At 40.1% G+C, this 72,089-nt stretch overlaps 1 protein-coding gene and 1 long non-coding RNA gene across 2 annotated transcripts; both read left to right on the top strand.

Moving 5' to 3' along the window:
• Positions 1–21,885: 21,885 nt before the first annotated feature.
• On the top strand, positions 21,886–45,222 carry LOC149019809 (uncharacterized). Its single transcript, XR_016172073.1, has 4 exons — positions 21,886–22,142; positions 22,214–22,296; positions 29,200–29,288; positions 44,412–45,222. It is a non-coding gene; the product is annotated as an uncharacterized LOC149019809 (long non-coding RNA).
• Positions 45,223–46,628: 1,406 nt separating this feature from the next.
• LOC149019808 (uncharacterized) lies at positions 46,629–47,015 on the top strand. The gene has a single exon (XM_089150968.1). It carries the CDS (start codon positions 46,629–46,631, stop codon positions 47,013–47,015), a length of 387 nt encoding a protein of 128 aa, XP_089007094.1.
• Positions 47,016–72,089: the final 25,074 nt, after the last annotated feature.

Raw genomic sequence — 72,089 nt, 5'->3', positions numbered from 1 at the left:
AATTAAAAGAATTAAATGATTTTCTTTCCAGTTTCTTTCTCTAAAGCTAGATAATGTTTCTCATCTATTTCAAGAAAAGGGGTCCTCTAGTTCTTCTCCATACAATAGGCAAATGGCCTGGCAACATGTCTCCTCCGCCCATCAATGGGTGCTATAAGCGCAATCCATGCACTCGCAGGAGCTCCCACACAGGCTATCTCCATTTCCCATTGCCGGTGCCACATCTTCTTCGTACGAGAAGGCTCCTTCATGGGAAACCAATCCATCTTCCGGCATATATCCTCCATCTATACAATCTAATATAACATAGAAAAATAAAGGAATGAGTTCTAACGAACTCATTAAGTACAACAATAATTCTCATCCATATGTCAAACCATCAGAAATGCATAAATGATATGTATGAGTGCAAATTATGAATACTGCTAAGATCTAACCATGCAAGTCTCTAACAGTGGACATGCTTTAAGATATACACCAGCCCTCCTTTGGGTAAGTCTAGTCACTCTAATCCAGCAAGGACTGGTTACCTCTATAGGGATCCTGGGTAAAATGGAAAGTCCACACCTGGCTCTCAAACCATGGCTAGGGTTAAGTCAACACTCTCTCACCACGACCATTGGCATGAGTACTGGCGCATGTCGGGGTTTCTAATCCAATGCAAGTCATAATGGTAACATACTACATGAAGTCCAAATACATTCGCTATGGCACCAACCAACTCGGTTTAGTATCCTTCGCAACCTAGGAATGAGAACCCTCACGGACTGCATACCGCTATTGGACTCCATTTCATAACCTATAGTCATTCACATATTGTTGGGGCGGAATGGTCTCATGACTCCTCACGACACCCGGGTCCGTTCTTTGGACGTCCATGAGCCCAACCCTAATTGTAGGTAATACTCCATATATATTCAATTCTATAATTGATGGGGAAAGATCCTTACTTGGATTCGCTTTCCCTTTTATAAAGTTTTCGCAGTGGAAGTAAATCTGGATCCATGTTTCGTTCCACCACCAAAGCTCTACCGGGGTGATTCCACAATCACTAGGAAAGGGAATTATTTCCACAACCCAAATGCCGTGTGGGAAGAAGATGGAAGAGTGATCTAAAGCAAAGGAAGGAAACCTCCAATGGGTTTCTCCTTCCTGCGTTTCTTGGAGAAAGGGAGAGATAGAGAAGAGAGAGAGAGAGAGAGAGAGAGAGAGAGAGAGAGAGAGAGAGAGAGAGAGAGAGAGAGAGAGAGAGAGAGAGAGAGAGATGGGAGCTGCCTCTTCTTAGGAAAAACTTACGTAATGTAATCACACTCAATTATGCGGTAGTTACCAAAATATTTAACCCTATATTTTGCAACCGCCCTAATAATGAGTTTCCAATATTGCCATAAATTCCAACATCTCCCAATTGCACAAGGACAAGTGTTAATCTCTCAATGTGTCCCAAACACACATGTATATCCCAGATATACACATTCAATCTCTCTGCTATGTATCTCAGATACATAGACCTCTTGTGTCCCAGACACACATGTATATCCCAGATATACATATATATTGATCCCTTCGCTATGTATCCCAGATACATAGACCACCTGTGTCTTAGACACTAACATCCACAAGTCATACTGGAAAAATGGGTTGTGCGACCGGTGATATACCTACACGCGTGAGCCCCAAACTAGAAACCTTCCCAGAAGGCCAGAATGGCACATCACTCAAAGAAACATATCAAATAAGCATTAGTATAACACAATTTCCTAGGTTTATTCAAACTCACTAGACTAAAGGTATCTCGATCCCTTTGAGAGATCACCTTCTTGTCCTTAAAATGTTCACTACTATAACACATATAGTTGGCGTCGGCAAACACTTTTTAGGGTGCAGTTGAATCAAACATTTCCTTTCGCCCCAGACCATCACTACACTTAGGATCGACTCCTTTCCCGGTAGTGCCCCTTTAGGTCGAATCTATCATGACCATAGGTAACACCCCAAAGTAGCCACATCAACCCTTCGTTTCATGATGTTGTCAAAAGTCACTAAGAACACTAATTGTCACATTCCCCCAGCCGGTACCCTAACTGGCATTACCCGGGTGTGTGATCCACAGTCCCAAAGAACAAGTATCGAGGAAATCATCCTCCCATATAAGCAATAACATAATCATGAACATAAATAATCAATGTGCCAATGTAAATGAGAGATCCAAATAAGGAAGGAAAAGATAATATAACATCAGAGTGCGAAAAGATAATAGATAATGTCAAGTCAAGGAGTAAAGTGAGGTGGAAACTCACTCTACCAAACAACGGAAAAGTAGCTCAAAAAGGAAAGAAAAGAGATTACAACTAATCCCAAAAAGAAGTAACAAAAGTAACTAAATTGTTTTCAACTTTGTAAATAACGTCCTTGTAAGTGTAGACTTTAGAGATAAGGCAAGGATGCTTCCACTCCACAGATGGACTAATCATGGTACGAAGCATGACCACCCGAGGGATCTTCACAGTAATCATCGTAACAGCTATCACCTTGCGGGAAATATGCCTCTTCACCCTGCGCTTCCTCGTATGTACTGTCATAGTATTCCGAACCTATAGAGAAGTATAACAAAAGATATGGTCCAAAAGGAGTGAGTCTCGAAAGAAACCCAGTAAGGCAGGTTAAATACACAATAACATAAATGGCAGGATTATAAAGCAAAGCATAATGCAATATGATATAAGACTAATGCGTCCAAAATCTGCTCAGCCCTTAGATCTCCTGAGAATGACCTGCAAAAACAAGCGTCAGATGTGGCCCGACCGCTGGGATCGGGAGTCCACCTTCAAAGGCTAAGTCAGTTGATGAACTTAACCACAAACGGCTTTATTGCATCACAGATCTAAGGAATGAATAACGAGAATACGATTTAGACTGTATGTATCAGTGTATGTGTTCGTCCTTTTTTACCTTGTGGGTAGGTGACGTCTTATATAGAGTGTACCTTCGAATCTCCTTTGTTGGATGTATTTGAGCCTTCTTCGGATAGTCGTTGGATCTCAACAGATAGATCCGTTGAGTGATATATTTCTACTAGGTTGGACTAGTAGATGACTCCTTTGATAATACGATCGTTATATGGTAGTTATCCATACAATAGCGATGAGTGACAGCCGCCAAATACTGCAAGCCGTCTTTAGGTTGATTAGCCCATTCCGATCGCATCGGATTAGGGCGTGCTTGTGACTGAGTTAGTTTTCTTCCTCAGCAAGCTATCTCCTCGACCCGGCTCACTCGGAAGCGAGTCGATTCCTTTCGTCTCGACCAGAGTCGAGGGTCAAACCAAGATTGAACCAGGTTCGTTTATATTTTCTCCATATTAGAGACATACAGTGTAAGCATGAATTTAACTCTAAGGATGCTGGTCTCTATTGGCAGACATGCTTTAAGTCATAGCACCATACTTCTTTAGGAAGGTCTCATCTCACAACGCCGGTTGTTAGTGGGTCCTCTATCTCTCAGGACAATCCATGGCTGAGGGTATAGGTCACCGCTCTCTCACATCACCATTGGTCTAAGTACTGGTGCATGTCAAGGTTAAGCCTAGCCAAATGCAAGTCTTCTACTCAGTCATATCAAGTTAGATCTAGATACGTCCATTCCTCCCCTCTCGAGATCCTTTCTAGCATCCTTCACACTAGAGTCCTCATAGTCCCAGATTGCGGACTCCTCAACCCTATTGGTTATCCACATATGGTAAACGGGAAGCTCTTATGTCCCCTCACGGGTTGGTTACCGGTCTTGAGAGCCCATGAGCCCAAGTCTATCCATATGCAACCCTACCAATGAATGGCCCCCACAATGTGATTCCTGTCCTCTCACGGGTTGGTTTCCGGTCTTGAGCGCCCATGAATCCACATTGCTACCACATGTCATTTGGTCTCAATACCCTTCCGACTAGGGTCTGATACAACGAGGACATCCTAGCCAAACACTGCTAGACAGCCCTGGGTATGACAACCAACAATTCAAGAATGTGTCAATGGGCACCCCCGGAAACATCCCATAATATTTCCATTGATGTCCAAGGACAAAAGTGTCAAAAGAACACCTCTCCATCCCAAACCATACCTAATCAGTCACAATCATCAGTCAATCATATCATACACAATTCTAATAACTCCTCATATAGAAAGTATACAATAACATGATCCATCTCATATACAATTGACGATAAAAGACATTCATAAACTAAAGAATACAAGTAAGTAATGCTACTGTAATTGAAGTAAGTGCATCAGTAGTATATCCATAAAAGAATCTATTTATGGTAACAAATCCGAATGATTCTACTATGGAAACTAAGATCACACAATCTATGTAATTATGTAAGTAACCATCCTTACCTTATATAACTTTGAAGAGAATCCCAAGAATCAAGGAGAATCTTTCTAAACTTGGCAAGAAGATCCTAAACAAGTATACATACCTTATTAGGAAAGAAGTCTAAAAGGCAAAAGATCAAATGAATTAGAACAGACCAAGAAAAGAGCTATGGTCTTCATTGGTCGATTGGGTAGTCGATTGATTGGTCTAGTAACCCAATCGACCAATCAGTCGACCAACTGAGTCAATAACAGACAAAAAAAGAGGTTTCTAATCCGAAAACAGAATTTTGCGAAGATCCGAAACACCACCATACAAAGAGGGGATTACAATGACAGTGTACTAGTACTAATGAACAAGTTTAACACTATCATTGATCAAAACCTAAAGATACAAATAAGGAAACAAGACTTACCATAAAAGTAACAGTCAGGGTTTTTGAAGAAAACATGGTATGATCATGAAGGAAAAACCAAAGATTGATAGATTACTAATCTAGTAAAGAAAACATAGAGATTGTACACTAATCTAATCAAGAAAACAGATCTAAGAATGTTAGAATTCGAATCAAAAGATGAATCAACAAGAAGATCAAAGAGAAGATCATGGTTCATTCAAAAGCTTGCAATGATCATGATTAAGATCATTATATTAGCCATCAATCCTTAGGAAACCATGAGAGATGAGTGGAGAGATGTTTGCAATAGAGGATGCAACATCCACTCTGCTGTCTTAGTCCAAAAAGAAAAGAAAAACAGAGATGGGGAAGAAGAAGAGACTGTAGACATACCTTTTGATGCAAGAAGAAGAGAAATGTGAGAGTTCTTGCAAGAATCCAACCTAGGATGCAAAGAGACTGATTGGGATGGAGCTCTGACTCGTTCTAGAGGCTTAGGAGGCAGAGGAGACGAAATAACCCCGAGCTTGCACTTAAATAAAGCAACCAAAACCTAATTAGCCAAAACATATCTCATTGGTCGATTGGTTGGTCGATTGGCCCAATCGACCAAGCATGACAACAAGGCCAAAGTTGGGATTTGAAGGATCAAATGGACACCAAACCTAAAGAGCTTCAACACACACCACAAATGACTTACCTAGGGTGTAGAAATGCCTTCGAACCAAGTCAAATAATACTCCAAGTCTTTCAACTTATCTCATCTTCAATCAGGTGCAGTTTCCTTTTTAGTTCTGAGCAAGTTTCCATAATTGGAACACCAACATCAACATCCATGGGTTCAGGGTCAAACTTCATATCTTCCATTGAGATAGCCCACAATTGACTTCTTCCTTTACTCCGGGTCATCGGACCTACAAACAACAGGGTTTCTGGGTCAAGGTTAGGGCTGGGTTTCACACTAATGGACCATAAAGTCCATGACTCACACAATGAGAGGAGCATGGATCCATCCTCTCATTTCCAATGATCGTGAAGCACACATAGTATGATATACGTGCTATGGTAGAGCATTTTATATACAATAGAACGTATGTCCATCTCAACACCATACAGGTCTTAGTCTAGTCGTAACCTCTTGCGCCTAACCCGAGTTTCTTTATTGTCGCCCCCTTGGCGCCACATAAAGTACTCGCACCTCTCTCCTATAGGCAACATGAATAGTGGGAACATTCATGTCGATTCTCTTCACAATAGAGAAACTCATCTTGATTCCAAATCAAGGCGACATCATGATTATGCATTGACCTACACAAAGTCATTCACAATCCGTCTCATCTTTGCTCGCCTCCAAGGTGCCAGAGACGAATGCTCGTGTGAGTGAGCCATTCTCTTGCCTATTGACATATCTTGTTTTATGCTAGAAGAACACAATCACACAGAAAGTGAATAAAATAAATGCTGGAATGAACTCATATTACTCAATAATAAGAAAGTCTCAGTACAAAAGTAAGTCACAATCTACGCAAGCCCAAGGATTTTACATGAGAAATAAAAACATCATTGGCTATAGGTTTGGTAAGAGAGTTAGCTACCATCTGACTAGTAGATATGTGCTTAAGTACAACTTTCTTCCTTGATATAATGCCTCTAACAAAGTGATATCTCAACTATATATGTTTGGTCTTCCCATGATACTTAGGGTCCTTGACATAGCTAAGAGCTGCCATACTATCACAGTAGACAAGGGCAGCCTCTTCAGATGTCATCACAATTCCAGTATGTTGAAGGAATCTTCTCAACCAAACAGCCTCTTGAACCACAGCTGAGCATGCCACATACTCTGCTTCCATGGTCAAGAGGGATATACAGGTCTGCTTCTTGCTACACCACGAAATGGCCTCGCCATTCAGCAAGAAAGCATATCCAGAGGTTGATTTGGGCTCCTCAATGTCTCCAGCCCAGTCGGCATCGCTATAGCCAACTAACTGCAAATTCGATCCTTGGTAACACAGCATGTAGTTACTCATTCCTTTGAGATATCTCAATATCCTCTTGACTGCTTTCCAGTGCTCTATGCCTGGGTTTGATTGGTACCAACTAACCAAACCCACCGCATAACAAATATCCAGCCTAGTACACATCATAGCATACATAAGGCTACCCACTGCACTGAAATATGGAACTCTTTCCATCTTGGTTTTCTCCTCTGGAGTCTTAGTGTGAAATCTAGCCCTATCCTTACCCAGACCCGGAACCCTTGATGTTTTTAGGCCCGATGTGAAATCCCACCTAATCCTAACCTTGCTGCTGTGCCGAATGCATACCTACCATATACATTGTTTGATTTATTCTCTATCATATGAGTTGCCTAATTTTGTTTAGTAGAAGTCTACCCCGAAACTGATCTTTCCTCCCTTCTATTTCTTCTTGTGCTTTCTTTTCCCTTTGATAAGAGGGTGATCTTAAGTCATTCCCATGACTGATCCTCCTACCCTGCTGTCCTAGAGTGGATCTCCATACACTCTATAACATGGTAGATTCTCCACATGATGCTTTTGAAGAGAAATCAAGTGTGATCTTCATAATTTGATATTCCTTCTAATTGTTGCAAGACTTCAAGCTTTTCATCTCCTGTTCCTCAATCAAAGGTTAGTAATCTCTCTTGTGTTGTATTGATCTACTCTTACTATGTTTTATCCTTTGTGATTGAGTTTTAGAAGAAGATGTTGCATCCTTGCAACCATCTCTTCTACAATCTCCTGTCATTCTTAAGGTTTTATGATCTTCATATTGATCTTTACCATGATCCTTGTGAAGTCTTCAAGAAGCCATGATCATACTTTCAATTTGATTTCAATGCATGTTAGATTTATTCCTTGTTTTCTTACAAAAGAATTATTGTTAATTGTTTTCCGAAGATTTTGGGAGAAGAAAGGTCAAGATAAAAGCAATGTCCTCCATCTCTTTAGAAGCCTAGTACTCTCCCAATTTCGAGGACGAAATTATTTTAAGGGGGGGAGAATGTGAAATCCAGCCCAAACCTAGCCCAAGATACCCTATTTGTTTTGGGATAAAGAAAGACTTGTTTAATGTTAGACCTTGAAGTTGGACCTTGATTTCAATGTTGTTATCCTTGAAAGCCTTAGGAGGCCATGTCCGGCCTTATCCTTACCCTGACCCGGCCCGGAAATTGTATTGTCTGTAGATCCAATGACCCGAAGTGGTGGGAGAAGTCCTTTTGGAGCCTTTTGGTTGATGATTTGGTGTCGGAGCCCAAGCCCATGGACATTGACGATGATGCCCCTCACTTGAGAGCATTGTCAGTGTTAGTTTTGAATATGCGCACCGAAGAGGGGTGAATTATTTGAAATACCTAATGAACTTCTGTGCTCAATCCGAAAGTATTTCCCAAAACTAGACTTCTTGATGGACTTGTAGGAGAAAACCCCACTCAATTTGACCCCATATAGCCCTCCAAATCCTTGTCTGAAGTTGCTGAAACTATGTCTGGCAAATCCTGCTTGCGCATCGAAGAAGGTGAGCTTATTTGGTGGACCTAATGAACTCCCATGCTTGATCCAAAGGTATTTCTGAAAACTATACTTATTTATTGACTTGTAGGAGAAAACCTCACTCAATTTGACCTTGTATAGCCCTCCGAATCCACATCCGAAGTTGCTGAACTATTCCTGAAAATTCTGTTGAAACTACTGTTGGTCGATACCCATCAACCCAAGGTATCGACCAACAAGCCTAGATTCGAATAAAAAGGTGCTTTTTGGATATTCCTTCCTCCTTTTAAGTGAAACCTCGAACCTAAATCATTATTTCACTCATTTCAACATTTGAGAACGTGGGAAAGCTCCTCTAAGCCTCCTCCTTGGCTTGGGTGTTGATCTTCTTCAAGAATCCTTTGTCTCTCTTCTCAAATTTCATCTACAAGGTATGTGTTCTCTCACTTCTCTCTATTCTACTCCTATCTACTCTTGTCTTGTATCGAGTTTGTGAAGAAGTTGCTGCAACCTTGCAACCACCTCTTCTACAAGCTCTTTTGGGTTGATTAAACCTCTCTTCATTCTTTCCATGCTATGTTTCTTATACTTGATGTTATTGCTTTCTTATTTTGATTTCCTCTTCATGGAAACATGAGTTCATCTTCTTAATCTTTTTTTCTTTAGCAAATAGGTCTGATTATATGTTAGTAATTGTCTATATTCTGTTGCTCATCATTCTATTAATTGAATTCCTAAGTTCTCTTGCAATTTCAATTGATTCCATTGAAGAACATGATTCTTGCAAGTTTGAACCTAGGACCTCAATTTGGGGGTTTTCAATTTGACCATTGGATCATGTTAATTCTTGCTACATAGCCTCATGCTACTGTTCCTAGCATTCCCTCCAAGTTTCATATCGATCCGAGACTCGGAAGACCAATTTTGAGCCAAAACCCAAAAATCCCATTTGCTGTCTAAGACTCTGTTGGTCAATACTATTGGTCGATACCATCAACCCAATGTATCAACCAACAGTGTTGCTGTCAACAACTTTTGCCTAGTTTTGATTCGTTCGATCTCCAATTGTTCTGATTTCTTCTCTAATCCTTCATGTATGTTTGTTTAGGGCTTTAAGACTATAATTGGACCATTCTCTTGTGACTTCGGATCATCTTCTTCAAAATTTGAGGTAAGGACGGTTATTGCCATATAACATAGACTGTATGACTTTTACACTATTGTTGGTAACTTAATAGACTTAACTTATTAGTTGATTTTATACATAATATGACTACTGTAGTTACCTTATGACAGTAGCACCATGCTTAATTACTTGGTTTATCATGTTTACTTATTCTTGTCATTTATTTATACACTATATTATGAGATGTTATGACATGTTTTCAATATGATAATGTATTGTTGATATGTAATGGATGGAAATAAGCATGTGATTGCTTAGGTATGATTTGGGATTGGGGAGTGCCCTACTAGTACTTCTGTCCTTTGACATCAAAGAAAATTGTATGGGATGTTCTCCGAAGATGCCCATCGACGCTTTCCTGGATCATTGGATGACATACATAGGACTTGTCTAGTGGTGTTTGGCTAGGATGTCCCTGTCGTATCAGACCCGAATCGGAAGAGCATTGAGACCGAACGACCTGTGGTAGTAGTGTGGATTTGTGGGCGCTCAAGACCGGTAACTACCCCGTGAGAGGACATAAATCACATTGCGGATACCCGAAAGGGGCCATTTATTGGTAGGGTTGCAAATGGCTAGACTTGGGCTCACGGGCGCTCAAGACCGGTGAAATGATCCGTGAGGGGATGTGAGAGCTTCCCGTCTACTATTTTTGGATGACCCATAGGGTTGATGAGTCCAATGGGTAATATCCGTGACTCTAGTGTGAAGGATACCGGAAAGGATCCCGAGAGGGGAGGAATGGACGTATCTGGAACTGACATGATATGACTATGTAGATGACTTGCATTGGGCTAGGCTTTACCTTGACATGCGCCAATACTTAAACCAAATGGTGAACCATGGGATTTGTCCGAGAGGGATGCAAGACCCAATTCCCCCCGGTGATGAGTGACTGAGACAACCTAAAGAAGTATGGTGCTATGATTTAAAGCATGTCTACCATAGAAACCAGCATACTTAGAGTTAGATTCATGTTTGCATCATAGGACTCATATCATATTACATCATGCTATGCTATACATCATATGATTTATGTTATTATGGAATAACTTTCCTTGCTGAGTTCTTTTGAACTCGCTCCTTTTTGCAACATATTTATTAGACTTTTCTGCAGGTACTACTACTGTTGACTGTGACGGTCAACACTTTGAGGACTAAGTTGGTGACTCATACCACTTTGGCTACGGTGACTACATCGGTGAAGGCTATCAGTTCAAGACTCATATTTGTCAGGAGTAGATCCGAGCTGGCTTAGTTTCTTATGATTATGTTATTGAGGAGACATTGTATAGGTTAGAAGAAACTATAACTTAGTTGCTTACCTTGTTATTTCCCTTCTTTGGAGATCTGGTTGTAATCTTTACCTTATTTCGATCTACCTTCCGCACACGTTTGTAGAGTATATTTCCCCTATACTCTATAGTGGTCTTTTGATTCGGTACTTGTTATTCCGCACTCTGATGTTCTTTGTGATCCTTCTGTGATCATTTCTTAACTTTTATTATTAGATTACTTGAATACTATAAATTGTTCTTGCTTTTGATTATATTATTGTGATAAGTGGATATGATCGTTCCTAAACTGGATCTGTTGGGCTATGGATCACTCTCGAGTAACCCAGATAGGGTACCCCCTGGGTGGATTCGGGGTGGGATGTGACACCCGAAGACCCGAAGCAGTGGTAGAAGAGACTTGTGAACCCTATTGGTTGATGATTTAGTGTCGGAGTCCAAGCCCATGGACATTGACGATGATGCCCCTTACTTGATACATTGTCAGTGTTTAGTGAAAATCTGTGCATCGAAGAGGGGTGAACTAGTTGAAGTACCTAATGAACTTCTATTCTCGATTTGAAGGTATTTCCTGAAACTAGACTTCTTGATTGACTTGTAGGAGAAAACCCCACTCAATTTGACCCTGTATAGCCCTCCGAATCCCTATTTGAAGTTGCTTAACTATGCTGGTCAATCCTCTTTGGTTGATCCCATCGACCAAGGAGCATCGACCAAGCAACTGCTAAATCTGAGTTAAAGATTCTTTTGGAATATTCCACCCCCTATTTATGCTAGGCTTGTGTTTTGAACCCTATTCCAATCATTGCAACACCTGAGAACGTGGAGAAGGTTTCCCAAAGCTCCTCCTTGATATTGGTGAAGGATATTCTACTCTAATCATTGTCTCTTGCCTCCATTATCATTTTCTAAGGTATGATTCTCTCTCTTGCTCTCTATCCTACTCATTCCTCTTCTTCTTCTTCTTGCTGTTGAGACCATGGCCAAGGTGCTGCAACCTTGCAAACACCTGTCATGTGTGTCCCCTCCCATTTGCATTAGTTTCCCTTCATTCTTGCTATGCCTCACTCTCATTTTGATCCTTGCATATGCATTACCATGATTCCTTGCTTAGCTACTTGATTCCTTGTCCTAAAATGAAGTGTGAAGTATGATTAGTCTAAGTAATGGCTTGCAAATGATTGTAATCTTGTTCCTAACCCATTCCCCAACTAATTCCCTAGCTTCCCTTTCAATTACATTGATTTCTCATTGATGCTATGATTCTTGTCTCTAGAACTTAGTATTCCAATTTGGGGCTTTCTAATTAAACCATTAGATGATGTTAATTACTTGCTTAGATGTATTCTTATATTGTTATTAATCATCCCTCCAAGTTTCGGATCGATCCGAGCCCCGGAAGACCGATTTCAGACCAAAATACACTATGCAGCCCGATACTGTTCCTTGGTCGATCCCATCCACCAAGGAGCATTGACCAAGCAGGTGTTGAACTATGTTCTTTGCCATTTTGACCCGTTCGACCTCCAATTTTCCCGATATCTTCTCTAATCTTTCATTTATGTTTGTCTAGGGTCTTAATATCATTATTTTGTGACCTTTGGATCATCATCATTACAGCTTAAGGTAAGGATGGTTATCGTCATATAACATAGATTGTATGACTTTTACACTGTTGTTGGAAACTTAGTAGACTCAGCTTATTAGTTGACTCTAGACATCATATGACTATTGTAGTACCTTATGATAGTAGCACCATGCTTAATTACTTTGTTTATCATGTCTATTTATTCTTGTCATTACTTGTACACTTGATCATTAGATGTTATGACATGTCTTTTCTTATGATGATGTATCGTTGATATATGATATGATGGAAATAAGCATGTGATTGCTTAGGTATAATTTGGGATTGGGGAGTGTCCTATTGACGCTTCTGTCCTTGGACATCGGAGGGAATAGTATGGGATGTTCTCCGAAGGTGCCCATCGACACATTCCCGGATTATTAGATGACATACATAGGACTGTCTAGTGGGTGGCTAGGATGTCCTTGTTGTGTCAGACTCGAATCGGAAGGGTATTGAGACTGAACGACCCGTGGTAGCAGTGGGGATTTGTGGGCACTCAATGTCACATCCTCTCAGCCGGTACCCTAACTGGCATACCCGAGAGTGTGATCCACAGCCCCGAAGATCAGGTATCGAGCAATCAACCTCCCACATAAACAATAACATAATCATGAACAATAATAATCGATGTGCATCAGATAAACCAAAGATCCAAATAAGGAAAGAATACACCATGTATATGATCAGAGTACGAAAGATAATCAGAATGTCTAAATCAATAAGTAAAGTGACGTGGAATCCCACTCTACAACCAGCGGAAAAGTAGTTCTAAAAGAAAAGGAACAAGACAAAATCTAATCCCAATAGCAGGTACAATAGGTAACTAAATTGTTCTCAATCTTATAGACAACGTCTCTATAAGTATAAATCTCAAAAATGGCACAAGGGCGCTTCCACTCTATGGTCGGACTAAGCATCGTACGGAGCATAACCACCCGCGGAATCTTCAGTGTAATTGTCGTAACCGCAATCACCTTCCTGGAGATATGCCTCTTCTCCTTGCGCTTCTTCATATGAGCAGTCATGATACTTAGAACCTGTAGAGTAATCTAACAAAACATTGTATAAAAGGAATGAGTTCAAAGAAACTCAGTAAGGCAGTTAAACCGTAATAACATAAATGGCAGGATTTCAAAACCAACATAAATGCAATATGGTATGAAACAAACAATGAATGTATGAATCTAACTCTATATATGCATGTCTCTATTGGCAGACATGCTTTAAGTCATAGCACCATACTTCTTTAGGAAGGTCTCATCACACAACACCTTTTGGTAGTGGGTCCGGCATCCCTCGGGACATTCCATGGCTGGGGGTTAAGTCACCGCTCTCTCACATCACCATTGGTCTAAGTACCGGCGCATGTCAAGGTCAAGCCTAGCCAAATGCAAGTCTCCTACTCATTTACATCAAGTCAGATCCAGATACGTCCATTCCTCGCCCCTGGCGATCCTTTCCGGTATCCTTCACACTAGAGTCCTCATAGTCCCTGACTACAGACTCAATAAACCCTATAGGTCATCCACATATGGTAAACGAGAAGCTCTCACGTCCCCTCACGGGTTGGTTACCGGTCTTGAGCGCCCGTGAGCCCAAGTCTATCCATATGCAACCCTACCAATAAATGGCCCCCACAATGTGATTCCTGTCCTCTCACGGGTTGGTTACCGGTCTTGAGCTCGGTCTCAATACCCCTCCGATTAGGGTCTGACATAACGGGACATCCTAACCAAACACTACTAGACAGTCCTAAATATGTCATCCAACAGTTTAGGAAGGTGTCCAAAGGGCATCTTCGAAAACATCCCATAATATTCCCGTAGTAGTCCAAGGACAGAAGTGTCAAAAGGACACCTCTCCTTCCCAAACCATACTTAAGCATACACAACCATCAATCCATAACATCACATATATGGTAACTTCATATATGGAAAGAAATCAATAATAACATTCAACTTGTATATAACTGGTAAGGAAATCATACATGTGTCAATTTAATATAAACAAGTAATGCTACTGATATCAAGACAGTACAACAGTAGTATAACATTGTAAGAATCTAATTAAGGAAATAAACTAACAAGATTCAAATATAGAAACTAAGATATACAATTTATGTTGTTAAGGAAGTAACCATCCTTACCTTTTATAACTTGCAAAGGAATCTTAAGAATTCAAGTAAGACCTTGACAAACTTGAGATGAAAGTCCTAGACAAGTGTATACAACATATTAGGAAAGATCCCTAAGAGAAAAGATATCAAAACATCCAAAACAGACCAAATCTGGAGTTGCTGTACTCATTGGTCGATTGGATTGGTCTACTGTCTCAGTCAACCAATCGATCGACCAACGAGACAAGATGGCCTACAAAATCAGAGTTTTAAGAATAAAGAACCGAATTTGGTGGTTCAAAAGGGTACTAAACAAGGGGTAAACTACATTGGTAGTATCCTAACATAAAGAGGACTTCAAAACACTAATCGAATCAAGTTTTAGAGTTACAAATTAGGAAATAAAAGTTACCATAATTAGATTAATCATGGTTCTTGAAGAATTAAAAATACAAATCATAGACAAGAACAATAGGAGGATGAATCATTGATTTTGATAAAGATATCATAGAAGGCATACATAGATCTTCAAGAAATAGATCTAAGAACATGAATCTAAATAAGGAAACAAAACTTACCATAGATGTATCAGTCATGATACTTGAAGAAAGCATGGTATGATAGAGGAGAAACAACTAGAGATTGATAGATCATGGATCATGTAAGGAAAACACAGCGATTGTCTACTAATATGATCAGTAAAATAGATCTAAGAAGATCAGAATTTAAATCAAAGACAAACGAAGACAAGATCATGATTTAGATCATGATTCCTTCAAAAGCTTGCAATGATCATGATTACGGACATTACTTTAGCCATTAATCCTTAGGAAGATCATGAGAGATATGTTCAGAGATGTTTGCAACAGTATGCAGCATCTCCTCTCTGTCTCAACTCAAAAAGGAAAGAAAACAAGGATGAAGAAGAAGAAGAGAGTGTAAACATACCTTTTTGTATAAGAACACAAGTTTTGACGAAGATCCGTCAAGATAAACACCAAGAGCGCAAGGGAGATGACTTGCAGAGGTCTTTGGTTCGTTCCAAAGAGTTTGGAGGCAGAAAATACGAAGTAGACTCGAGATTGGACTTAAATAGAGCAAGCAAGACCTAATTACCAAAGATAGAACCCATTGGTCGATTGGATTGGTCGACTGGTCCAATTGACCAATGAGTCGACCAATTAGTTCAGCAAGTTCAAAACAGGGAATTGAAGGCTCAGATCAAATCCAAACATAAAGGGGTTTTGCACACACACCAAGTGACTTACCTAATAGGTAGAAATGCCTTCAAACCATGATAGAGAACACTCCAAGTCCATCAACTAATCTGATCTTCATCAAGATTCAGTTTCCATAAATAGAACATTGACATCAACACTCATGGATTCAAAGCCAGACACCAAGTCCTCCACTGGGATGGCCCAAAGCTGACTTCTTGCCTTACCTCGAGTTGTCGGTCCTACAAACAACAGGCTTTTTCGGGTCAAGGTTAGGGTTGGGTTTCACACTCAAGACCGATGAAATGATATGTGAGAGGTCATGAATCACATTGTGGGACCCATTTATTGGTAGGGTTGCAAATGGCTAAACTGGGGCTCGCGGTCACTCAAGACCGGTGAAATGATCCGTGAGGGGACGTGAGAGCTTCCCGTCTACTATTTGTGAATGACCAACAGGGTTGATGAGTCTGGTGAGTAATATCCATGACTCTAGTGTGAAGGATACCGGAAAAGATCCCGAGAGGGGAGGAATGGAAGTATCCGGATCTGAGTTGACATGACTGAGTAGATGACTTGCATTGGGCTAGGCTTTACCGTGACATGCGCCAATACTTATAACAATGGTGATGTGAGAGAGTGGTGACCAAATCCCCAACCAAGGAATGTCCGAGAGGGATGCAGGACCCATTACCAACCGGCTGCCCAAGATATCTTAAATGGTTGAGGGAACCCAAGATATCTTAAACGGTTGAGGGTGTGTGTGTGACCTACCCAAAGAAGTATGGTGCTATGACTTAAAGCATGTCTACCATAGAGACCAGCATTCATAGAGTTAGAATCATACTTGCATCATGTGTTTCATATCATATTGCATCATGTTATGATTTGTACTCATATGGGGTATGTATTATGGGATAACTGCCTTGCTGAGTTCTTTCGAACTCATTTCTTTTGTGCAAATGTTTTGTTAGATTATTCCACAGGTGTTGAAGACCCAGATGGTACGACCTATGAGACAGACCAGGATCTCGCATACTACCCTTCGGGTGGTGGCTACTACGAAGATCAAGGTGATGGTACCGAGGAAGATTATGCTACTTACTAGGGTTAGCTCCACAGTGGTGTGGGAGCGGCCGTGTTGGGTTTCCTTCGTCTACACTTATGAGGATATACTTATTAAAATGGAGGAAGCACTTGTCTAGCCACCCATCCCTAGATTTTGTTAAACACTTGGATCTATAATTTAACTTTCACTGATTACTCTTTTACATTTGGGTTTGTAACCTAACTTTGACTTAGCTACTTTCCGCTGTGGTTATGAAGGAGTGAATTCTCTCACTTCCTTCTTTTGATTACACATTTGATATCATATTTATTTCCGTACTATGATTATCTATTCTTATCATATCCTTGATTTCTTTTATTATTTGCTTTTACCTTGATTATTATCGTTCATGATTGTGTTATCGCTTATGTGGGAGGCATGGTCCCTCGATGCTTGATCCTTGGACTATGGATCACATACCCGGGTATGCTAGGTAGGGTACTGGCTGGGTGGATGTGACACTTAGGACCCATATCAAGGCTCAAATGCGAACCCTTCTCCACTAGAGTATCAATTGGTTTGCAGTTGTGCATCTGGTATCTCATCAAGACATTGTCAATATAGGTCTCCTGAGATAAACCCAATAGTCTCTTTTGCCTATTTCTAACAATTTTGACACCAAGCATATATTCACCCATGTCCTTCATATCAAATACGGAGGACAACCATTTCTTAATAGTTTCCAATAGCTCCTTGCTATTGCTAGCCATAAGTATGTCATCTACGTACAGTGTCAAAATGACATAATTATCATCATATCTCTTGGAGTAAACATAGTGGTCTTTCTCAAGCATGGAAAAACCATTTTCCATCATAGCTTGGTGGAAGTGTACATTCCACTGTCTAGATGCTTGCTTTAAGCCATATATGGACTTCTTAAGCTTGCGCTCAAGTCCATTAGCTTCAAAGCCTTGAGGTTGATCCATATAGATCTCTTCCTAAAGTTCTCCTTGAGGAATGGACGTATCTGGATCTGGGTTGATGTAACTGAGTAGATGACTTACATTGGGCTAGGCTTTACCCTGACATGCGCCAGTACTTAGACCAATGGTGATGTGAGAGAGCGGTGACCTAACCCCCCACCTTGGATTGTCCGAGAGGGATGAAGGACCCACTACCAACCGGCGCTGTGTGATTGACCTACCCAAAGAAGTACGGTGTTATGACTTAAAGCATGTCTGTCAATAGAGACCAGCATACATAGAGTTTAGATGCATACTTACATTATTTGTTTCATACTACATTGCATCTTGTTATGTTCTGATATATGTATTTATGTTGTTATGACTTATGAGTTAATTTGCTTACTAAGTTTCTTTCGAAACTCATTCCTTTTTGTACAATCTTTTGTTAGATTATTCTACAGGTACTGACTACTATGACGGACAGTACGATGAAGTGCAAGCCGATGAAGCGTACTACACGCAAGGTGTTGGCGACAATCAAGATTACACTGATGATCCCTCGAGCGATCAAGTTGCATACTAGGATTAGATGTAATGTAGAGCTGGAACATCTATGTTGGATTGACGAAGTCCACTATTTTGAAGATGTCATCTATAGGATAGAAAACTCTTAAGTTTAGTTTGTCTTTCTTATTTTCTTTTGATTCAGTTGGAATTCCTTTTAGACTTACATACTACATTCCGTTGTAGCTATGGAGTGAGTTTCCGCCTCTCTCTACTTCTTTTGATATCTTCGGATATCTGGTATCATTTTTCGCACTCTGATTATATTGATTATTCATTTCCTGAATTGAATCTTTTGTTTATAATATTAAAACCTTGATTATTTCCTGTTTATGATTATGTTATTGTATATGTGGGAGGATGATTTCCTCGATACTTGATCTTCGGGGCTGTGGATCACACTCCCGGGTATGCCAGTTAGGGTACCGGCTGGGGGGATGTGACATTGAGAGTATCCGAGAATCAAGGAGAATGATTCTAAACTTGGCAAGAAGATCCTAAACAAGTATACATACCTTATTAGGAAAGAAGTTAAAAAGGCGGAAGATCCAACAAATCAGAACAGACCAAGAAAAGAGCTATTGTCTTAATTGGTCGATTGATTGGTCTACTGACCCAGTCGACCAACTGAGTCAGTAACAGACAAAAAGAGGTTTCTGATCCGAAAACAGAATTTTGCGATCCGAAACACCACCATACAAAAAGGGAATTACAATGACAATGTACTAGTACTAAAGAACAAGTCTAACACTATCATTGATCAAAACCTAAAGACACAAATAAGGAAACAAAACTTACAATAAAAGTAACAGTCAGGGTTTTTGAAGAAAACATGGTATGATCATGAAGGGAAAACCAGAGATTGATAGATTACTAATCTAGTAAAGAAAACATAGAGATTGTACACTAATCTAATCAAGAAAACAGATCTAAGAATATAAAAATTCGAATAAGAAGATGAATCAAAGAAGAAGATCATGGTTCCTTCAAAAGCTTGCAATGATCATGATTAAGATCATTATATTAGCCATCAATCCTTAGGAATCCATGAGAGATGAGTGGAGAGATGTTTGCAACAGAGGATGCAGCATCTACTCTACTGTCTCAGTCCAAAAAGAAAAGAAAAATAGAGATGGAGAAGAAGAAGAGAGTGTAGACATACCTTTTGATGCAAGAAAAGATAAATGTAAGAGTTCTTGCAAGAATCCAACCTAGGGTGCAAAGAAATTGATTGGGATGGAGCTCTGACTCATTCCAGAGGCTTAGGAGGCAAAGGGGAAGAAATAAACTCGAGGATGCACTTAAATAGAGCAACCAAGACCTAATCAGCAAAAATAGATCCGGTTGGTTGATTGGCCCAATCGACCAAGTAGTCGACCAAGCAGGACAGCAAGGCCAAGACAGGGAATTGAAGGTCTAGATAAAATCCAAACTTAAAGAGCTTCTACACACACATCAAGTGACTTACCTAGTATGTAGAATTGCCTTCGAACCAAGTCAAATAATACTCCAAGTCCATCAACTAAACTCATCTTCAACTAGGTGCAGTTTCCTTTTTTAGTTCTGAGTAAGTTTCCATATATGGAACACCATCATCAACTTCCATGGATTCTAGGTCAAACACCAAGTCTTCCACTGGAGATGGCCATAGTTGACTTCTTCCTTTACTCCGAGTCATCAGACCAACAAACAACCGGGTTTTCGGGTCAAGGTCAGGGTTAGGATAGGGCTGGATTTCACAAGCAAGTCCTTATCCATGAGTGGTTATCAAAGTCAATAAGTTCAACCACCCTTTTGTACATTGCACCCGATAGGCTTAGGAGATTGAATTTTGAAACCATGGATTGAAGGAATCCAATTATCCTCCCAAATGTTGATGTTGGCTCCATTGCCCACAACCCACAAGAGTCCTTTCATTAGCATCTCCCTTCGTTTCAATATGCTTCTCCAACCCCAAGATGGTTTAGAGCTCACCTTAGCTTCGAGAAAAGAGCAGTTTGGAAAATAAGAAGCCTTCATTATCTTAGCCCACAATGAATTGAGGTTGTTCCATAGTCTCCAAGCCACCTTTGACAACAAAGCTTGGTTTTGTAACCTCGACTTTCTAAAGCCCAAACCTCCTTTTTCCTTAGAATGTCACAACTTAGTCCAAGAGATCCAATGCACTTTGCTTTCTTGTTCTTTTCTACCCCAATAGAAGTTGGTCAAGGCTTTCTGAATAGTATCATGAATAGAGACAACAAGCCAAAAGTGGGAGGCTGCATAAGTTGACATAGAGCATGCAATAGATTTAATCAAAACTTCTGCCTAAGATAGCAACTTGTTCTTCCAACCTTGCACTTTCTTTGTCTTTAAACAACTCACTTTTGGGAACACTAAACTATGTGGGGAAACACCTTTTAGGTGGCCAAAAATTATCCGAAAAGAAAAGAAAAGAAAAAGAGACTAGCCAAAGTTCTACATATGCATCTCTTGGAATTACTGATTATTATCTCTATCGTTGCTGTTAAATTTTTAATTACATCCACTACCCCTAAGTTAACCACAGCAGTTTGACAAGAAATGACTACATTAGCCTTCGTTATATGTTATAAGAATCACCTCCTTTGCAGGGACCACAATGCACTCTCCCAATGCTTTATGACAACAAAAATGGGAGGGGGTCACAGTGAAAAAATTATTAAAAAAATAGAGGTGAGATCCACAATGTGTCCCTTGTGGTCACTGCCTATTTTTATGGCCATAATATGCTTCCCATCAGGGGAGGTGATCTGGACTTGTTATAAGAAACCAACTAAAATGCACCGAAGGGACTGCAGGTTGTAGGCTGAGGAACTACTTTCTTTAAAAAGTGAAAAGCTTTCCTTAAAAGGAAAGACCATTGAAAAAGACGAAAATCGAGGGCACTGAGGCAATCATTCTCCCAAATTCTATTATTGGCATTTCACTAATGTAATGAGAAAATAAATTAAAAGAAGAAACATGTATAAGATATGGAAACAAGTAAAAGAGTTGGTATGAGAAGATAGACTTCACTAGAAAAATATGATATTCTAGAGGATTTGATCATACTTCAGGCATAGAATCTTGGAACAAGTTCTTCTTGCTCTGGCGATTCTAATCTCCTATGAGTTGACTCCTTATGACGATGACATTGGATGTCGAAGGCGGGGCAAACAAGATTTTGGGCCCAATATAAGTGGGCCAAATGAAAAAACCCCTAGATTATAATAAAAGATGGTGGAAGAAAAATAAATACATCTAATTACATTGAATGTATTTCTATGAAAAAGGGAGAAAAAAATGTAAAAAAAAAAAAAAATCATTATAAAAGGTAGAGAAGAAAGAAAACATAAAAGGGGAAAAAGAAAAAATTACGCCAAAACTGTTCTAGTGGTTGAAACCAACAAATACCTCTAAGTTAAGAGGTCGTGGTTCCTCTGCATAGGCATATTAATATCCCTATCTTGGCTTAATAAAGCCTTTTTGTAATGAAATAAAATAAAAGAAAAAAGAAAATAAAGAAAGAAGAAGAAGAAGAAGAAGAAGAAGAAGAAGAAAAGAAGAGGGGAAAATAACGGGAAAAAAGTAGGAAAATGACCAGCCTTTTAATTCCTTCTGCGTCTCCTGTTGTATCGACACAGGCCAGGAGTCTCAACTCTCGTGATCCGGGCGGGACCGGAGGAAGGCTGTTATCGCGAAATCCATGATGCCGTGGACAACGGCTACCATTGGCACTCATCCCGCAATCGATGAGTTTCGCAACTCGGGACAGCAACAACAAAATCAGCAAAAAGAGGAAGCTGCTCTTTCCGTTTCCGATCAAAGGACACTCTATCTGGTAAATTTTCTGCGTGTGCTTGTCTCCGCTTCAATTTCGATTGGCAAAGTCTTATATAATTATTCCATCAGGTCAACATCTTCATAGTGGATACGTCTCGTTTTCTCAACAACTTTTATGCGTTATGCGAGGAAAAACTCGTCAACGTACACAGGTATGGATTGCAGTTTGGCGATTACATTGGTCCCGGGGCTGGAGAGTAAACGGGAAAACCATTTTTTTCTGACTGTCTTCGTTCCCTTCAATAAGATTTCCCATAAGCTTAATAAAAAGTTCAATATGATTTTGATGATTTTCACTGTTGATGCCTTTGGTTAGTACTTGCTAAAGGTATTTTCTCTTCCCGCACCAATGCTTCGTTGACAAACCTCTGTAGCTGGTCGTAACAGTCGATCCTAGCTCCACTGTTGCTAGCGGACCGGTATGAAAAGACTGAGTTGAATCCTTCTATCTAAACTGGATTTTAACCAGTCCAAGAACCCTAGGATGGATCATGGGTATAAATAAAAATTAAAAAATAAAATTAAGGGTATCGCTGCCCTATGGGGTTATTAGGCGCAGATTAGGATCTGAATTGTCCCTTATTGGTTCCAATCCAATCCTGATTCTTGAAAGATGGAACCATGTCTGGACAATGAATTCTCATGCTGTAGCCGTGCCCATCAAATCAATGCAGTTTAAATAGTTATCGGGTATTTTGATATCTACTGAGTCCAAAAATGATTATTTTATTCCATCAGTTTGCAGTCAAAGAGCGAATGGTAGGTCAAGAAGGGGCTCAGAATTCCCTCTCGAAAAGCTTCAAGAGATTCGGCGATCGTGTATTTGAAGGTTCATTCTCAGAGTGTTTCAATATTGATTGGTACACTCAATGGTGGAAAGTATCTATACCTGTGTCATAGCCTTAATTAGCTCTAGTGAGATAAGACTCATAAGAGTGAAGAGGAGAGTTTCAATGATGTAGGGATACTGGAGGTTCAAGTTATGGTAAGAGAGGATTGGGGAGAGCTAGACCTGTAGTTCCTATTAAAAGTGAATGACCAATTATGGGTTCCTTTGTGCATATGAGACTCAAAAGTGTTCTCCATCAGGGATGGAGTTGGTTCCTTTTTTGCATGGTTGCATCATTGTTTGTTTCTGGAAATGATATTCTAGATATGGATGTCAGTAAACTTTAGTCAAACTTGACCATTCAAGAGCCTGACATTGGCTGTTACCTAATGTTTACTGTAAACGGTTATGATGATAGTTTCGTGGTTTCCAGACCTGAGAGGTGTTAATCATTGCAGACCAACACAATGTACTTTAGTGTATGTAAGATTGATGCCTACATACGACTGATTATACATCAATATGCTAGGTTAGTTGCGTCTTCCTGTGATTGGAAGTGACATTTAGTTAGGGATCCACTTTCTTCACAAGGAGATTATCTTGAAGAAAATCCAAAGTTTTGTTGGGTGGAAATTTCAAGTTTGGTGGTTTGGAAAGGGTTCCAAGTTTGGCATTCTGATGCATGTGTGATTCATGTTGGCAACTTGGCATGCATGGATATGATCATGAATGGCGTGATGTGGTTGTTGTGGGTATGGAAGATGTGTGTGAACCAATGATGCAATATGAGATGTATAGTGCATGCATGATTAAATTGCATGCATATGATAAGTAGCATCATGTAGTGTCCATGGGCATGAGATGGTACCATAGCATGGGATCTACATTTAGCATGACATGCATGGCAAGAAGAATAGTTGAAATAAATAGATGGAAAGGGTCATGCAGCTAGGTGGCAAGGCATTGGCTGGTAGTAGGGGCCACAAACACTCACAATGCATTGGTAGCAAGTCAACATTAGCAACCCAACCACATGCATAGACCACACTGACCAAGAGAACATATATCAAGATCTTGATTTCATTGCCCAACTTTTTTTTTTTTTTTTGGATGAACAAATAATATAAATAACACGAGAACTAGATATACAAAGGATGGCCTTTTAAGAAGAAGAACGAAAGGAAACATTGAGACCCTAGGAGACAACAATAAGCCTGTTCCTTGGGGTATCATCAATTAGGGGGAGGGGAGAAGCAACAAGCCCAGAAGAAACATCAAAGCGGATGGCATTCTAAATCATATCTTTCGAACGAGATTTGGAGGTCCATCGCCGAAGATTCCGTTCCCACCAAAGATGGCGAACAGTAGCATTGAACACAAGCTTCCCAACCCTATCACAAATGGAGGAGCCTGGAAAGTTTCTTAGAATCCAAGACCATTCACTAGCAAACCCAAAAGATTGCCTCGAACGGGGCCAATTAAAAGAAAGGGTTTTTTTTCCCATATAGAACTGGAAAAAGGGCAAGAAAAGAAAACGTGCTTAATGTCCTCAGAACCATTCCAACATAGGATGCAATTTGGGCTAACAGGGATATGGCGGCTAATAAGGAATGATTGAGTGGGAAGGGCTTGGTTGAGAGATCTCCAAAGGGTAAGGGAGTGCCGGGGAATGTGGTTTTTAAACAAAACTAGTGGGGGCCAGGGGGTTTGGGGTTATGGGCATGGAGAAGGTTCCAGGCAGAGGAGGTGGTAAAGGTCAAGGAGAAGGGAGGGAAGCCAAAAGGTCAAGTCCCGGGTGGAATTGGAAATAGGGGGAAGGGAATTCCATACCTGTGTGAGAATGGGGTGGGGGGTGGGGGACCAGGATCCATCAGAGATGAAATTGGATAAGGGGGTGGTCTTGGGGATGTAGGTATTATAAACAGCACGGGGACCAAAAAGGGAAAAGAGAATGCCCATCGGATGCCACGGGTTAAGCCAAAAGGAGGTAGAGGAACCGAAGGATATTGAAGTGGAGGTAGTGGAAAGGGCACGGGGACGCAACAAAAGAAACTTCCTCTAGATCCAAGAAGGATTGGATGGCATGGGGGCTGTCCAGAAGGAGTCTAAACGGAGAAGGTAGGAGTAAACCTAGGAAACCCGGATGGAATCTTGCTTTGAAGCAATTTTCCAGATAAGTTTAAGGAGGCAAGTAGAGTTAACATCAGTGATACGGCGGATGCCAAGGCCTCCTTCGGAAGGTGGGTGACAGATGGTCGACCAACTGACAGGGTGGATGAAGTGGGTAGCTTCACGCCCCTTCCAAAGAAAGGTAGAGAAAAGGGACTCCATGGCATGGACAGTGGATTTTGGGATGGAGAAAATTCCACACCAATAGAGATAGGAAGGTTGGAGTATAGAGCGGTTGAGCACAAGACGACCAACTTCTTGCCTATATATATATATATATTATTTATTTATTTATTTTTGGTTGAAACCAAAGCCATATTTCAGTGTGAAGCTTAAATTTCCGTTGAATTTCTAAGTGTTTACCAAGATTTCGTCAAGATATTTATCGAGATTTTCCCAAGTTCTAACTGAAATATATCTAGTATATGAACAAGGTTAATGAGATATTACCAAGATATGACCAAGATAACCAAGACCTTGGTCGAGCTGGAGTAGTCTACGGTTTTGAATGGCATCTCGTCGTATTTCCATAAAAGATAGATATCTTACAAGATCTAGTGAGTTCTTGAACCATTCAAGAGAGCCATGTGCCTCGCAGTATGAAAGGGGCACATGTCATGAATGTCAGCATCAGTCACTGGCAGCCACATGGCCATACCATGTCACACCCATGTTTGAGAAGAATGAATATGGTACGCATGAGTGCATGGATGCTTGCCTTGTTTATCCAAGCATTAAGGGGAGGTTAAAATATTCAGAAAGTGTTCATGAAGAATCCCCTGTTGGGTTGCTCTCAGTAAGTTTGATGACCTGTGGAGTTGAAAGTAGGGAATAATGCTTTTAAAATGTCTCGGATTGTTCAATTGGCATAGATGATCAAGCAGACAGCAAGACATGTAAGGTACTTGTTTTGTGGACACTGAAACTTCTGGGCACTGCTTGTATTGCCTTGTTGGTAGGAGCATAGTAGTCATATGGCGCAATCTGCAAAACCAAATCAGTTTTCTTGGCTAATACACACATCAGAAATGATGGTAATGATTCTTTGTGTATCCTAGCTGTTGCTAGTCCAGTTGTCATAAACCACGCTTCCTGGTAGACATATATAGTCCTCTGTTAGGTACCCTGTTGGAGCATGGTATACAATAAGTTGATCCTTTTTTGTTGGCTGAAGCTCTGAAAATTATGGCCTCCATTGATGAAAAGGTTTTGTTCAAACGGTCTCAGTTTTCACTTAGAGGAAAATGCATTAACTGATATATCAACAGATCAACTGTGGGCATGGGGCAACCCTAATGTCGTGAGCATTATATAGAAGGATAGATTCATCTCTGGTTTAATGTTTAACTAAGGATCATGTCTAAATGGACATGGGATTTGTGGATGAAATTGACCTACCTGTCCCTAATTGGTCACTGTTACATGCTATGGTGTCATGTCTGGACTTTATTGGAGTTGTCATTTGAGCACTGAAATGTCATCAGCTATGAGGTTACCTACCTGGGGAGAGGTAATCTCATTGTGTTAAGTCCCCTTTATCAGTTGTAGATAGTTGATTGATGCCTACCAACTGTGTGTAAAGTTGGAGAGAACATGAGAGATATTGAGAGATTGTATTTGTATATGAATGAATGAAATGTAGATCTGGTGGCATGTTTTGTAAGACATTTACAAAGGATTTTAACAAAAAAGATTTTAGAAAACTTTTATCTTACCATTAATTTTGTTCTATAAATGCTTTTTTGAAATTGTTTTGAGGTCTAATCAATGTTTCAGATTCTCTATATGTGCTATTACGACCTTCTATGGTGATGACAGTAATTAATTCCATCCCCTAAGGTTTGTTACTTGATATTGTGAAGTAGAGGGACCAGAATTAACTACTACTTTAGGAGATATAAGAGTCATACTTCAATTTAGGTGTCGTTACAGGTAATCTGGTATACATATTTAATTGAGAATTAAAAGTTGGACCGAGACTAAAGTTGTTGTTTTCAGTAGTTGTAGTGTGTTATCACTAATCTTAAGTCAAATATGAGTTTGTTAGCAAGTTAGTTTCTCATTCCTAGTTCCTATAGGATTGTTTGTCCTTTCCTTTTTTGAGTCAGAATTGTATGCTTTCTATTTAACCCCCGTTAGGGCAAGAATAAAGGCACCATAGAGTTTATGATTTTCAGAATTGCCTTGCAAACGTTGTGTGATGTATTCATGTGTGGAGACCTTTAAAAGATGTCATCCAGCTTCATTGTTCGTGGTGATTCAAAGTCCAGTTTGGTGCTTAGGTGGTTGAGTCCTAAATTCATCAGTTGACTGTATCAGTCCTCCATCTTCCTTATGAAGCCTGCTGCCTTGTTAAGGAGCTAACTTCTATCTTCCTTGTCTCTATCTGTTTAATCTCTCTTTGATTCATTCACCATTACAGACACCACTGATCTATTGAATGCATCCATCAGATTTGAGATCTCTCAATAAGGTTTGAGCTATTATTCCATCATAAAATTGCCCAACCAGGCTACCATTACCCATTCAATTCTTACTGCTGCAGGATAAACACTAACCTCCATTAACACCTAATTGCCCATTCTCAACCTTAGAACCACCCTATTGAACTAATCTGTTAACTGCAGGGTATACAAACCCATGTTTACTGCTGATTCACTTGTGGAGGGAGGATCCTGAGGTTGAACCTAGATCTAAGTCTTGCATCAATCAATTAGACCTTAGATTCCTGGTTCACATCATGTCACTTGAGTGCTTTAAAGTAACTGCAGGGGGATGATTGTAATTTTATTCAAATTTAGGGATGTTTCTGAATTTTCTAAAATTTTAAGGTTGGTAGAGTTAATCATTTGCATCAGTGGAGGTTTGTGATTTTCTCATTAATAAATGAATATTGGGGCTTCACTAGTTTGGTGATGATTGGCATCTTATAAACCTTCGCCTGTGCATGGACATGGCAACTTGTGTGATTGCCTCTTGCTTGGCTTGCAATGTCATCTTAGATGCTCTAGGCAAACAGTTTCTCACCCCATCTCCCAGTAGATGTTAAGTACTAATTCCACAGCTTGGAATTTGGAGATGGTGTCTGTCTTCTTTGACTTTTGGAAAATTGTTGATTCCTTTTCTCCTGCCTTTCATCCTCGTCCAGATGCTCCTGGAGGACAGTTTCTCAGCTGTCCTCCGGGCTGATTTTAAGTGCAACTTGTGCAGCCTGGCATTGGTAGATTGTGTATATTGTGTTTGGCTTCTCTAATTCTTGGAAGCATTTTCCTGTGAAAAGCTTGTATGATCCAGGAGCAGATGGTTTTTGTCCTCTCCAGTGAATGATGGTATGATGGAAATTGCCACACTGGCTTCTCTTTACCCCATTCTCCTCTGAGGTTGGACTAATGAAAGGATCAACCGATGAGTTCGCAGACATGTCAAGCAGTTGTCAAAATGTCAAGCCTTTCCCCTGATATCTGTCTCCCTCTGACATCCCAAGCAGAAATTCAAGATGTGTACCAAACCTGGGCACCTTAGCTGAAGTGGGCAAGGAATAATGACATATTGAGTCATGAAATGGATGGGTCGTCATAAATTTGATCAAATTAGTCTGAGAGATATTAGGATTGTCTTTGATCAGGAAAGACATACGAGAAAGCAAGTCAGTCTTCCTTCAAAGAAAGATTTTCTTGGTTTTTTGCTGTCTTTGATCAGGAAAGACATACGAGAAAGCAAGTCAGTCTTCCTTCAAAGAAAGATTTTCTTGGTTTTTTGCTTGTTAGGGGTTGGCCATAATTTTATAGCTCACTACGGGCATTGAACCTGAGCCGTGGAGGTGTTCCCTCAATAGAGAAACTACTTCCCAAAAAGCCTGGTTAGAGCTATTTCATCAATGGTTGGTAGTTTTGAATTTAATGCAAATTATTCAGCAATGTATGTGGTTGTTCTTGCATGCATTTGCCCTGTTGACATTGTTGCACTTGCACTTACCTGCCAGGATTTCCCCCCATTGCAGCTTTCTTAACCGAATTTGCTTCATGGGTTAATATGCTTTTGTTGGTTATTTATTTAGAAGAATACTGAGGCTTGATTCCTCCCTTGTGCTGCTGGAGGAACAGTTGAGGGGCACTTACAGAGTTGAAGAAACTGAATGACAGTCAGGTAAGAATTTGCAGGACCTTTACGAGTGTTTGATCGTTTTTCCTGAATAGTTCCTACAACCTAATATGGCAACTTTTGCTGCCCTTTGTATTATTCCATCTCGCATGGTGCTCCCTCTTTTGTTTGCTTCTGATCGTAGTCAGTAGTATGTCATGCTTTTTACACAGATATGTTACCCTTCATAATTTTTGTTGGGGTTGTGTTGAGCGTGAGTGAAAATTCATACTATTTACAGGGTAGGAAATTAGTTTACCATCTTCCTTGTTTTTTACCCCTTTTGGGAAGGTAAGTGGGAAACAATCTACAGACTGCTGCTTTCTGATAAATCATCGGTTAATGCCCGATGAACATTCCTGGATTTGATTTTTATCAAAATTGTCACACAATTTCTGCATCTTTGTTTTGAAAAAACATATTGATCCTCTCCTTTAATATGCTCCTAAAGGTTTATATATGTCATGGTTTTATTTAATTTATTTTCTTTACTGCTGGTTGTACTTCAAGTGGTAACTAAATCAAAACTAGAAAAAAGAAAATAATAATAAAAACTCAAAGTTGTATACATCACATCATTCAGTTAATTGGGCTGTAAATCTTTCTCAAAATCATAGTTGTCACGGCGATGAGGCGATGCGAGGCGGTTTAGGCTAGTTGAGGCAATGAGTCGATGAGGCGCCCTCCGAGGCGCTTTTGAGGCGGTTGGGGCGTTTTAAGTGAAATTATTCGTGTACATCTCATTCACTCCAATTCATTATAAATCTATCATATCTTATATGATAAAAAAAAAACTAATATTAGCCTACCTCAAGTCATCCAACATACTACAAACTACACATAGTAGGTCCTAAATAAAAAGCTGCGGGAAGAAAGGAAGAGAAGAAGTCATCTGTCATGCGGCTTGCTAGAGTGTCGTCGCGGGAATGGAAGAGAAGAAGAGAGGAAGAGAGAGAGTTAGGGATTAAAGTGAGAGTGAGAGTGTGAGACTCGAGTCAAGAACTTATTCTCTTTCGATTTTGTTTTTATTTTTTATTTTTTATTTTAACATTTGATCGCATGTAGTGTCATTATAAATATGCATATAGGGTCAAACAATAGATACTTTACAATTGGAATCTAATACGTAATTCAATATATGCCTTCGATTTGGCATCTTTCATGTGATTTAAAAAAGAAAAAAAAGCGGACGCCTTAGGGTTTAAGGCGCTTGAGGCTCTTGAGACAACGGCTAGGCAATGCCTCATACCCCAAGGTGGTCGCCTTATTGCCTGAAAATGAGGCGACACCGATTTGAGGCGCTCCGAAGGTGCCCGGACAACTATGCTCAAAATTGCTGAACTCAGTTTTGGTTTAATCTTTATCTCTTGGTATCTCTAACTTCAGGCAGGGTCAAAGTGAACAAATTGTGTGGAGCAAGTTTCTTCACTTTTGATCATCAGCACCGCCACTGATTCAAGAAAACAATAATTTTTTTTTTCCTGAGGAGAAAGAAATAGATAAAATTTTTGCAGGATGCTCTCAGAATGAATGGGAAGCCTGTGGAAGTTCTAGTTATTACACTTCCTTCTTCTTTCAACGAAGGTAAACTTACACATATCCTGTTATGATCTTGGTTAAGGGTAGGGCCTCAGATAGGGTTTATTGTGAGGAAGTATGGGTTGGAATGTTTTAATGGAAAATAGACCATGGTTAGTAAAGGTCAATATGGTCATTATAGGAAGAGTCTTAGCATATAAATGGATTAGGGTATGTCATGAGAAGGTAATGAAGAACATTATTCCCCAAACTTCTAAGTCTCTCTTTATTCTCTGGACTTCTTCTCCTTCCCAATTCCCCACTCTTTTGAGTTCTACTCCCAACCCCTCTAAAATTCCTCTACTCTAGGTTCCCAAAAATTGGGTTCACAACATTGATCCGACCTGCCAAATCCGACATGGCGGAAGCAACAGCTGAGCGGCCATTGCTGAATTTTCCTCGATTCGCCGGAGGCAAATCCACCCACTGGATAACCACGGCTAGACGTTTCTTTGACTACTATGGTACCAATGAAGAGTACCGTCTCTTGATTTCTTCTCTTCACATGGATGTAGACGCTTTGCAATGGCCTCATCAGACGAAACAAAGAACTCTGTTCACTCCTAGTTCGATTTTATTGAAGCATAGTTTGGCAACCATAGTGGGAGATCGCTATATGAAGTACCCGCAAGCATCCCTATAAAGAAGTTGATCTTAGGGAGAATCGAGGACTTGCCGTAATGAAATCGCTGTCATCCGGGGTGGAACCACTAGCCAATTCATTGATCAATGCCTTCGATAATGAGAAGGACTTAGATCCGAAATTAGAGAAGAAGGAACCTCAACCTGAATCCCTGCTTAAGGATTTCGGTAGAAAGAGGGATGCAGATCCAAGGGAGGCGTTGAATATTCCCAATGTCGAAAGGCATGGTGACTTCTCAATTTCGGTTGTGCAAACCACAGATTTGAATAGTGTTGACATGGTGGAGCAAGCGGTGCTGCTAGAGGACAGAATGAAACTTCGTGTAGAGGTCGAATTGAATAGGTGGAAACTCATTGATCCGAGTCGAGGAATCGCACAAAAAATTGTGTTGAAGGACGCAGTTCATCCTCTCACAAAGAGCAATGTGAAACGGCAAAGTGCTAACACTCTCCCGGCGGGGCGGCGGGCACTAAAACCACCATGGTTGCGAGTGGCCGCGGAAGGCGGTGGATGGAGGCAGCACCGAAAATGGCAGCAACTACAAAGGGGCTCCACCGATGAGGTGAAAATTTCAGATGCAGCAGCAATTAGGGTTTTTTGTGAAGAAAATAAAATCGCAAGGGAAAAGTGAAAAGGAGAGAGTGAACTAGTCGGTTCGGTTTGGGTTGATGGGCTCGGTCCGAGTCAAACCCTTGGTCCAAGGAACTAAATCGTGGAAATTAAAAGTTGGGAAGTGGGCTCTAAGATGTCCAAACCATTCAAAAGGCCAACAACCCACTTACTCATACTCTAAACTAAGGATTTCAGACTCTATGCAAGGGCCCGTTATGTGCAATACTACTGAGGTGATACCCAAGCAAGCAGAGGCCCAGACATTAGATGAACCACTTACTACATTTTATCAACAGGGGCATTTATGGAACTATACTATTCTATCTTCTTCTTTCTCCATCGTAGTGCGCAAGATTGTGCAACCGATCCAAACGAAGCCACAAGAAGTGGCATTGGTGGAGGCCTTAATTCCAACAGCGGTGGACTGGTTCCTGGTTTCCTGCGATGCGACCAACTGAGCTGATTATGTAGGACAATTGCTTACATTTTCTTTGGTGTTGGTGGATCCCATTTTTATGAGTTCAGGAAGTGGTGAGGATATGCCCAAAGTTGTCAGGATGATGCTATCAACTGAAATTTACCTTGCACGGGAAGCATTAGGTTCTAGGGTTGTGCAACGATTTTCAATTACAGAAGATGGTGATGTGGGTGTTGGTGTTGCTGACTTTGTGACGTTGTTGCGGTAAACCCATCGAAAACCTCTATGTGACGCTCTGGAGAAAACGAAAGAGGGATCGATTGTGCTTGGGTTACTAATCCTCTTCCTACTGGTACCTCAAGGACCATTTCAGGTTTTTGTATTGAAACAAATTACTTAAACAGCAAACTCAATCCGTGTTCTATATCTAAGGTGGAAGCTTCAGGGCTGTCTGACTTAATTCATGGTTTTGCTAATTCGCCAATTTTCTGTGAACATGGGAATAAATTCAAACCTCGGATTGCAACTCTTGAGTTCGATCGTGATCACAAGGTCATGGGAGTTATGAAATCAGCTTCAAGGAGAAATACACTACTTGCTGTAACAGCTGCAGTAGAAAATGTGTTAGAAAGGAGCTACACTATTCAATAGCTTGGTGGTTTGAACCCGAAATGAGTGTGAGTAGAATGGCCCTTATTCTGCTATTCCTTCCCGAAATGTTCACATCTGTGCTGCGTTACCTTGATTTTGCTTGCAAGAAGGACAACGAGACGTTTGCAACATACGATGGCAATGGGAATTGTAACATGCTCTTTGGTAACAGGTTTTCTGTAACTGCTTCAGACCCTGTACCCACTATCACTGCACATAGTGTTCAGGCTGTTCCTTACTTTGCTGCTACCTTAAACGTGTATGGGATATTCGTTATGAATGCTAGGGAGAAATTGGATGAAGAGATCGACTTGGGTCTGTATGAGAAAGGATTTAAGGAGCTGTTGGGTTTGTCCAATGTGGATACCACTTCTCTTTTACAGCCTCTTGGGTTCTCAGCTGTTACCAATATACTAATCACTGGAATTCACTAAAGTCTGATGCTAAATTCTGTGGGACTTTACCAAATTTCAAAGCTGAGCATGATTCTTGTGGTTTGTGTGATGGAGTGGATTCTTCATAGCAAACATTACTCAAAGAAAGTGAAGATGGCAGTGTCGGGGGTGGGGGAAGTTGTAGTTGGTAGCAGCCTAACTGGTGTAAGAATTAATGCCAAGGGTTTCCTGTGTGCTGGCATAGCTGTTGTTGTTACCTCCTTGCTGCAAATTTTCAAGTGGTTATTGATTTTGGGTTATGCTGGAAAGGAGATGATGGAAAGCTTGATCACTGATGATGGTTACAAATTCTTGGAGGTGCCAAAGGGTAGGTTTGAATGGAAAGTTTGGCAAGGTATTATTCAGCATTGCATCAAGGAGAGAGAAAAGATAGAGAATTTGGATCTAGGCCAGGGAGGAGCAGCTGTGTATCATTGTCTTAGTGAATCAAATGGCGATTACAGGTTAACAAACCGCTTACATTTTATCCACTTATTTAACAGCTCTCCAACTGGGCATGTCACAACCACATTGGATCTTGTTGGAAAGGAGTTGCACTCTACCAGAGGTGATTTCAACATGGTTACAGCTTCAAATGTGAACACAATTGAGGCCATTAATGATGAAGCTGAAGGCTGACTCGCACTTGCAAATGTTGGGGCGTGCCACAAATTGTTGAGAAAACAATTGATCTGGGCCTGGCAACGTTGACTGGGGCTTGTGTGGTGAGCAAATTGAGAAAATGCGGTTGGAGGCTCGCTATTGGGAGTCTCTGAAATCTGGGGTTGTTGCCATAGTGCACACAGGTGATCGTCATGGTGGTGCCAGCGCCACACAAATTTTTTTGGAATGGTTTGTGGCTGCAGAAGTCCAGTGGTTGCATATTGACATGGCTGGCCCCATTTGGAAAGATGCGAAGGAGGGTGCAACGGGTTCCCATGTCTTCACTCTACCATGGGCAGCAGTGGTTATAACTGTGGCCTGCATTTTCAAAGCCTTGAGGAGGTGTTCGCTTGAATCCTCAATCAAGGCAGTCTTCCTCGCGATAAACTGGGAGATGTTGCACTTGAACCTCGAGGACAAGGTTCTCTTAAGGGGTCGTTGTTATGATCCTGGTTAAGGGTAGGGCCTCAAATAGGGTTTATTGCAAGGAAGTGTGGGTTGGAATGTTCTAATGGAAAATAGACCATGGTTAGAAATGGTTAGTATGGTCATTATAGTAAGAGTCTTAGCATATAAATAAATCAGGGTATATCATAAGAATTTTATTCCCCAAACTTCTAAGTCTCTCTTTATTCTATGCACTTCTTCTCCTTCCCAATTCCCCAATCTTCTGAGTTCTACTCCCAACCCCTCTAAAACTCCTCTGCTCTAGGTTCCCAAAAATTGGTTTCACAACATTGGTCCGACCTGCTGGATCCGATAGGAAGTTTGGATCATCCCAAACCCTAAATTTCTCCTCCTTGTTTTCGCCAAACTCTAAAATCACCCCACCCCAATGCAGCAACAGTTAAAGTTCCATGTATGGATTGAATTCTCCACAGTCCCGTATCTCCCTTAGAGAACTCGATCCAAGTGCAGCTCCTGCTGATCAGCCAAACCCTTAGAAATCCCTTTTCTATTTCTAAACCCTAACTCCAATTTAAATTTCAATTCCCTTGTGCTGCTGATTCTGTTCAGCGCCCTTAAACTCCTTAATTGTTAATGTAATCTTAACTCAAAGACTAAAGATTCCCCTACATCAACTTACCCTATCACTACCCTCAAACCCTAAATTGGCAATATTCACCAATTCGACTTAGTCAAACTCCCTTACCAAGATCAATCCTGGTTATTGGCTCCTAGTTAGATAATTTCAGTCTAGGACTATCACCAATGTGGGTGCTTCCATAAGAAGACCTAACTGAAAATTTAAAACTAAAAGTAATTTGAATCAGGAAATTAGAGTAATGAAATGCTATGAAGAAATATTAACAGTCCAAATTAGGAATTGAAATGAAGTCAAGGCATACAGAAGTGACCTGAAGTCCAGACCTATCACATAATCATGTCAAGAAAATATTGGAAGAAATATTCGTATCCAAACCATAGGTCCATAATAATACAATTAGACAACCACACACGTTGAGTGTTCAATTCCGGCTTGTCATATTTATCAGAAGTAGTTTCCATCTCATGATTTGCTGGAATGACAACATAGGAACTTCCAATTACAACACCTGTTTAGATTCACCAGAGAGGGAAAAGGTATTAATAGGATTATTTAGAAGATCATGCCATTACCAGGAAGAGACCCAAAAAGAGCAGACCAGTGCATGGCTAAAGCATGTGGTTAAATTGGCAGAAGAACTACGCTTGGTTAGTAGCTTTTGACCTACAGAATGCGGTGTCTGAACTGCGTTCTGTCGACCAATCAGGCTACACATGCCACTCTCAGCTTAATCACTAGCCAGGGGTGCAGAATATTCAGTGGGGCTTTTAGTTAGCAGCTTTTGACTGTGCACAATCCCGTGTTCAATATATACATACACATTTCAAATAAACACATTTTCCATTGAACCGTTGAAAGGGCCCTTTTCTCTTTTTTCAATTTTGTTGTAGCTTATCCAGGGAACTACTACTATATGTCTTTGTAAATAGAACTAATTAAGAATATCAAGATATAGAGATTCCAAATGAAGTAGAAGCACCAACCATGAAACCTCTGTCCAAAGACCCCAGACAAATAGAAATGATAAGAAGAAGTGGAAACTAAATTTTCCATTGAACCACTGAAAAGTGCCCTTTACTCTTTTTCATTTTGTTGTTAATCAAAATAATTAATAGAAGTACTAAGAATAATCAGAACTTGGGGTGTTAAGAAGTTATCTCATTAGCTATGACATAAGCTATTAGTATAGCAAGATACAGACACTCTGAGTGAATCAGTAGCAGCACCACCCATGAAATCTCTGTCCACCCACCCCACAAAGAGAAGCCGGAATACACAAGCAACCAAAAGTTTACAATGAGATTCTACCTTCATTAAGGGCATCCAAATTGGTGCGCTCAATGACATCGAAAGCTACAGGAGTGGAAACTGGCTGCAGCTTTGGACAGCTACAGAAGGAGGGTAGATACAGGATTGTGTGTTCTCCAACCTTGACTGTGTTTTCAACAAAATCGTTCACCCCGAGATCCTGACACGTGACTGGACAAGAAGTCTTACCAATCCTATTTCCAGCGGCAATATGTAAGGGAAAGCCATGACACCTACATGTCTATTTAAAAACCACCAATAAATGAAGATCCATGAAGAATATTCTCAAAAAAAATTGTTTCACATTCTATACAGATATGCCTTACCCATAGAACATAGTGGACTAAGCATGCCAAATCCATCAGAATGTCTAGCGCAAAAGTAAAAATGAAATGGGTATTGTTAAGATAATTGAAGAATGGGGTCAGTGTTGTGAAGCTCAATGCTGATGGTTAATCCAGATTAATCCAGGATAAGTGACTGTAGCAGTGCTTTTATGTTCTCTTTCTACTATGGAATCTGTTGTGACAACTTAGTAGAGATCATTGGCCTTTGCACCGATTGAAGCCTTTCAAGGAGTCACAAATTTTCACTTTACAGGACAATTTTTTTTTTCCAACTGCTAATCTGTTTGATGGATGCTTGGTGATTCTTTTTTTCAAAATCACACTTCCAGAAAGAATAATCATGTGGCAGACAATCTAGCTGCAAAGCATCTGTCCATCAGATAATATTCTGTATCTAGAGCCTCTTTTCTCAACTCTCTCATGAAACTACCTAAATCCTTTTTCAGAAATTCTCCAGGTTTTGGAAGCGGGTGTCTTACTCCTATCTTGCATAGGGTTTGTACTCAAGCCTAACACAATTCTTTTGGCATAGTTCTGGATCTCAATTAATATAAGTTCAAGGGCATGCTTAGAGGCCTAGGGTAAGATATGAAAACTTTCTTGAAAAGTATAGATAATTTATTTTATTATTTTATTGCAAAATGAGACCCTTCATTCAAATGATTTCCTATAACCATCAATATTTAAGAAAACCCAATAATGGGGCGATCAAGTACCTTATGAATTGCCAACAGATCATGCCAGTCCTGTGCATGTAGTAAGAGCAGAAAGCTAGTGATGTTAAAATTACTTTGTCTCAAGTTTTATTACCATTTACATGCAAGGATTGTAGTAAGTGTGAAATCCCCTAGGATCCTAACCCGAAACCCTACTTACATGCCCGAGGACCCATAGATCCAATGCTAGGAAGTTGTGGACCATCCAGCTTGAGACCACTGAATTAACATCTAAATCCGTGGGATTGGATGTTAGAGATCAAGTTCTCTTGCTGTGTCAGAAAGTGATAGTTGGAGGGACTCAAACCTGGATGGATTTGGAAGGTGGATTGTCAGTTTTCAAAAGATGAAGTAAGATAATACCCAAGTCCAGCTATGAGTCTTGGAACTCTACATAAGCTTGCACTCATGTTTAGAACCACCCTAGACCAACTGCCTATTTTGTTGCTTGGCAGTAACAGGGGCGGTGGTTGGGGGCAGTTGGTTGGTAACCTGCCGCCCAGGATACCCGGTTGGTCAGGACAGTAAAGGAAATTCAAGGTTAGGGGCAATTAGGTAAATTTCCTAGACTTAGGGTTAGCCCAGGAAAGTCCAGCAAAGGGGACTGGCTGAGCCGAAGGGTTTTGGGGTAGTTCTAAGGCTCAAATGATGGCTGGACTAGGGGTTTGGTCTGAAATTGATTAATCCAGGGTTTTGAAAAAATTCTGCGGAATATTCTAATGAAGAAGATGAGTTGCAGAAATTTTCCAGATTAGTGTAACTAGGGCTGATTGGGCAATTACTTATAGGAATGGGTTCCAGGGCTTAGGGCAAATCTAGGGGAGGGTGAAGGGGGGGGGGTCTAAGGGGCTGGGAATTAAGGTAAAACAGGAAAAGGGTTATGCTTAATGCAAGGAAGAAGAAGAGAAGGGGGAGGCCCAGGTGGTTAGGGTTTGGGCTGGAAGGGTGTTTGCAATGGTTGAGGGAGACGGGGAGGGGTCAAGTGACTTCTTTACTTACTTGTAACTCACAACACTAGCTGGAACTTGTAGTTGAATGATTGAAGAAGAATTGAAGATCTCGAATTGAGGAAACAAGAATACAAAACCCAGCTGCATGTCACCCTAAGGATCCAATGACTTTCTCAAAGCCAATTCTCAAATCAATCTTTATTCAATAATCCAAACTGCCCGCTACATCAAACGACTAGGCTATTTATAGCCTTGAAACCCCAAATTGACTTCAATAAGGACTCCCTAACTAATAGGGATACTAAACTTGAATTAACAAGTACTTACTGAAATAGAACTCAACTGCTAGTTTCAAAATAAAACCAACTTTAAGATAAAGTCCCTTGAGATAAGGAACCCCATCCTAACCTACTGACAACCCAACAACTAACAAACAAGCAACTTACTTACTTACCAAACTACGACTCCAAATAATTTAAAAAGAACAAAATTAATCTCCAGAATTTTAGCTGGACTTGACCCAACTAAATAAGACTCGAACCAGGGGTGGGAAATGACCACAATTAGAGGGAGAGTGGTGGTACAGATAAGCATAAATGGTTATTAAGTTACTGGGCTACAACTTTGAGATCGGGAATAGAGAACAAGGCTGCCACGCCTTATCATGCCAGTCCGAAGGGGAATCTTAGTTTGGTGCACTCACAACCAATGTTTGGTGAGAAGGTGTGCAGCTGATTAAGGAAGTTGGCAATCATCCTCGTTACCAGGTCATTATACAAGATTTACGTTAAGGTTTTTGCCTGATCACTAAAAGCACCTCCTGAAGTGGAAGATTCTCCCTTGATTCCCGAGTTGCTCACTGAGTTTCATTCCACCCTTGTGGAGGATGGTTTAGCTTTCTCAGGACGTACAAGCTCATTGTGGTTGTGGTGTACTAGGTTGGCATGAAAAAAATCATTCGTGAATTTATGGGTACCCGTGATACTTGCCAAGAAAGGCAACATCAATCCATTAGTCCTGCAGGACTTATCCAGCCCTTACCAATTCCTAAGCGCGTATGGAGGACATGAGCATTGACTTCATTATTGGGGGGGGGGGGGGTTGCAATAATAGTTGTGGTAGACAGTTTGACTAATTATGGGCACTTTGTGTCATTATTCCGTCCCTACACAGTGCGTGATGTAGCAATACAGTTCAGTAGAGAAGTTGTCAAGTTGCATGCTTTGCCCTCTTCTATTGTCTCTCATCAAGTTCGACTATTCCTAAGTAATTTCTGCTGTGAACTGTTTATGATTACTGGTACTAACCTCTATAGCCTTAAAGTTAACAACGAGGTTGAAACGAGAAAGGCTTATGGTGGATACCTAGGCACCTAAAGACAAGGAAGGGTGTAGTAAGCAATGAAATTCTTCGAGGAGTTGAAAATAAGCATAGATTCGGAGATTTCCAAATTGGTCCCATTTGAACTACTGCTGAATCCATGGGCACAAATGGTAGACGATCTCACTCTCGAGCGAGATCTCGCCTTCTATAAAAACCAAGATATTGACCATCTCGGCGAGATCTCGGTCGATATATACAATTTTTTTGCATCAACTTGGCGGCCCATCTCGGTGGATTTTAGGGTCCCATTTGGGTTGAAACTTGGTATTTAGACTATTTAAGGCATTTTGAACATATTGGTGGCTTTGGGATTTGTCAAAAAACAACCTTATGTATGATTTGTAAGTCTACCCATTGTGTGAAACCGAAATGTTGTAGGATTAAGGAATGCAATGTTATACAACATGTAATATAGAACCTTTAAGGCATATAAATGAAAAACAAGTGTATCAAATGCATCAAACAACCTCAATGTTATCAAAATTCCATCCATATGAGTATCTCAATCTCAATTTTCAAAAATAGAATAATAAAATTATACAACCATTAGAAGTTCTATATAAGTCATTAAATTATAAGTTTATAAGACAAGTCGAGAATGATTGATTTTCCTTCGATGTTGTAGATGTGCTAAGAGTAGTTGCAAGTGAAAATTCAGCCGAAATCCACAAAAAAGGCAAAAATTTGAGAGTTCCAGCGAGATATGGCGAGATCTCGAGCGAGATATCCCAACTCTCTGCTCTCGACCTCCATCTCGTCTCGCCTATCTCAGAAAACGAGATATCTTGCTAGATCTCCCTCCATGCTGCACAAAAGACAACCTAGCAAACTGAAACATCTTAGTATCTAGAGGAAAAGAAAGCAAAAGTGGTTCAACCTAAACCGTGAAACGGTTTGTGGGAGAGCAATACATGCATTGTGCTGCTAGGCAAAGCGGTGGTGTACTTCAACCTAGATGGCAAAAGTCCAATAGCTGATGCAACACATATCACCCACAAACGAAGGGCCAAACAAAGGTTGTCAACATGCGTTTGGAGACTTAGTGGCAATGCTTCTGTGCTTGACAACCTAGGGATTGGGCCAATTGCCTTGCATGGGCTGAGTATTGGTATAATACCACTTATCATGCTTCCATTGATGACCCTTTTTAAGTTGTGTATGGACGAGAGCCTCCAACGTTGCTCTTTTGGGATTTGCATCCCACTAAGGTTGACAAGGATGACACTTGCCTCTAGGAGCGAGACCGAATTTGGATGAATTAAAAGCCAACCTACTGGTAGCACTGGAACAGGTGATAATCCGCCAACTAGCATGAGCGAGAAGTTTCTTATAATGTGGGAGGTGCATTTTTCCAGTACTTCCTTTAAGTTACAACCCTATCGCTTTAAGAAACTTGGTCACTGTCTCAATGAGAAGCTCAGTCATCGATTCTATGACCCTATCCAATTATACAGAGGATAGGACCTGTGGCCTACAGGCTACAAATGCCAGACACCTCACAAAGTCACCCAGTCTTTCATGTATTCTAGCTGAAGAAAGTCCTTGGCCAAGGTATCAATCACAACCACTGCAAGCCCGTTTGGCTGAAGACTGGGAGCTTACCCTCACACTTGAAGAGGTGCTAGCATTCTATTACTTTGACCAAGGATTTGATGCAGAATTGGCAGCATATCCAAAAAAGAGAAAAGCCCAGTGGTCAATCCCATTAAAGCCTAAGGATATGATCCAAAACAGCCCATGGCTTGCATGGGCTAGGACTATTGTAGTGGGATAAAATGAGCCCATGGTTTCATAGGCTTGGATTACTTTAGTGGGAGAAGATCAACCCACTATTTTGAACTAAGCCCAAGTCTAGCTTTGAAAAGTCATCAAAAGGAGCTAGTAGGTGGTGTTGGTTAGTGGTGGGGTGTAGTAGGTGGATGTTTCCATTATTGTTTTGACTAGTGGTGTTGGGTAGTAGTTGATTTTTCCATTAATGTTTGTAGTAGGTTGTGTTAGGTAGTGGTTGGATGTTTTCATTATTGTTTTGGTCTCTTTAGAGTGCTATATAAGAGACTCATGTAAGAGGTGAAAAGACGACTTATGAATTGAAATCAAATTGCTTGCTAGCATTCCTCCTCTTTGGAGAACCCTTGTGTTTGATCAAGGTAGGTTGGTGTTCGATCAATCGATCCACCTTGCGGTGTGAAGCCCGAGTGTTACATTGTTATTGTCACTTTCTCCATTATAGTTCTGCCCCTATTTGAAGATCTATTCAGCCCGTTATAATACCATTCTAGTTTCAGCCCTCTTTCCCATCTAAACTCTGTTTCACCTTAAGTCCATCAAATTTGCAATTGACTCCCTATGAAAAGGTCCTATTTGGGTACTGTTTTGATCAATCAAATTCGTTATCTACATTAGGATTACTGCAGGTTTTGATAAATGGAAACATTACACACTGAAAATTCTTGGGAGGACTACTTCCAAATGGACAAGCAATTTCTTGACTTCCATCTTGAGGACAAGGTGAGATTCATGGCGAGAGGTGTTGATGGGCCACTAGTAAACAAGTCTATGCCTGTGGTGCTAGGCCTGCTGGGTAGTTAATGAATAAGAAAAAGAATAAAAAAATAAAGAGAATAAGAAGAATAAGAGGGGACGCATGGAGAGCAAAGACAGGGTAGCACTGGACTCTAGGTAATCCAGGTTAATTTCTTGCTTTTCTTTATTTTTTTATTTTTTCCCCTTCACTAAGAATTCTGTTGTGCTGGGTTGAGAGCTTATCACTCAGATATACACCAATTTGACCGGTAGAACCGCCCTACACTCTAGGGATCATCCCATATGTCATTGCTTAAGTTCTCTCCAAGTTCCATTCCCATCCAACCACTATAACCTATGTTTTCTTTTGTGTCATGGTTTGAGATCTTAGTCTCCACAGGGATATTGGTCTCTTAAAAAAATCGAAATCTTGCAAGATCTCGGCTAGATGTGAGAAAAATGCCTGGTCAACTTGACCCAACTTGGAAGCCCATCTGGATGGGTATTAGGTTTAGGTTTGGGCTGGAAGTTGGTATTTAGCCTATTTTAGACCTTTTAAACACACAAGTGATCTTACATATGTTAGAAAACAAGTGTATATATGAGTTCCACTTGGACCCTAACTTTGAAATCAATACAATGGAGGAGTTACATGCAGACTTATAAAACATGATTTGCACAACTATTACTTGATATAAATAAAGACATAAAGGTAAAAAGTCAAATTATACATCAAACATGTTCAGTTGTTCACAGTTTCACATTACAACGTTGATATACTTTTAAGTTACACCCTGAGAGTACAGGAATGAAATCAATGACTAAGAAAGTGATGAAAATCCAATTCTAGGGGTAGGGTTTCTTAGGAATATTCCCAAGTATTTAGGATTTGCCCTGAATCTTCTAGCAAATAATCTAAAAATTGTATGGGGATACCTAGGGGTTGCCCTAAAATAGATTAGAGTTGAATGGAAACACGTGAGGGAAATAGATGGGTTCTAAGGAGATGATGGGAATGGCATTGGGATATCCAAAATTAATATGGGATGTGACAAAAGTAAGAGGAAGGGAAATTATTGTTCCTTTGAAAAGAAACTATTTAATTCTTGAATTAGGGAAACGATGGAGGTGGGTGAAAAGTAGGGAATGGCCAATACGGGAAGAACCCTGAAAGGAAAAAGAATCTTTCTTTCTTGCTCTTTCTTCTTCTTTGCTTTCCTTTCTATCTTCTTTCTTCTTTTTTTTCCTTTTTCTTTTCTTTCGGGTTGCACAGAAACAGGGGAGGGCTGGGGGGGTCTTTGCTTGGGAGAGAGGAGGCAGGGGATGGGGTGGGGAACTTCTGTACTTGGTCAATGCTAAAGATCTTGAAGAAGGCTGCTGGATTTCTTGAAGCTTGCTGGAATGAAGAAGAAAGACTGCAAATCAATGGAAGGTTACTTGATCTTGAACAAAATCGTTACTCAACCATGGCCCCCTCAACTAGGAATCCATGATCCTCAACAGGTTCATGCTTGGTTCAAACTCTTTAAGATAGATGATTATACAGGAGAGTAATACAGGAGAGTAATAAAAATGAAGCGATATTGTGATTCGTACCAACTTGATCTTGTTGCCCTTGGCGACAAAAATGCATGACCTGCATGACCAGTGTTTTTAAATCATTCCTTAACCTTCATTGCTGTGTTGGAGCAGTGTCATGACTTTTTCTGCAACTCTCTAGTTTTTGCTTCTTAAGTTTATCGTGTCCTTGAATTATTAGCGTGAGGCAATTCTGCATGTATTCTTGGTGGTATGTGATTTTTTACAGATGTTTCAACTGTCAACTGTCTAAATTATGACTTTTATTCTGCAACAGAGGCTTTTAAGAGTGGACAGCTGTAGGAATTGTTGGAGAGGGCAATATGCTCCTGATTGACATGAATGCAACCAAAAGGCTTGATCTTTCCAGTATTATGAAGTAATGCACTTCCAGGAGTTATCAAATGTTTATGTGGCCGTTCGCTCATCATTTGGGCTTTTAAGACCTAAATTCTGCATTGTTAAAATTTGAATTGCATGCTGATGATACTGAATTGTGAAGTAGCAATCTATTCAAATGGTGCTTATGTAACTACTGATAATTCAAGCATCAGTAAGATATATAGAGGAAATCTGATGACATCAATATCATCTAAATTTTCTTCACTCACGCTTACTATGTTGAGTTGTTGACCACTGTTTCTATTCATACATGCTCCCATAACTATGATCGTCACTCAAAAACTTAGCATCTGCTTATCATTTTCATCATCATTGTGATTGTCACATATGACGAATATGCATATTTTTATATATGGTTGCGTGTAATCTGATGCATGTGACCTTATGTTCTTCTCTTTCCTTTGGGTAATGACACAGAGTGGCTTAATAAGCTCTCAAGTTCCTGTACTCTTAACTGCTTACTTGGATGGCAGGCTGGACAATAGTGTCTTCAGGTAGGTGGTCCTCAATTTAGGGTGTGTTACAGGCCCAACAACTTGGACTTTGCTTCAGTCATGCGCATTAAATGCGCGGACAGTTAAGCAAAGCATTTTAGGCTGTTAAATCGAAATTTCGGTCAAAATTTCAATTTCGACCGTTCATATTCAACGGTTTAAATTAAATTCCGACTGAGATTTCAGATCTGAAGGTCCGAAATCTCGCTTGACGGTCATGCGCATTTAATGCGTATAACCCAAGCAAAATTACGACTTTCTTTTTTCTATTGTAAAAGTGACAGGTACCAACTAGACATTGTATGTTAAGTGTTTCTTTTCCGATACGTAAAAAACAGTATTTTGTTATGAGGCCCAAAATCACGGACTTGGTTCCTGCTTATTCAATGCATAGGACTGTCAAGCCAAACACTGTAGGCCGTCGTCGATCGAAATTTCAATCTCGACCATTGAAATTCAACGGTCGAGATTCAATTTCGATCGAGATTTTGAATTTGACGGTTCGAAATCTTGGCTTGATGCACATGACCCAAGCAATTTTGCAAAATTACTACACAACCCTAAAAGGTCATGCCATGCGAAAAGGTTGGTTAACGGCTACACTTTTTGCCATAAAGGCCGAGCCGGGCTGCGTTGCGCGGTTCATAGCTGGTTCAATTTTGTGACGGTGTTGCTTTGCGACAGTTATTCCACCATATCCACCATAAAAACAGTGGGCCCCACCTCTAAAAAATATTAAAAAAAAAAAAAAAACTCCCATCACCACCCCCCCCCTGTATTTTGTGGTGGTAAGCCGTTGTGCTCCCCGACGGAGTCGCTGATCCGGACTCTTGCTTTGCTCCAAACATGCTGCTTGATCAAAGAATCATTCATTTAAAAAAATAATTTTGTTATATTATTGGGCTCGATATGATGAATCAAAGAATTGAAGATGGAGAAATATAAAAATGTTGCATCTAATTATGTTTAATAAATTACGATAAAAGATATAGGAAGAAATATCTTTTAAATGCATCTAATCACATTTAATCAATTCGTATAATGAGGGAGAAAGGATTATCTAGAGAAAAAAAAAAGTATAACCATTAATAGAGAGGGATCCCATAGAATGACAAGAAAAATTTTTAAAGAATAAATTATACAATTTTTTTTTTTGGTATTTAAGGTGGATTTTGCTTGGGAGCAAGCAGCAAATGGCTGGATGGAAAGGAGTCATGAAATCTTAAATCTTGAATAATATCAACATGTGCAAGTTAAAACAACTTAAGTAAACAGCTCTGGTTTTTTTACCTAATCCAAATGGTTCAGGCGACTCAAACCAATTCATTTTGAACCAAGACTAAGCATAACGACTTTCACCTGTGTTCTGGGCGAGAACTTGAAAAGCCTCTGGTTTTCCCTTTTCCAAAACGACTAAGGCGCTCCTAAAAATAGAGAACTCAGAGGAGTTGTGTTATGAGTTGGATCAATTGCAGGGAAAAGACTTTGCCTGCAACATCGATGAAGAGGATGATAGTTTGAAATACATCTTATAAATATTTCCCAAATGTGAATTGGTGTTAGAGGTTCCTCGCTTCTAGGCAGTTTCAGAAGTAGCGATGATGAAAGGAGGAAGAGCCATGAGAGCTGCGGCCAAGGTTGCCAGTTTTGGCGTTAATGGAGGTTTGCGAGGTGCCCCATCAATGTCTGTGGCAGAACCAACGATGGCCAACGCCGCTAGAATGGGTTCGAGGCTTGCTGCTAATTCTGTTGTCTCTTCTGTGGCCATAGACGAAGGGAGGTCCTCCGTCTTGCTTTCTTCTCAAAGTGGAAAGATTGATGCATCGGCACAGAGGCCGTTATGGGAGATCGATGACTGGGAATTCGCTGGTGATGGCCATTTGGTTTCGACCCCTCCGATGCCTAGAGTAGTTTTTGGAAGAGGTTCTGACATTACAGGAGGCCAAAAGGCAATTTACGATTTGAAAGATGCCTTAAACGAGTAACTTCCTTGTTATTAATACCTTGTTTATTTCGTTTGAGAAATTTACTTTTTTCTCAAATAGAGGCCGCTAATTTTCATTATTTGAAAATTTTAATGTAGAAGGAACTGAAAGTACTTTGTATTATGAAGTATTAATCTGATGTCTGTAAGCTGTTTTGAAATATTGGAACATTATAGATAATTTTAAAGAATTTAAGAAAGCATTTTGTGTTATAAAATTGATGTTTAAACCTTTCAAAAGAGTATAATTTCTTTACTAAGCATCATGACTCTATGTTTTTATGGGTGTTCTTCCTTAGTAGAATCTGTTATCATTTTGGAGGAGCAGTCTCACCCTTATTTTACCATAGAAAGAAATCACAATCCCTTGTGCAGGGGTGGAGAAAAAAAGGGTCATTTCCTAAGATGGGAATGAGGATATCAGATTCCTTTCAAGATAACTCGAATTTCTAATCAATAAAAACCCCGCAATGAACTAAATAAAAAGGAAAAGGTTCAGAAATTACTTCTCCCTTCTATACGTTCTATACATATATCTTCAAATTGCTAGTTTATGTTAGACACAATTTATCATAACTCCTTGGGTTTTTTGGGCATTGTCCCTTCCCATGACACAGATATGAATGCTAATGAATTATCTGCTGATTGTCACGGCCTTAGTTCTTGACTAAGCCAACCGTGCCGGCACTTAGCACTTACTTGTACTAAGTCATCCTAAAACCCAACTAGAGAGAGTAGAAGAAAGCTTGGAGCTTCAAAGAGAACCTTGAGAGAACTTGTATTGCTTACTTGGTTGATGCTTTGTACAAATGAGTCCCTCCCCTATTTATAGGTGAGGTAGGATACAATGAATGGTTATGATTTTGTACAAGTGTCAATAATCTAATGGTTAAGAACATTCTAGTGGGTCTAGATATTTCTAGTAATATTTCTAAAGACAAGATACTTTCTAGATGTAGATTCCTCTAGAATCTCCCTCCTTTCTAGAATGTGGGCTGAGTGTAGCTCATTAGTAACTTTAGTTAAGTTGGGCTAGACCATGTATGGCCCATTAACATTATATCATTGGGCCTACGATAAATTGGATCGTGTCATGATGGTGGCTTCTATGACCCAAATGGTGGATGATGGCAATTGTTCTGGAAGTTCTGTAAGCGGGTTTGTCAGCTTCATGGAAAACATCAGGCTTATAGCTACAGAGATGGTGAAGAATGTATCTGATTTCATCCAGAGCCTCTTTGGGGGTTTTGGAGCAGGAAATGCATCTTGTTGTAATATTAGTCCCACATCGACTGATGTGGGAATATGTGGAGAGGAAGAGGCTATAAAAGAATGCCTCTTCCTTCTTCTTTAATCATCCCAAATATCTTCTCTCTTGGATATTTCTTTATTTATAGTGGAGTTTTCTCTCTTGCCCATATATTATTGTGTCTTTCTTTTCTCTTAGTTGTTATTATTGTGTTCTTTTTTTCTCTTATTTGCTGATTGTTCTATTCGGTGGGTTCTTCATAACCCGCGTGGTTCGAGCGGATATTCTGGTTAATTGATAATGATTGGGTCATATGAATCGGAGACTTTGGAGTAGATTTCAGACGTTCTGTGGTGAACATTATGTCCCAACGTTGAAGTTGAGAACATAACGTCGAGTATGTTGCTCGTCGATGTAGATTCGACATCCGTAAGGTATACAACTTTCTCTTCAAGAAGATTTTGTTGTGAAGTGATTTGGCTTCATACAATTTGATGAGGTGATCCCAAAGGAGCGCTAGTTGTAATGAAAGTTTTGGGGGCTCTTTGTACGGTAATGGGAGAAACATGTCTGGAGGCTGGGCATCGTTGCATCAACCGGTACTACGGAAGAGATGACAAAAGTGTGGCATCGAAAATTGGCCCACATGTCGAGCAAGGGTTGAAGGTTCTCGCATCTATTACTCCGGTCTCACAAAGGTTTCATTACCCTTTTGTGAGCACTGTGTTACAAGCAAGCGATAGATTGAAGTTCAATGCATCGATTCCGGAGTAGTATTCGAATTAGTTCACTCGATGTTGGCAAGCACCGGTTCATCTCGGGGGAGCGGTCTATGTATCTTTCATTGATGATTATTCCGAAGATGTTGGGTGTTTCCTATCAAGAAGAAGTCGATGTGTTTTCGGTTTCAAAACATTCAAAGCGCAAGTTGAACGACGAGAAGAAAATCAAGTGTCTCGGGACGACAATGGCGGTGATATACGGGATGACTTCTTTGAGTTTTGTAATCAAGAAGGCATCAAGAGACAACTCACGGTGGCTTACACTCCTCACGAATGGAGTAGCGGCGGTTGATAGAACTCTACTCGAAGAACGAGAGCCATGTTGAGAACCGCAGTATGGCTAAGTCCTTTTGGGCGGGCGTAAACACCGCTCGCTATGTGATTAATCGATCACCAAAAGATCGATTGATTTGAAGACACCGATGGAGATGTGGATCAAGCCTTTGATTATTCACGCCGCACACATTTGGGAGTCCTTGTCGTGATGTATCATCCCAAGAAATTTCGAGTTGGATCCAAAATCCGTAAATGCATTCTTGGGAAATCTGATGGAGTCAGGGGTATCGTTGGGATCCCCTCACAAAGTCGTCATCGCAGAGATGTCATTTTTGGAAGATGCTGCAAAAGGAAGATGTGAGTAGCATTTCAATAGAAATTCCGGAGGTCAACAGAGGAAGAGAAGTTCAATCCAAAAATTCTTCCTGGTAATCGAAAATGAGGAACAAGTACCAGTTGAGTCTACAACTGTAGAAGTTCAACGGTCACCTCGTGAAAGACATACACCAACCTGGCATCTGATTATATTATGGAGAGCAACATTGCATACTATCTTCTAACGAGATGGTGAGCCATCAACATTCGAGGCGATTGATAGCTCGAGCGTCACTTTGGATGGCAGCTATGCGGGAAGAACTAGAGCTCTTCATAAGAATAAGACGTGGGAGCTTGTACCTTTACCGACGGAAGGAAGCCCATTGGTAACAAATGGGTTTACAAGATCAAACGAATGTGATGATCAAGTGCGGTATCGTGCAAGAATGGTGATCAAAGGATATGCTCGGAAGAAGGTGTCGATTTCACAAATCTTTTCTCCAGTGGGTTCGACTTACTACTGTCCGGATAGTTCGGCACTTTGTGCTCGTTTGATCTACATCTTGAGCGTTAGATGTAAACCGCATTTCTTCATGGAGATCTTGAAGAAGAAATCTATATGCTCCAACCGTAGGTTTTGAAGAACCGAAAGGGGAACTTGGTTTGCGGGTTGAACAAATCTCTATACGGCTTAAAACAGGCGCCAAGATGTTGGTATAAGAGATTTGATTCCTTCATATTGAGCCTTGGATACAACGACTTGCTTCGACCCTTGTGCGTATTACAAGAGGTTTGGTGATGATGATTTCATCATTTTACTGTTGTATGTCGATGATATGTTGGTGTCGGGCCCCAACAAAGGTCGATCGTAGAATTAAAGGCTTAGTTGGCTAGGGAATTTGAAATGAAGGATCCGGGACCCGCAAACAAGATTCTAGGGATGCAAATTCACCGAGACGAAATAACAGAAGATTTGGCTATCTCGGAAGAGTTACTTAAGGAAAGTCTTGCGCCGCTTCAATATGCAAGACTCAGAAGCCAATTTCTACTCCTCTTCCCGTTACTTTCAAGTTATCCTCAAGTATGTGTCCTAGCAATGAAGCGAGAGAGGATGGAGATGTCTCGAGTACCGTATGCATCAGCATGGGGAAGTCCGATGTTCGCTATGATATGTACAAGACCGGACATTGCACATGCGGGGGAGTGATTAGTCGGCATATGGCGAATCCAGGACAAGAGCATTGGATTATAGTGAAGAGAATCCTAAGATACATTAAAGGAACCTTGGATGCTGCTCTATGTTATGGAGGATCCGAATTTCCTGTCGGAGGATATGTTGATTCGATTTTGCGGGGATCTTGATAAAAGGAAATCCACTACGGCTATGTGTTTACAATTGCGAGAAGGAGCCGTGAGTGGGTATCTAAACTACAGACAGGTTGTAGCACTCGTCTACAACGGCTGAGTATATGGCAGCTACACAAGCTTGTAAAGAAGCAATCTGGATAAGAAGATTCATGGAAGAACTTGGGCACAAACACGAGAAGATTCTCTTGTATTGTGACAGTCAGAGTGCCTTGCACATTGCAAGGAATCCAGCTTTTCATTCCAGGACAAAACACATAGAAGTACAATATCATTTTGTTCGTGAAGTGGTGGAAGACGGAAGGGTGGATATGCAGAAAATCCACACGAAAGAGAACCTAGCAGATGCATTGACAAAAGCAATCAATACTGACAAGTTCATTTGGTGCAGATCCTTGTATGGCAAGATAGAGACTGATGTGGAGATTGATTGGTTCTCAATCTAATCTCCAAGTGGGAGATCGCATCTAAGGATGAGAAGGGAATCACTAGCAGCGGAATGCATGTGGACAAGCTAATGGGAGCATCATTCATGGGATTGGCTGTCCTAGCAATTACGGTGGTGGTGCTGAAGCGCGGTTAGATAGTGCTTCGCATACAAATTAGCCGATTTTGCATGCATAATATCTTACAAACTATGCCCCCTATCCATCAAATACCTGGTTATTATTATCTAATGGTGTAAATGATTATGAAGAACCTTGTAATATGAAGTTGTCCTTGGATTTATTAGAGCTAATTGACTCCTTTTAGCTATGTGATGCACATACATAAAATTAGATAATCAGCTGGTGTTCGACAATGAATATGCTCTCTTCCCTATCATCTTCATGGCACTTTTAGACTTTGACTTGAAATTTATTCAGGTTGTGCCACCAACTACTCTTGCAAATTCGTTGTGTTTGCATTTCAGCGCATCTTTTCATCTTCTTTGAATCTGCATTGGGGGGTTTTGTACCCATTTTTGGTTGACAACAATCTTCTGTATCCCTTTGCCTTCAGTTCTCTTAAATTATTTACTATTCCAAGTTACAGACTCTTCTGTTCTACTTTCTTTTTCCTTAGTGCTTTACCATATCAATAGCTTGAATGATGCTCAGGATTCGCGACACAGATGGGGTAAATTTAAATCAACGATGATCAACTCATGCTGCTTTTCCAGTACTCCGCACCAAATCCATGGGGCCAAGGCATCTCTTTCACCATTTCTGGAGCCATTTCCCCAAGCAGGGTAAATACAGTGTGCACAGAACTTTTCACAAAGAACATGGTAATCTCCTTTTTCTCATGGATCGTGGGATTACTATGGCCTGCCTTAGCATATGAACGCAGAACGCATGGATTGAATCAGAAAGGGAGAGAGCCAAACAGAGCAAATAGAGACTGAATAGGGAAATCTATAATTTTCTTACAACTGAGAAGCAAACTAGGAAAGAAGAGTAATGACGAATGGACTGAACTAGGAAAACCTGAGGCTCTTCGACTTCCCGCCGAGAACAGAGGTGAAAGTCGTTATGCTCAGTCTTGGATCAAAATGAATTGGTTTGAGTCGCTTGAACCGTTTGGGTGGAAAAATCGGACCTGTTCACTTAAGTTGTTTTAAATTGTACATGTTAATATTGTGTAGTTAGGATTTAAGATTTCATGACTTTCCATCCAGCTGTTCGTTGCTTGGAGTAGTGCCACGTAGGCACTGCTCCCAAGCAAAATCCATTTAGGCTGCATTTGTTTGCTAGAATAAAGGTGGGGGTGGGAAAAAGGGGTAGGAAAATTCTTGAAAAGAGTGCAGGTTTCTTACTTTTCCCTTAAATCCCAAAATGGTAGATTGTTTGGTTGCTTGGGGTGGGAAAGTGAGAGACAAGTTTCTTTGAATCAAGGAAACTTGTTTGGTGATGTGGCAACTTAACTTTCCCACCCCAAGCCATTTTAAAACCCCACATATTTGGTGGAACTTTGTGGGAAAGTTGGAAAAAGTAAAAAGTGGGACCCACCACTATCACTTTTCCACAAAACCCTTTCCTTTCCTTTCCTTCTCCCTCACCCCACTACACATGGGATCCACATGTTTTTTTTTCCCCACCCCACCTTTGCAAACAAGCGCAGCCTTAAGGTTCATTTAGGTTAGCTTGTGCACACCTCGATTACATCCTGGGGGGAGGGGGGTTTGTCGTCCCCAAGGGTCGAACCTATGGCCTCTTTATTGAGAAGTATGGACACCACTCTACCAACTCTGCATTAACAATAAAAAAATACATCTAATTACGTAAATTCATTCTTAAACAAAAAGTTAAGAAAAAAAAAAATCAATATAATGAATTAAAGCATATGAAGGCAAAAGGTAATTTTGTCATCTTAAAATATTCAGGGAACAATAGGTAAAGCCTGCAATCAAGGTGTTCAAGTGGGCTAAGAAATTGACACCGCTACCAACCCAACCTTCTCGGTTAGGTGATCAGCGACACCGTTCATCTCTATAATATGAAACAATTGATAAGATTCTAATGGCTAACCCGCCATAATATCCAAGACTAACGTTTGATTTCAAATCTTCCAAATACAATAAATTTGTCGAGAATTTCAAATGGATGAATGTTCAATGCAGATTTTTTATGGTGTCTACATGATTTTCCTTGGCGTAGGCTTTGAATGATGACCTAGCGGTGGAAAATCCAATGGCTACAAAGTGGGCTAAAATTGTCAAATATATATATATTTTTTGAAAGAAGCATATTCATTAAAATAAACGAAAGGGCAAACAACCACCTAGACAACCTGATTACAAAGATCAAGAAGCCAGGGAGAGGAAATAGGCCAAACCATCTTGTTTGCCAAAGACATGGCCATCCTGGCTAGGGAATGAGCAACTGAATTAGCCTCCCTAGAAATAGATTTAACCACAAAATCCATCCGAAGAGAGCAAATGTATTGAATGTCTTCAATGAGTGGGCCCACTTCCAGAAGTGGGAGGATTTCCTAATTAACCATGCGAGCAAGAGACAAACTGTCTGTCTCAACAATCACCTCGCTAAAACCACCTTCCATCACAGCTAACAAACTTTCTAAAATAGCAATGGCTTCGCCCACCAAAACTGAATGAGACTGACATAGGATTGATAGAGCCAACAGGGGGCACCGGTAAAATCACGAACAATGCAACCACAACCCCCACGAGATTCTTTGGAAAGCCAAGAAAAATCACAGCCTAGTTGTAGAAGGCATTGAAGAAATCTTGATTTGAGCATTAGTAAACTCTGTATGAGCCTTCAGAGCTTTTTCCACAACTATACCTGGGTCCCAATTATTTCCCCTAAAAATCAATTCATTGCGTGCAAGCTAGATGGACCAACAAACCATAAATGCCAAACCCAATAAATCCTCCTCTACCGAACGATTAGAGAGAGTAAGTAACCGCCACCCATTAAGGAGGGCTGGTAAGCTTGCTAGTTGATTGCTCCTAATGACTGCATCCAAATTACATCCAAACCAGATAGCTCTCGCATATGGACAATCAAAAAGCATATGATCAGTTGTTTCACACTCACACCCACATCTTTTACACCCAGGGTCCACCATGATTTGTCGCCTAAGAAGATTATCTGCAGTAGGGATACCTTGATTTGCTGCTTTCCATATGAAAGCTTTAACCTTTGGTAGGCATTTACTTTTCCATATGGTCATCCATCCCTGGGAATTAATTTGTGTCCAAGAATGCTGTCTGGATGATGATGCTTCAAGACTCATTTGGTCATCTCTCTGATTGGTCAAAAGATGATAAGAACTTTTAACTGAGAAGTGACTATTCTTTGATCCACCCCATATTAATTTATCCCTAGAAAAGAATCTCCTTAATCTGATATTCAAAATAGCTTGCACTTCTCTTGGAGAGAATAATTGATTGAGTAGACCATGATTCCAAGTAGGTTCTCCAGTATTTATCAGATCTGAGACCCTAGATACCTTAACTCCAAAAGGCTTTTGAGAATGGATTTTAAAGCCAGGTAAACCAAGAATCCATCTAGATTTTCATATATCAATATTAGTATCATCTCCAATCGACCAAATAAGCCCCAATTCAAGACTCTGTCTTCCTTTTAGAAGGCTTTGCCATGCCCACGATGGCTTGTTTCCTTTCCTTGCTTTCAGAAAATCAGTTGTAGAGAAATAAATAGCCTTAATGAACTTTCCCCATTGAGATCCTTGATCTGTAAACAACCTCCATGCTACTTTGGATAATAAGGCTCTGTTATGGAGAATAGGATCACAAAAGCCTAGGCCCCTTTCTTCTTTGATCTACACAACCGAGTCCAGGAAATCCAATGTATCTTCCTTTTTCCATCTTCCGCCCCCCAATAGAAATCTGTCATCGCTTTTCTAGTATCATTCAACACCGAGACTGGTAATGAAAAGTGCGAGGCAGCATAGGAGGGTAATGAGCTAGCAACTGACTTGATTAGAACTTCTTTTCCAGCTGGAGATAGCAACCTTTGCTTCCACCCTTGTACTCTTCTTGCAACTTTGGTTCCTATAACCAAGAATAATTCTTTCTTTGAGATACCAAAGTCTGTAGGCAATCCCAAATATTTAGATGGTCCCCCGTCATACTTGACTTTTAAGACACGAGAAAACCACCTTTTAAATCTATTTGGTGTGTTGGGACTAAAAGTGACCTTGGATTTGCCCACTAGCTTGACAATATTGCTGAAGACATTCTTGTAGATGAGTGATAGTATCCAATTTTACCTCCGAGAATAGTAGACAATCATCAACAAACAGTAGATGTGAGATCATTGGGGCACGATTACGAACACTGATTCCTCTGATAAGATTGGCTTCTTCACTTTTAGAGATGAAAAAGGTGAGAACCTGTGAACACAGTATGAAGAGAAATGGAGACAACGGATCACCCTGTCGAATTCCTCTAGATGGAAGAAAGGATCCTTTCTCTACCCCATTTATTAGCAGAGAATAAGAAACTGTAGATATGCCTTCCATCACCAAGTTTCTAAATCCTCTCCTCCTCCTCTTGGTTAAAGCTTCCAGGTGTTCCTGATTGTACCCGCTCCAATTGGATTTTCAGCTTATGAATATTTGTTTGAACTTGTCCAAAAACATCCCTGTTCCAGGCTTTAAGAGGCTAATTCACAATTCTTTAGCTTTTTTGTAACTGGATGACCCTCTGATTGATCAAGTGGCAGTCTCCAAGCTTCTCTGATCACCTCTACACATCCCGGATGACGACTCCACATCGCTTCAAATTTGAAGGGACGGCTACCTTTTACATGAGCACCATAAAAATCCAACACAAGTGGGTTATGGTCAGAACACACACCAGGTTTAACCATCACTATAGCATTCTAAAACATGAGCTTCCACCCAATGTAAGCAAGAGCTCTGTCAAGTTTTATACGAATATTCCCCAAGCCTCTACGTCTGTTGTTCCATGTAAAAGAGGGACCCTTGGATTCGACATCCATTAACCCACAGGCTTGAACAAGATTCTAAAGCCAAAACAGCATCACTGCCCAAATTTAGGTTACCTCCACACTTCTCGTGCCAACACAAATATGAATTGAAATCTCCTAAACACACCCACACATCATTTCGGTTCCTTCCAATATCATGCAACATATCCCAAACTTTCTGTCTTTTGGACCTCACTGGATCACCATAAACACACGACATATAGAATTTATAATCATCCCACTCAACCTCCAAATCAATAAGTCTATCATTAAACATGAGGATCTGAACCTTCACTAAGGCTTGCCACAAAACATGTAAACTACCCATTGATCCAATAGCATCCACTAAAAAACACTCAGAGAAACCAAGTCTTCTTTTCAGATGTACCATCCGTGCCGACTGTGATTTTGTTTCAGAAAGAAATAACAACTCAGGCTTCGCAGCTTTGGAGAGAGAGTGTAGAGCACATATGACCTTGGCATTGCCCAGCCCACGGCAATTCCACCTAAGAGCTTTCATGATAATCAATTGGAAAAATTACAGGCAAGTAAATGACCAAGCACATCAACAGAGAACAATATTAATCACAAAGAAAATACACGCACAAAGGTGGACGGAGAACACGCACAAACGGCGGAGAAAAACATACTCAAAAGCAGAGACCGCAGCCCTATATGCAGTTTCAGATCTAAACTCAATAGCAGAGGCGATGAAATCCTCAGAGCTTGGTCGGATTCTGGCAAAAACAGAGACATATAGAAGAGAGAAGAAAAATAGGCAAAAACATTAAAGGGTTAGGAAGTAACATGTTAAGATCAGGCGGCTTGAGAGAGAAAACTACAGAGATTTCAACTTCCTCTCCGGTGAGCTTAACAGAGACTTAATCAGATCCGAGTTACCGAGAAAGAGAAGGATGACAGTAGCATAGATCGACAACGATCGCGGAGCTCAGCTAGACAATACACCGGTCACAGAACACTCTCCGATGGTTTCTTGACACCCTCGCCATCGCTCCGGGGGTTCTACATCGCTCCGGTGGTCTTTCTGTTGAAATGTAATTTATTTTACATTTCCCAACTTGGTCTGACTACGGCTTCTAGCTAAAATCGTCAATTTATGTCTTGTTTCTATAACTTTGTCACATTTACAAGTTGAACTCTTTAGTGTCTAGTTCACATTACAGAACCCTATAATGATTTGGGGTAAAAACTCCAAACTAATCCTAGATGAATCTCAAATCCTTCTTCTTCATGCTTCAAATAATTACCCTTATTTCTTTTTCTGCTAAATTATTGTTTTTCAAATATTTTCTTATAAACCTAGTTTTTGTTTATCGTTTTCTTCTGGATAACTTGTATTTTTGAGAGATTTCGTTAACTGGAAATTTCTAAGGTTTGACAAAGATGATGAACTGTTGGATCCACCAGGATCTATATGGTTCCTATAATAATTAAATCATAGTTATGAATATAATCACGGAAGCATAGAAATAAATACCTGTAGTGCGTTCTTGTTGTAGATCCTCTTTTTGCTCTTCTTGAATCTTCCGTAGCCTTTCGCTCTCTTTGGAATCCTTCGTTTGAGTGTGTGTGGAAACAACCTCAAACCCAAATGTATCGTGTGACAGCTACGGGGACCCAAGAGGTTATTTATAATATAAAACCCTAACCTTTAACCACTCCCACAATAGTAAAGGTCAATAATACCCCTGAATGAATATGGGCCCAGATAAAGGACCAGTGTTGGTTAAGCCCATAAACCCAACAATCTCCCACTTGGGCTACACTAACACGAGTACCTTTACTTAAGTATTTGGCCATAACTCCCATAATCCTTCATCACTCAAAAAACCTGATTCAACCAGCAAACAATTAATGTGAACGACAACAGGAGATGCTCCTCAACATTTGGAACACAACTATTTGTCATTACAGTTATTAACAACTTGTTGATATGAATCCTTGGGGTGTGTACAAGAGGTAAAGAATGCAAAACTTTATGTGATCACAAAAGCATCCCCTCTTGTGGGTCATTTTTTGATCAATGATTAGCCTACCTTGAATTACCTCATAGGTAGAATACTCAGATATTATAATTTGGCAAACCGCCATTGATCGATCTAACATTAATAATGTATGTATGTTGCTGCTTCACTGCCACACATCTGATCTACCCAAATAAAAAAATGTGGATGCTTTTCACCATTTGGGCACCTATAAAATCTGCGACCTGGATTTTTTGTTGTGTTTAAAGTCAACAGCAACATCCTCCCTTGCCCACAGTAGCATAATGGAGTGGGTTGCTCCATACTTGTAGAAGACTGGTCTTCATAATTGCATCCACCCATTCCAGATAAAAGATAACACAACTCCACAAGCACAATATTGAGTAAAATATGGAGATCTACAATTGTAACTGTCACACCCCGCCCGCCAGGCCCGGGTTACCCGCCCGACAACCCGTGGGTGCGATCCGTCACAGGATCCATGGTTTTAGTCTATCAATAATAATAAATACAAATACATGAATCAAGAGCAAGAATAGTACAATAATCAATAAAAAGGTTACAGGAGTCCAAATACTCCAATAAAAATCCAAGAACGAACGAAAGAAGGAAGATCAAGAATCAAAAGTAATATCGAGTTTAGCGGAAGCAAAATAAGTAACTAAATAGTCTTCATCTTCAGGAGGCTTCATGCTCTGCAAGTCCATGTACCACTGTCTGTCTCACATCAGCTTCATACGAGAAAGCTCTTTCATATGAATCATTTCCAACTTCCGACATTGTGCAACTATCTGTACAATTTATATAATACATACAATGAAAGGAATGAGTTCCAACGAACTCAGTAAGGAACAAACAATTCTCATATATATGTCAATACAATCCACGAATGCACAGATGAAATGATATGCATGGTATGCAGAAATATGAATGCTACTAAGATCTAACTATGCAAGTCTCTAATGGCTGACATGCTTTAAAATATACACCAGCCCTCCTTTAGGTAAGTCTCATCACTCTGATCCGGCAAGGACTGGTTACCTCTGTAGGGATCCTGGGCAAAGGGGTAAGTCCACACCTGGCTCTCAAAACCGTGGCTGGGGGTTAAGTCAACACTCTCTCACCACGACCATTGGCAATGAGTACTGGCGCATGTCGGGGTTTCTAATCCAATGCAAGGTCATAATGGTAACATACTATATGAAGTCCAGATACTTCCCCTATGGCACCAACCAACTCGGTTCAGTATCCTTCGCAACCTAGGAGTAAGAATCCTCACGGACTGGATACCTCTGTTGGACTCCACTCCTTAACCCTATGGTCATCCACATATTATTGGGGCGGATGCTCTCATGACTCCTCGCGACACCCGGTCCGCTCCTTGGACGTCCATGAGCCCAACCCTAACATATGCAACCCTACCATTACATGACCAACAGTGGACCACTGAGTCTCCGCACGGACTGGTTACCGCTGTTGGATGAAACATAGTCACGTCACCATTGTCACGGGTCACCCGGCTTCAATTCCCCTGCCGAAAGGGTAATAGCATGTGGGGTACCTAGCCATGCAATTCTAGACTCCCTAAGTATGTCATCAAGTAATCATGATAGTGCTGGAGACATCAGCAGGCATGTGTCCCATTCCACAGCCTTCTGATATCCCAAGCCAAGATATCCCAAAGGAATACCCCTTCCATCACAACTACACTACAATCACTCTTTGTCATACCATGAACAGTTGTGCAATATCATAAAAGATGAAGTACATCAAAGAACACCACTAACAGCAAGTATACAATAAGATTCACATGCTTTATACAATTACAGCAAGTTACATGATCAAAGAATAGTAAATAGAACAACTGAATCATCATGTATATGTAATTGCATATAAATAAGAATGCATGTCCTTACCTGTAATTTAGTAGAAGTCCTCTAACTTGCAATCCAAAAACTATTATAAGACTTTTTATTTGAAATAGAGAACACCTAGGCATAGGGTTACAAGAATGTATAAGAGTCAAGAGTCAAAACAATTCAAAAATCAAACCTACACAGTTACTGGAAACCAGCCGGTTGCTTGTGGCGGTTGCTTAAGTTAAGCGACCTCCACAAGCGACCGCCCCTGTTTCGCATCAGGTTTCCAACTCCGAAAATCAGACTTTTTATCATCCGATTTCAATCCGTTTTGGGATGATCTTAGTCCGAATTTCAAGCTTAATAAGTCTAGAACAAGGGGGTAACAAGAAACCCTAGAATTAACAAAGATTTATTACCCAAATCATTCCCCTTGATGGGATCCATCCATTAAACAAATGCGGGGATTCGTTTCTGGACAGGATCTCATCAAGAACATTGAAAAGGGAGATACAACAAATCAAATGGGTAACCACCAACAAAAAGGGGATGGGTTCATATCAATCAGAGGTTAGAAAGAAGAGAATTGCAGATGGAGATTCATTACCTTAATCAGAATCACCAAGAATAGAAGAGGAAAGGTTTTATATCATTAACAGCACTTCAGACCTGAATCCCGCACGTTTCCACAGCCTCCTAATCGCCCAAAATAGCAATCCCGAACATAATAATGCGTTAATAGGGCGAGGGATGCTATTTATAACGAACAGGGGGCAAAATAGGGCATTTTCCCGCAAGCAGAACCGGGCGGTCGCTTAAGGCGGTCGCTTGGTTTAATCAACCGCCACTAGTAACCGCCCCCAAGTATATTGCTATACAAGGGTGCTTTGCTCATGGGGTTGAAGACCAAGTACAACCAAACCCAAATGAAGACATGGGGGAGATCATAGTCCGAAAAATCAATCATAATAGGTTTGTAACAAAGAGGTTAGGGTTTCATCATAACATATGGCTCATGAAAAGGTTATGATCACGGAAAGAGAGGGAATGATTGTTATCAAGAAAATAACAAGAAATCATAGGAAATCTAGTTTATGTTAACAGAAACATTACCCATGAGGTTTCCCGCACGTGGAAGGTTACAAGAGGTTTCCAGAAAGATCATTCAAGGGTTAGGGTTAAGGTTTCAAGAATCTATTAGCTAGGGTTAAGATCATGATGATGATCATAGATCTCAAAGAATAGAATGAGATCATGGAATAGATGGTTGCAAGAATGCATCATCTTCTTCCTGATCTCAAAAAGAACAAGAACGAAGAAAGAATAATTAGAAATCCTAATTAGGTTAAACATGGATCATGAAGAAAATATAGTGATCAAGTTTAGGTAAACACAAATATCACCCAAGGGAAAGAGAAACAAAGAATGCACAATCTGAAAAAGTGTTGGGAAGTTTCCAACAAATAAAAGAACAATAGGGTTTCATATATGGTTACCTCTCATAAGAGTTGGTTACCTCTCATGAGAGTTACCCATAATTAATTCTCACAAAAACAACCCAAGATAGATAAAGGAAAATCTCATTAGTACTTCAAAATAAAGAATGGAATTAGAAAGGGTCTACTAATGAGAGAAAATAAGGTTCTCAATTAAAGTGAAGGGAAACAAATTCAAATCAGACAATTAGGGATTTACTAACAAGAATCCGTGTATCCCACGAAAAGACTAAGGAGAATAAAGATTCACCCTTAGGGCAAGGAATTTACAATCAAGAAAGGTTTTGGGGAGGGTCCAATGAATTAATAGAAAATAAAAGGGTTGCCAATTGTTCCAAAGAAAAACAAGGATCAACTCCTCAATCATGAGGACACAAGGGAAGGTCATGGTTATAATATGAGACCTTCCCACAATAATAAAGATAGGTAGGAAATTAGGGAAAGTATCATTAAGAGCTTTGGTGGGATCAAATTCAAGGATCATTGCCATATGGCTTCAAGATCATAGAGTGAATTGGGGGATTCACTCTAGGGTTAAAAGAATTAAAGAAGAGGTCATTACAGTAGTGTAATACCCTTCTCATGATCAGAAACTCAGAAGTAGAGAAGAAAGAATGAATTAAAGAAGAAGCGAATTGAATACCAACCTTTTAGAAGAGAAACCGATGAAGAAATCAGAACAGATGCTTGGGGATCTTTCTTGGCTTCGAAGGAGAGGTTCTAGGGATCTTCCCACGTTCTCCCAAGGCTTAGAAACAGATTGAGAGTGAAACACATGGAGTTCCACCTTTTAAATAGCACAAAGAGTTCAAGAGTTACTAGGGTTTCACCGAACTGACCAAACTGACCCTGTTGGTTGATTGGTTGCCAAAGAGGAAGTTCAAAGGTCGATCCCACACTATCTAGAGGTTTAGAAACATGGTGGGAATAGTTTACCACGAAATTAAAAGAAATAAAGCTTTTGAAAACCTTCAAAACAGATATTTACCAAAATGCCACTGCCTGGACAGCTTATTCAAAACAAAGGATTTAATGGGCCAAACTTCAATATTTTTGGATGGGCTTCTTTCAATACATCGTACTACTTACCTAGTATGGAGGGAAGTCTTCAAACTAGGTCCAACTAAGCTTTAGGTCCATCAACCAAGTTCTTCTTCACAAATAAATAGTTCAACACCAAATCAAATAAGGTTTCCATAAGGAAACACCATCATCAATATCCATGGGTTTTGGGTCAAACACCATATCTTCTACTGAGATGGCCCACAAAGACATCTTCCTTCATTTTCAAAGATAGTAAAACTGAAATCACGGTCAAACTTCAAAGTCAACATTAAACAAACCCTACTTGACCCAAGCCCCCCCCCAAAAAAAAAAAAAAAAAAAAAAAAAAAAAAAGAAAAACACACCCCACCACCACCACCAAAACCCCACCCCCCACAAAAAAAAAAGGACCCCCCCCGCGAGTGGGGGGGGGGGCCCCCCTCTTTGGTTGATATGAGAGAGGTGTGTGTGGAGGGGAAAAATTGGTCAATGCTGATTGTCAAGTGATAATTGGGCATCTATTTAATTTCCAAAATTCTCATACTGCCCTCATTTACCCTCAAATCCACTTCAACTTTCAACGAAAAACAAATTTAGAAGAAGAGGGGAAGGTTAAGAACAACCATGAATGATTTAAGTTATTATTATTATTATTTCGTTTATTATTACTAGAAGATTCATGAAGAATAAATATGCTTTTTCCCATTTTATTAAAGCTAAATGTGTTAGGGTGAAGGGGAAGTTTGTAATGAAATAAGTTCTAGGGGATGTGAATATAATAATTTGCACATCCAGGGGTGTACCTCTAATTTGCCAAACACTGATACTTGAGCCTTAATCAAACATTTTCCTAGATTCTCCAACAGAGAAGAAAAGAGCAAAAACCTTTAATTTTATTCCAATATCAGAAAACCTTTATTTCATAGCCATTTATGTTGGGTGTGCTTGTTCTATCATCAAGGTTTAGATTCTGCAAGGAGAAAATGGAAATTTCAACAAGGCAAATAATGAAGAATTGGATGAAAGCCAAATGATTAGAGGAGAAACAAAAAAGAACCATAATTTTCTTGAATAGAGGAACCCCAAGAGTGAGCAATCAGGTGGATCTAGTTGAATAAATATACAAACAAGTAAATGTGGATGAGAGATTGGGAAGGCAAAATAGTCATGACCCAACATATATCTCCAAGTGTCACCCCATTCACCATCCAAAAGAAATTAATAAAATTCACACGATATAGCCAGTTCTTTATAAATAATGGAACATAACAAGAGAAAGGCATGATTAACACAAAAGATTCCACTAGAAAGTCATACACATTTTCTTTGATACCTAAGACAATGCCTCAAAGTTGACACATAGATCTCAAACCATGTAACACCTACGCTGTCCCCCCCCCCCCATGTTTGGATGGAATGCTGCCCCCAAGTGGTAAGCAGCTTGGTCCGCTTAGGCAAGGTTCCGGTATCGAAACCTTGTGGATGTAAAAAATCCCCGCTGGGAGACTCACCCACCACAGCCAGGTATGCGACCTGGGTCGAACACCGAATTAGTCATGGCAAAGCCTTGGAAACCGGGGTTGGCAACCAAAAAAAAAAAAAAGAAGGTAAAGCCTTAAAGCATTCTTGGATGAAATCAATGGCAACTCCTTTTTTGACGACCACATGAGGCTTTTTTTACATTCTTTTTTTGTCTTTTTTTTTTATTTTTTATATTTTTTAATTTTTATTTTTTGGTTATATATATATAAATTTGGTGGGGAAGGGCGGGGGGAATTGAGGGTGGGTGTCTAGGGAAGCCCAAAAATCATACTACTATATAAAAGGAAAACCTCCAACACTTGTGGCACGTATTTTTTTAGACCAAAATACCCCTCCTAAATAGACATCAACCTTCTCGAAAAACCTGGTATCAAACAACCGCACCCCTTAAAAATCATACCTTCTCTAACAGTCACATACCTTTTCGACATCACCCCTTAAAAATCATACCTTCTCTAACAGTCACATACCTTTTCGACATTAACGGTATCTTTCCAAACCCCCATGCACCCGTTCCTGCTTAACGAACAGGCTAAGCAGCCCAAACGTCGCCTCCAAAACTACCACAAGGAACCCCACGTAGGAAGCCCAAGCGACACCCCTACAGAAGGCTTTGGAGGAGAGCCCAACGTGCCAACTACACAAGAGTTGATCATAGGGCGCCTTCTAGCCAAGAGAAGAATAGAATCATAGGGCGCCCATTCTACGTGCTTGAGACTACAAAATTCATCTTGGTTTGGAGTACATGAGAAGACAGTGAGAATTATAGTCTTTTAATGGGATACACACATGCTTCGTGCGTTAGTTTCAGTCCATCTTTGTCACTGTGTTCTTATAGTAGAGGCAATGAACTTAGTTATCGCTCTTCATGCACAGGATTTCGTCACCATTTTTCTTCAAGGATTTCTTTTACCAGTGGAGGTTTCATGGAATTTCGCCGTAGAAAGATTCTCTACTCTCAGGAGAAGCAGACGGGAAGCAACAAATTAATTGGGCTTCAGGCTTCAAGCGAGCAAATCCATTCGTCTCCCGATAACCCGAAGAATTATTGTTGCCTCTGCGGTAACGGTGGTTTTAGCTATTGCGAACTGCGTTCTTTACAAGCTTGCCCTGGTTCCTTGAAGCAGTATCCTTTCTTCCTCGCTCAGGTCACGACTTTTGGGTAATTGGATTGATTCTTACTCTTTTTTGGATTGATTCTTATTTATGTTTCGTTCAATATTGCTTGCTTTATTGGTGGGTTTTGTAATGTAAATTCACAGGTATGTGGCAATTTATTTCTCTATCCTCTTAGCAAGATATCGTGCTGGGAATGTGACTGATGAAATGCTAGCAGTCCCCAAGAGCCGTTTCATGGCCACTGGAATTTTAGAAGCACTTGGGAGTTACTGCTGGGATGTCTTCTGGAGGTATGTTCAACTTGTTATCTTATTACTCTTCCATTAATGTGCTCGGTGGCCATTCTAAAGGGAAATTACAACAAAATAAATTAAGAATTGTGCAGATACAAACATCCGAAAGTATGTCAGTGGGTTCTTTTATTTGATTCTCATAATCCCTTGTAACATTCATTAAAAGTTTTTCAGTCTAGGTTTTGATAATTATTCCATTAACGTGAATTTTAGGCCATATATTAGAATCAGTTCCATATTCATCCATGATGAGGTTCTTTATTTGTCTCCCCATGTTTACGCTGCTTCAGATTTGAGTATAGATGTTGCAAACTGTTTATGCTTATTGGGACCTGAAAATCAATCCCATTTTCCTTCCCAAGAAGCTGTTCTTTGCGAAGAAGGTTAAGACTGAACATTATGACTGTCATTCCCCAGTCCTGCGCAGGGTACAACCTTTGTTGCGCATAAGCACACGACTAACTGATATGTGCAAATATTTTGCCTTTCTTACAGGCTTGAATTGAGTTCCAGAAATCCAGAATTTTTTTAATAGGAAACAGAGCATGATGTATTTATGACAAAGAAAGTAGCCATAAACTACATTTTATTCTGAAGGACCTGAACTGTCCTAAACTCTTTATTGCAGCAATGCTTCCAGGACCCGCTATTCCTATTTTAAATCAGGTAATCCCATCAGTAAAATTAAGTGCAAGTCAGCTAAGGTTTCAATTTGTTTATGGCTATTTATTAGCCTTATATATTATGACTGATCAATTCTTTTCAAAAACTTATTGTTTATCACATGCCATTGAATAAGTGATCTGTTGCTTGTGGGCCGTGACTTGTAGGGATCTTGATTGCCATTAAAGCATTAAATTAAATATGGGAACTTATTTTATCTAATTGCAGCCATCGGTTTAGCTTGTAAGTCCTAGATTTAACTAAGTCATGATGGGGTTAGGGAGCGTGGCCATGCATCTTTATGACAAGCTCTACAACGAACAGGCTAAGCAGCCCAAACGTCGCCTCCAAAACTCCCAAAACGAACCCCACGTAGGAAGCCCAAGCGACACTCCAACATAAGGCTTTGGAGGAGAGCCCAACGTGCCAACTATGCAAGAGACGCTGAAAAACGATTACTGCAATTCCAGGATCAAGGAAGAAAGCAGCAACAACTGGGAAGAAGGGGGCGTGGATGGGATTTGTTTCTCGAAGTAGGGAATATCTAGCATAGGTACATTCTGCTCTATAGCTGTGGCTGCTGCAACAATTAAAAAGAGACAACCATCACCAAAACCAAGCGTCGATTCCAAATCTATCACGGATGACAAGGTTTGTAAAAATCTAATTGATTTTTAAATCACTTGGATGAGATATACTTCCAGTCTTCAAACTTTGAACTGTTGATTGTAAACGATCAAAGAAACGGTTGATCATGCCAGCAAATTAGATCATGCTAATTCGTAAGTGAAAGTTGTACTTGGGTCTTCCGAATCCAGGTCCCTCATTCCCCTCCCCCCTTCAGTTGATTTTGACAAATGCCGACATTTTTTAGGTTTTATATGGTGACTTAGGTGGGTTTAAACATGATATTGTGAACTCACTTTTTATTCTTGCTAATCCTTCTTTTTCTAGACCAGCTACTCCAATCTTTAGCTTCATGTGATTGATTTTTTATCCTAAAACAAAAGCATGACAAGGAATATTTGGAATTTGTGGAATTTTCTCATCTTGGCAGTTCAATTATTTCTTAGTTTTGCAGTAATTTATTTGTTGCCACTATTGGGTCCTTGATTTATGGCGGGAGGTAATAGTTGATTCATAATCCCCAACAAATTGCGGTGTTCATCTTCATTGATTACAAGGCATCTTACTGTCGACAGCCTCTCTTATTCTCCTAAAGCCACTCCCTAATTCAGTTTCCATTCCTTTTTACGTCCTAACCTATTTTGTTTTCATGCATGTTGTTGCATGCTGGTAGATATTCATGTATGTTCTTATATATTCTTGATGGAATCCAAAGTAAATGTTAGGTAATAAAATAAAATGATATTCTTTTTTTGAATAAAGAAAATAAAATGATATTTAGTCTAATTGTTTTCTCATCTGTATTTCCAAATTTATACTTGCTTCAATAATTTCTCTTTTTTCTTCTCTCGTATATACACGTGCATTGCACGTGCAGATTTTGGCTAGTATATATTAAAGATCACAAAACCATGACATAATGGCAGACATAACTTGCCTTGCCCAGCCTAAAGGAGCAAATTAGGTACTTGCTTAAACCAAACCAAGAGAAATTGCCCACCCTAAAAGGAAAAATTAAGCATTACACTATACAAACTAATAGGCCAACAGAATCTTCCCCGCAGGATTCACACTATATTCAATTGAAGACTTTAACCTGCATAGAAACTAGCATTATTCAAATTTTCAGAAACTAAATTAGCCAAAAATTTGCAGCCCTGATGCTTCCCTAAAAGAGATACTTAGATTGATACCGAACAAATCAACCAGACCATCATATTCTGGAACCAATACCAGACTCCTAAAGTCCAAGTTGACATGATAGCCCAAATAACCCACCTCCACTCATCAAGCGTACTAATGAGCTCGTCCAATGGTTTTAGACTTCAAATGGGACTAGAACCCTTAAACAGACCAGGACTAGAAAATGAAAAGGAAAGCAACAACCAACTAGATCTTAATAAATTAGACCTATACATGGAGTAGAACCCAAATTCATTTGTTTCACCTTAGAAACAAAAATTGACTTTAAATGAAAATTATTAAGGGACTAGGCTGCACCTGCGATTGGACAGAATCACAAAATTGCTCCTGCACAATTGAAAATCACAAAATGCATAAAACAAAAAAACCCAAGTATGGACAATGTCAACTTATTCAAGTGCTGCTGGCAGCAGCCCTAGGTGGGGCTTCTTTTGGTCTAAACTTCGATTTTGGGTGGGAAGGGTTGGCTCCTGCATCAGACACCCAAAAACAAGAAGGCTAATTTAATTCAGACAACTAACTATAGTAGGACAAATAGATCTAGTAAGCCTTACTAAGAAACTATAAATCAAAGAAGACTATGAATTATGAAAAACTAGAACTAGAGCAGCGAGACCTTGAGCTAAAGACATCTAATGTGATGGTTCCATGAAAGTCCAGGACTAAGGGGTGGTGAGTTAATAAAATTGTGTTCAACTCCAATTGAGCAAAATAACATATTGCTTTTTTATTAGTAATCCAATTTAGGATGGTTACTCTATCAACAGAAACAACATTTAGTATTGTAATTGCCAACTTAGATGAACCAACATTGTAAAGAATTAGTAGGAGATGAGATGAAACGAAAAGCTGGTAGACAGTTAAGTTTATATGTGAGGAAGTACAAGAGATGAATTGACTTGAACCAATCTCTTTCCAGAACTACATAAAAGATCATGTATCTAGAAATCAGCTAGAAACTTATTCAAAAAGTATCGGCATGGAAAAAAAATTACAAAGTGTGGCATCTCAGGCATGGTACCTTGTGTCGGCAATTTATCGCCGACACAAGTCGAAATTTCGAGGTGTTGCTGGGGGGTGACACGAAACCCCTGGCGACATCGAATTTACATTAAGTCGGCGATATATCGCCGACGGTCGAAAAAGTCGACATGTCGCCTCTGCTTTGATGCTCTGCGGCTCTGCCTGACGAGGTATGTCGGTGGTTATCGTCACCGTCCCACGCAAGAAATAGAAGATCCACGATAGAGAAGACACTGCCGTGAGCCCAAATACACCCGAAACAAGAAACCCCATTAGCACTATTCCGATGACGAACGCCGCAGGGACCAAAATAGGACTAAAGATCACAAACAATGGTGTTGTCAAAGCTAAACCGATGATGGTGATGGTCAAGGTTATACCGGCCAAGGTGAGCAGAAAACCGCCAATGGGGAAGACCGTGATGAACACTGAATGGAGGTCGAAGGACTCTTCTCAAGAATGCGAGTCTTGATGCCTTGGCTGATGTATCTTGGCACCCAAGTCGACGACGACGACGACACCCAAATCTCTCGCACCTAGACTTCCAAGTTCCAACATCAACACAGAATTCACTCCACTCCACTCCAGGGCCAGGGCAGCTCTCTTCGATTTTCTCGCTCTGGGTCTCTCTTTCTGTATTTCTCTCTTTTGGCTTTTGAATCTGAGTTCTTGAAAGAAGACGATGGCATTAAAAAATAGATTTTTTGGGTAAAAGTTGAAAAGTGATTGATTGTTTGCTTGTTTTGTTGCCACGATCTTTTGTCTTTTTGTTTAATAAAATATAAATTAAAGGTAAAGGCATTTAATGCCACTGACACACCACTCAGTATACTGAAATAAAAATTTTCTTTTGGTTACAAATTTGCAAGTTTCAAACACAAGTCGGACGACATGTCGCTCGACTTTTGGCGACATGTCGCCCGAGTCGCTGTGTCGCCAGGGTCCGACACGGAGACACCGGCCGACATGTCAAACCTTGATCTCATGTATAATTACAAATATGACCAGAATTGTTTATCTTGGAAAATAGAAGAAAATATGAAGAATAAGTGTGGCACAACCAAAAGCCAGAAGAGCATTAAGGGTTTATTGAATAAACTTGTAATATGAAGATACGAGAGAGGAGAAGCATATAACCAAACGAATCATCATTTATGCCGTGGACTTGAATCAACACAATAAAAGTTTACATGATCATCACAGTAAGCACTATGAATCACCAGAACAAACAATAGTTGAAGTTAAATGGCTAAAAATTTTGACATTTATCAACAAAGTATATATGGTCCCCTGTTTTAAGTCTCAATCGACCCCACTGTTCTAATCAAGCACCCATAAACTAAAAAGAAAAAGGAAAAAGGAATCACTTCTTTCCAACATTAGCAGAAAAACTCACAGTTGTAGCAGATCATTTACAAGAAAGGGCCCAAAAAAAAAAAAAAAAAAAAAAAAAAAAAAAAAACATTGAATTATGAAAATTGTCTAGAATCCACGAGCTTGAACTCAAGTAAAAGCACACACACAAAACTAACTCGACTCACAGTGAACAAAGATGAAGAAGTGGGTTGCAAAAGGCTTCGATTGAAGAGAGATCAGTTGCAGAGACAAGGCTTTGCTTGCACAAGAGGGCTTCGGCTTCTGGTAGAGAGATAGGTTGCAAATATGCTTCCAAACAAACTTATCCTCTTCTCCTCTGCAACCGGTTTTCGATGTTGGGGCTTTTGGGAGTGAAATGAAAGGCACCTCTGTTCAGTACCGCTTATGATTTTTGGTGAAAAGGATTTGTGCTGTTGAGAGTCGACCTAATAGAGGTTCTTGGCAATTAGAAGAGGGCTAGGATTGACAAAGCCCATATGTACATTGTCTTGTAAATATGGGCTTGGTTTAAATCCAAAACTAATTGTGAGACCCAGGCCTAGGCCCATCCCAGTTATGAAAATTGTCTAGAATCCTCATTATAGACCATACGATTGAATCATTCTTTTCAACGTTTCAAAACATTGTCTTGTAAATGAGAAAGGTGCGAGAATTGAATTGCTCAATATTCCGCGCGAAACCAGAACTCATGTGAACCAGCCTGCAACTCAGGTAAGTGTTTTATCTGAGTTGAAGCTTTTTAGTTCTCTCTGTCTATTCAATCTCTGGTTTCTCTTTTTCTCTTGAATTGATTCAAGCTCTGGTTTTGGTTGTCTGACTCTCTTTTTCTTCGTTGAAGCAAAACAGTTCGTTAAAGCTCTCTGGTTTTTCATCTCTCACTCTCAATTTGGATGAAACTTCAACGCAAATAAGTCTCTGATCTTTTTTGTGCTCCCACGTTTCTCCCTCACTATTCTTGAAGTACCCCTCCAATCGAATCTGATTATTTCATTTGAGCTTCAGATTTGAAGCAACGCAAGAGTGCAACAAAGGTCGATCAGCTATCAAGAGGTGCATTTGGTGAATCCGATCCTTTATTTTCAAAATTATTTCCTCTAACGAGTAGCTGCTTTGTGAAAACGTTAGTCAAATTTTACAAGTTTTATTGAATAGATTAGAAAACATTTATGTCTAAATTGCATTCTTATTGTATAGAGAATGCAACCATTTTCACACAAATTGTTTGATAATCTGCGATCAACATGGTATCATCAGCCTAGGAATTTGATCCATGGTCTATTCTGCCATGGTTGGCTTCACAATAACTTTCAATGGATGTTTGCATTGTGCATCCTTATAACTTTGATGCAGCCATTGCCAACGATTCAATTACTG

Source organism: Hakea prostrata, chromosome 3, assembly GCF_041222555.1.
Source record: "Hakea prostrata isolate BN-2017 chromosome 3, UWA_Hpros_2, whole genome shotgun sequence".
In the NCBI taxonomy this organism is placed as follows: domain Eukaryota; kingdom Viridiplantae; phylum Streptophyta; class Magnoliopsida; order Proteales; family Proteaceae; genus Hakea; species Hakea prostrata.
This window is presented reverse-complemented; position numbering and strand designations above follow the sequence as displayed.

Bases quoted from the DNA above. Each gene is read 5' to 3' on its own strand.
- LOC149019808 (XM_089150968.1), top strand. From the start codon at position 46,629: ATGATGAAAGGAGGAAGAGCCATGAGAGCTGCGGCCAAGGTTGCCAGT.